The sequence below is a fragment of the Helianthus annuus genome, chromosome 9 (assembly GCF_002127325.2).
Source record: "Helianthus annuus cultivar XRQ/B chromosome 9, HanXRQr2.0-SUNRISE, whole genome shotgun sequence".
Taxonomy (NCBI): Eukaryota; Viridiplantae; Streptophyta; class Magnoliopsida; order Asterales; family Asteraceae; genus Helianthus; species Helianthus annuus.
This window is the reverse complement of record NC_035441.2, coordinates 51,957,470-52,029,558: the sequence shown is the minus strand read 5'-3', so window position 1 is coordinate 52,029,558 and position 72,089 is coordinate 51,957,470. Positions and strand designations below refer to the sequence as shown.

The 72,089-nt window shown below is 36.7% G+C and overlaps 3 protein-coding genes, 1 long non-coding RNA gene and 1 other non-coding gene across 5 annotated transcripts; 1 reads left to right on the top strand and 4 right to left on the bottom strand.

Moving 5' to 3' along the window:
• Nucleotides 1-21,688: 21,688 nt before the first annotated feature.
• Nucleotides 21,689-21,795, bottom strand: LOC118482427. The gene has a single exon (XR_004868466.1). It is a non-coding gene; the product is annotated as a small nucleolar RNA R71 (small nucleolar RNA).
• Nucleotides 21,796-32,964: 11,169 nt separating this feature from the next.
• Nucleotides 32,965-38,672, top strand: LOC110877614 (methyl-CpG-binding domain-containing protein 2). Its single transcript, XM_022125772.2, has 8 exons — nt 32,965-33,234; nt 34,873-34,918; nt 35,014-35,094; nt 35,180-35,839; nt 35,944-35,997; nt 36,087-36,235; nt 37,754-37,804; nt 38,176-38,672. Exons 4-8 carry the CDS (start codon nt 35,202-35,204, stop codon nt 38,304-38,306), a joined length of 1,023 nt encoding a protein of 340 aa, XP_021981464.1. The 5' UTR covers nt 32,965-33,234; nt 34,873-34,918; nt 35,014-35,094; nt 35,180-35,201; the 3' UTR covers nt 38,307-38,672.
• A 730-nt stretch (nt 38,673-39,402) lies between these two features.
• LOC118481888 lies at nt 39,403-40,974 on the bottom strand. The gene is made up of 3 exons (XR_004866239.1): nt 40,840-40,974; nt 40,704-40,770; nt 39,403-39,696 (listed from the first exon to the last, which is right to left on the bottom strand). It is a non-coding gene; the product is annotated as an uncharacterized LOC118481888 (long non-coding RNA).
• Nucleotides 40,975-50,963: 9,989 nt separating this feature from the next.
• On the bottom strand, nt 50,964-56,543 carry LOC110875653. The gene is made up of 10 exons (XM_022123853.1): nt 56,474-56,543; nt 56,340-56,378; nt 56,218-56,237; nt 55,942-56,116; nt 55,598-55,840; nt 55,081-55,519; nt 54,025-54,965; nt 52,713-53,930; nt 51,282-52,628; nt 50,964-51,181 (listed from the first exon to the last, which is right to left on the bottom strand). Exons 1-10 carry the CDS (start codon nt 56,541-56,543, stop codon nt 50,964-50,966), a joined length of 4,710 nt encoding a protein of 1,569 aa, XP_021979545.1.
• Nucleotides 56,544-63,427: 6,884 nt separating this feature from the next.
• On the bottom strand, nt 63,428-64,492 carry LOC110875654 (putative F-box protein At1g32420). Its single transcript, XM_022123854.1, has one exon. It carries the CDS (start codon nt 64,490-64,492, stop codon nt 63,428-63,430), a length of 1,065 nt encoding a protein of 354 aa, XP_021979546.1.
• Between the last annotated feature and the right edge of the window lie 7,597 nt (nt 64,493-72,089).

Genomic DNA, 72,089 nt, shown 5'->3' with positions numbered 1-72,089 from the left:
TAATAATACTAATAATATTAATACTGATTTTTATATATGTTATAATTAATATTTCTGATTGCAAATAAAATAATATTATTAATAATTATAAAATCTGATAATAATATCAGTAATAATTATGATAACAATATTAGTAATAAATATAATAATAATAATAGTAATAATAATAATAATCTCCATAACAGTAAATAAAAATAAGAAAAAGAAACGCACAGGAAGGAAAGTCGGATGGGGGTTTTACCGGAATTATCGTCTTCTCCGGCGAGCTCCGGCGAGAGTGCAGGTTTCCGGCGATGTCCCGAATAGCAGGTAACGTGTGAGGTGATCGAGAAGAGGGTGCGGGTTCAAGTGGAGGTTTCGGTTGGTATTTTATAGGGGAACTCGGGGTCGAGTAAACACGGAAACGCGGGGTGTAAATGGCAATCAATCCAGTAAACGAGGAAACTGGCCGGGGTTTGGTAACAATCAACAAGGAAAGTTGACCAGAAAGGAATGCGTTGGCTGTTTGGGCGGTTAAATGAAATAGGTTTGAACTCAGTTAGTATATAAGTGTAATATGTTTCCTAATATAGTTGGATGTGGCATGCCCGGCCGGGTGGTTGTGAGTTTGTTTGCTGATGTTGAGATCTCGAGTTCGAATCCGTCTGGGGGCCGGTCCTTTAAAGAAGGACCCCTCTTTTGTCTCTTTTTTTGACACTTAACTGAACTAACTGAGTTTTCTAACTCAGTTAGTTATTTCCTTTACAAAACAAACCTAGTTAGCTCTAACTAGGTTAACTTGAATGTTATAAAGGTTTTACTAACTAAGTTAGCTTAAACTAACTTTGTTAACTAATAACCAATTTAAATTCCTTTTATAATAATAATTTATTTATTTAATTAATTAAAATATTAAACTAACTTTGTTAACTAATAACCAATTTAAATTCCTTTTATAATAATAATCATTTGATTTAGCCCAAAATCTTGGTATTTTACCGAATTAACGTACGAATTCCCGATTTTAGAACGGATTAGGGCAATCTCTTGGCAACGCTTGATTCAAGGACTGAGATTAGGATATCTTTCAAATGTTTTTATGTGTTTGACATAGTTTAACGTGTTTCCAAGTGTAATAACATAACATAGTATTAAAACCAGCATATGATCAAAACAATGCATTTTTCATTATGATCCAAGTCTCGAAATACAAAATAAGGTAAAATGAGAGTACAACTGACTGAAATTAGAAAGTACAACCCATAAAGCTATAACTAGAAAGATCAAAAAAACGCAGAGCGTTACAGTCTCCCCTACTTTAGGAGATTTCGTCCTCGAAATCTAAGAGGAAGGACTGAAAGAAGGGTAAATGTGATAGTCGATCGAGAGGAACAGTAACAAAATATAAAATCAACTGGGATGGGCTTGCCATCAGGAATTTTGGCATAGGTTCAAAATTAGCAAATACAAAGCTTTACGCGAGGACAGAGGTAATAAGGTTGTTAACGGTTTGGCCATGCTTCGTTCACCGAGCCCGTCGCCGGAGCTCGGTAAGACGACCGGAGAAGCCCGCGGTGGTTCGTCACTTGTTCGGTACATTCCTCTTGCTTACCGTTCTTCTTATATCCATTCGAATTCCTGTTAAAACAATAATAAAACCTTTAGTCTTTTTTTTTGTCGAAGCTTACAACCTTGTTCGTTTGGAGGCAAATACGGGTTCGGGTTGGTTTAAAACGGTGATAACACCACGCGTGTTTCGGTATATAATTCTTTGCATCTCTTATTTCTCATAAACCTCACTGTTAAAACCATTATTTATAGATGATAAGAAGCTAATAAACAAACTGAATATGGTGGGATTCGTTTTGGTACTTGTTGAAACAATGGTTAACACTAAGGATAACCAAGATGGTCGTTTCACGTATGGGGTTCAACCTCTTCTCTTGCTCGTGCCAAAGGCCTAAGATCTGCAAAACAGTAAACACCGTTAGTCTCGTTAAGAGGGGGGAAGGGGGTTTTCCCTCTTAACCAGGCTCCGGCGTGAGAATAAGTACTGTTCCGAGATGAATAAAACAGTGTGTGTATAGAGTGAGTAAAGAGAGCCAAGATCCTTAACCTGAATGATGAAGGGTCCTATTTATAGCCGGATGGTGAAGAAGGAGGAAGCAGCTGTGCCAGCTGTGGGTGTGCGCCAGCTGTCCGACCAAGGGGAATATCCTCTTGGTCTGCTCTGTCGCGAAGGGTGTAGTGGTACACGTGGCGTCCTTTTATTCGCTTACGCTGGATACCTCGTACTGGTTGCGTCAGACTTGCTCCCTGGATTGTCGCAGGCCTATGTGGCCTTCTCTCAATGGTGACACGTGTTGTCCTTTATGTTGGACGAAGCATCTTTGATGCCAGCTATGGTCCGCCTAGACATCTTCTGGAAGCTTCTAGAAGGTCTTGGTGACATGGATGCCTTGTGTGCACAAAAAGTGGTGTGGTCCCTGCCATGTAGGCAGGGAATTGGGACCATACCTCTTCAAGTCCCCCCAGTCCAGTGTGCCTTCTAGTTGAGTTGATCGTCTAGGAGGGATTCTGGACTTATGAGAGTTGTGGTTTCTATGCATCGCGTTGGAGTTGGTGAATATAAGGTGGGCCGAATGGACGCATGCCGCATGGGTCTTGGCCTTTGAAAAAAGTGAGCCAAATGGACGCATGCCGCATGGGTTTTGGCCTTTGAAAAAAGTGAGCCAAATGGACGCATGCCGCATGGGTTTTGACCCTTTGAAAAAAGTGAGCCAAATGGACGCATGCCGCATGGGTTTTGGCCTTTGAAAAAAGTGAGCCAAATGGACGCATGCCGCATGGGTTTTGGCCTTTGAAAAAAAGTGAGCCAAATGGACGCATGCCGCATGGGTTTTGGCCTTTGAAAAAAAATGAGCCAAATGGACGCATGCCGCATGGGTTTTGGCCCTTGAAAAAAAATGAGCCAAATGGACGCATGCCGCATGGGTTTTGGCCCTTGAAAAAAGTGAGCCAAATGGACGCATGCCGCATGGGTTTTGGTCCTTTGAAAAAAGTGAGCCAAATGGACGCATGCCGCATGGGTTTTGGCCCTCTTGTGCTTTCTTCTGTTGGAAGTTTGGTGGTTATGGGGAAGCGTTTGGTGTGACCGTCTGATGTCCCTGTCTTTTCGGAGGTGAACAGTTGCTTTTGCAGTGACTTTCTGTCACATCAGCAGACCCTGTCGCCCATGCTTCCCGAAAAATGAGCCGACGTCTTCTCTTTCCTCTGACGTGTCGGCCATCTATTGGTTACTTTTCCTGCCTCCTGACGTTCCACTATCCCTCGCATTTAATGCGATGAGTATAAATAGCAGAGCGGTTATTCACTTTCTTCTTTCACTTTCAAATTCTCAGTGCAATTTCTCTCTACCTTCTTCTCCTTTGTTCTATCTTTCACCTTTTTTCAAGTCGTTTTCTTCTTGATTTTTATCATGGCTGATAAGAATCCTACTCAAAAGAAGAGGAAACATAAGAGTAGAGCGCCTCCTGGTCCTGACCAGGCCCAGATTAACTGGAAAGAAGATGAATTCCAGAACCTCGTTAGAGGACATAACTTTCGACCTGAGTGGGGGGCTCGATATCCTCCGTCTGGATCTACTGCACTGGATGCCCCCCCTGGTTTTATCACTTTATACGCTGCTTTTTTCCGGGAAGGCAATTTTAGGTTGCCCATTACTAAGTTTGTTGCTGACGTTCTGAGAGGTTATTGTCTTCATATTTCTCAAATAAATGCTATTGGGCTCCCCCGGATTACTCACTTCGAGTTTGTTTGCCGGTCTTATCGAGTTGAACCGACGTTTCCAATGTTCAACACTTTTTATAGTGTTTCGTATTCCAGTGGGTTCTATTCTTTCCAGGCTAGGATGGGGGTTGCTCAGGTGTGTTCGGTGCCAATAAAGGGCATTCATGATTGGAAACAAAAGTTTTTCTATATTCGTCGTGGTGTGATTCCGACGGATATGTCGTATAGGCATGTGGAACAAGGGGTTCCCAGGGTGGATGTTCCTCCCAACTATGGTGATCAAGATTGGTTTAAGAAGATAACTGCGAAGCCGACGGCTATTTCTCAACTGGATGAGATGGCTTTGGTTGGTGCAGGGATGAGTTTGTTGTGGGTTCCTAAACATCCGCTGGGTCAGCCTGCGTATAGCCATAAGGGCAAATGTATTGTTCTTTCATGTCTCATCACTTGATTATTTCCCTTTATGCTTATTATGTGTCCTTATTTTTGTTTCCACTTTGCAGTTGGTTATAGTTTGCTGAATGCCTTGGACCCGAAATCAGCGGGTGCCATGGTTGAAGCTATCCAAGCTGATGGGAATCCAACGTGGTTGGAGCAAATACATGACCGTTTTCTGCATCCTACCGATGCGAGTTTGAGTGGATACGCCAATGAAGTTCTTGGTGAGGATGATGAGGACGACTTGGTCGACTCTGGGCGAGAGGAAATCGTTATCCTTTCTAGTGGAAGTTCTGACCAGGATGTTGAAGATCTAATATCTCATTCCGCGCGTGCAGGTACCGTGCCTGGTGGTGTTGCTGAGGCGGTACATGGGTTTGCTGAGGATGATGACGATGTGGAGGCATCTGTTGATCCGTCTGCCCAGTTGGAGACGAGGAAAAGGGCGAGGACGGAGAAATCTGTAAGAAGGGAAGAGAAGAAGGAGGGCGGAGCTGCTGGATCTTCTCGTAAGCAACCTTCTACTCTTCCTTGTCTAGATTATGTGGTAGTGTCTGATACATTGTCTGGTCTAGGCCCTGGGGAGGTGCGTCAAGGGTCAGATCCTGATGATAAAGCCACTTTAACTGAGCATATGAAGAAGAAGGCTCTTGATGATCATAAGCGTCATCTTGATGAACAAGCTGCTGCCCTTCTTGCGGCCAAGAGGGCCAAGCTTCAAAAGGATGCCCCCCCAGCCCCTTCTGAATCTGAGGTTGATTTGGGTGTATTTAGTGGGGGTCGAGGGAATTTGTTGGAGAAGATATTTGAGGCCTCTGCTTCCCGCCCTGGTAACTTAGTTTCCGTGTATGTTTCTGTCATCTTTCCTTTGGTCTTTTTTGCTAATTGTAGTTTTATGGCAGAATCTAAGACTAGCAAGAAGCCGCGGCCGGTGGGTATTTCTCAGATTACTCCACCTACCTCTCCTCCTTCGAGGACTGTTGGCTTGACCCCTCCTCGAGATGATGTTGATGTAACTGTGAAGGGCGGGGAAGGGTTTGAAGGTATATTTGAGGGAGGTGACGCTGCTGGTGGTGATGTTGGTGGAGTTGATAAGGGTAAAGGTGTTGAAGTGGAGATGGAGTCTAGTGAGACTACTCCACAACAAACCATTTACACAAAACGTCCTCCCGTTGAAGGTGGAGCCACTTCTGGCTTTGTGCGGAGTCCGCACTTTGAACAAAATCCTGGTGATTCCTGGGGTAACCCAGCTTGTGATGATATGCCGCACGTCCCCCGTTGGGGCCTTACTCAGGGCTCCCGCATGAATGATTTACAGAATTGTCAGGAGTTCTTCTCATTATCCCTTCCTCCTGCCGAGAGGATGTTTCAGAAAAACCGCAGCCGCTTTGCCCTTATAGATGATCATGTTACGGCTGGGGTTAACTTCTTTGCCACCTCTCAGGAGATTCTTCGCGAGTGGCGTTCTATGGGAGAAGAAACTATGGCGTTTGAGGAGGCCAAGAAGGCATTTGCTGAAGAGAAGGAAAAAATTAACGCCGAGCAGAAGGGTCTGCAATGGCGGGTTACTGAGGCTGAGCGGAAATTTGAAGAGCAGAAACAGTTAAACGAGCAAAAACAAAAGGATTGGGAGTCGGCATGTGCTCGTACGAACGCGGAGATGCAGTCGCAGCGTGATGCTATTGTGCGGCTGTCCGGTGAGAAGACGGCTCTTGCGGAAGAGGCTCATCAAGCGCGTCTTGCTGCGGAGAAGAAGGAGAAGGAGTATATTGCGCGGATAGATAAGCTGGAGCTTCTTGTGCAAGAGAAGGCTTCGGAATGTGAGGCTGCTCAGCGTCTTCTTGATGAGAAGACGGCTGAGTGCCGTGCGTCTGAGCTCCTTGCTGAGGAAGCTTCAGCTGATAGTAGGTGGCTGCTATCTCGCGGTGTTCCATTGGTAATGTTCTTTGCCTGTTCTATTTCTGTCTTCCTTTATTTCTACTTTTGTGTAGTTATTTCTGCTATCTTATTCGACCTTGTTTTTCATGCAGCTTGCTGATCGTATCTTGAATTCTCCTGAGCTTGCCCACTACATGTTTGAGTTGGGTGGGGCAGGCTATAATAGTGGCCGTAAGAATGGGTATGCTGAAGGCAGGTGTGCTGCTGCAAACAATGAGAAGGATTACAAGTTTGAGTTGTATAAGGCTGATTGCGATAATGCGTATGCGAAGAAACGGCGAGAGTTTGCAATGCTTGATTTTGCCGTAGTTAAGGCTGCTGGTAAGTTGGCCCTCAAAGCGGATGGGGTTGCTTTGTTAAAGAAGGCATTGGGAGAAGATGATGCTAGCGGTGCGGGTGGTGCTGGTTCCAGCCGCACTTAATTTGGGATTTCCGGCCTGTGTGCCGCGTACAGCCTTGTATGGGCTTGTAATGATGTTTCAAGACAATTTCTTACTTTGCACTTCTAGTGTTGTGTACTTTGACGAATGTTTGTTACTCTGATTATGTTTATGCAAATTTTGAAATCGTCATAATATGTGCATGTTTTAATTACTTTGATTAGGTGTCACGAATAAATGATGGCGCTGACAGGTGATGTTGTGTTACTACAACGTTTTTATTCTGTCGTTTAAGTATGCGCGCTTGCATGTGATATACGAAGTGATCGAGTTGCAGGCTATTGTGTGAGCTCGGCTGGGATTGCAGCCTTGGGAGCATTACAATGTTTAGTTGCCTTGCTATCGATGTTTTCGTGTTTATGTGGGCACGAAGTTATGTTTTTTGGCGTTTTGTAGGCTTTGGTTGTGTTTCTGACCCGACTGTTCACTTGGTTGTGACGAGCCTTGGAGGTCTACAACGTTTCCTATGGTCGAGCCATTGATGTTTTCGTGTACGCCCGAAGTAATAAATGCAGTTGTGACAAAAAATTTGCATGAAATAAAGGTAGCCAAACACTTCTTGTATTAAGTAAATGTGTCGGCGATTCGCCCTATACGATTACATGTTTATATGTAGCATTTTCGTAACTGTTGGGCATTCCAGGTTCGTGGAACCTCTTTGTCGTTCATGGTGCGTAGCTTGTATGCTCCCTTGCCGAGGACCGCATCAATGATGTATGGGCCTTCCCATTTGGGAGCCAGTTTCCCTGGTTTTTCTGCGTTGGACGCTTCATTGTCCCTTAAGACATAATCGCCTGGGTTGAAGGTGCAGATCCGGACACGGGAGTTGTAATACTTTTCAAGCTTTGATTTGTACTTGGCTTCATTGATTGCAGCCATCTCCCTTCGTTCTTCTAGGAGGTCCAGGTCGATCCTCCTTTCTTCTTCGTTATTGATCAGATTCATGGAGAGCATTCTTGGAGATGGAAGCCCGATTTCTGCTGGGATCACAGCTTCGGACCCATAGACCAAGCTGAAGGGTGTTTCTCCATTGCTTGTTTTGGGCATTGTTCTATGGGCCCATAATATGCTTGGTAGCTCGTCGACCCACCCTCGTCTTTTTTCACCGAGCCTTGCTTTGATGCCATCGACGATGCTCTTGTTGACCGCTTCAACTTGACCATTCCCTTGCGGATGTGCGACCGACGAGAAGGTATGTTCGATGTTTAGTTCCTTGAACCATCGTTCGAGATCATCTGCTGCAAAGTTTGTACCATTGTCGGTGATGATTCGGAGTGGCAGGCCGAAACGGCATATGATTTGTTCCCAGATAAATCGTTTAACGACTGCCGACGTGGTTGACGCAAGTGCTTTTGCTTCTACCCACTTGGTGAAGTAATCGACCGCGACGATGATAAACTTGACTGCCCCCGGAGCTTCTGGGAAGGGGCCCACCATGTCTATGCCCCATTGCTGAAAGGGCCATGCGGTTGTTACAGGCACCAACTCGTTTTTTGGACGCATGGTTTTTGGTGCATGCCGTTGGCAGCCGCTGCATTTCCTTAGTTCTTTCATGGCATCGAGGTGCATTCCGGGCCAGTAGTACCCGGCGTTCATTACTTTAGCCACTACCATGCGTGGCCCGGCGTGGATGCCGCAGATGCCCTCATTTACTTCCCGGATCAGATAATTTGCGTCGTCGGCGTCAACACATCTCAGCAGAGGGCCGAGATATGACTTTCGGTACAATATCTCATCCGCCATTTGATAATGTTCTGATTTATACTGGATTTTCCGCGCCTCGGCTTTATTTTCTGGGAGTATCCCGGACTGTAAGTACATGATGATGGGTGTCATCCATGACGTGGTTCCTGTTTGGATGACGCTGACTTCTCGGAGTGGCACAGACGGGTTGCTTAAAACTTCTATTCGTACGTCTTTGGCTAGGTGCTGAAAACTTGTTGACGCAAGCTTGCTTAAGGCGTCTGCCGGCTTGTTTTCGCTGCGGTTTATGTGGTGCACCTTGTAAGAATAGAAAGTTTGCAGCAACGTCTTTGCCTGGTTGAGATAGAGTGCCATTATGTCGCCCTTGGCTTCGTATTGACCGTTGATTTGGCCTGCCACTAGCATGGAGTCCACATGTGCCTCAATATGTCGGACTCCCATTTTGATTGCTAAGCGCAAGCCGGCCAGAAAGGCTTCATACTCTGCCTCGTTATTTGTGCTCTTGAAGTCTAGGCGTATGGCGTAGGTGAACTCGTTTTTGTCTGGGCTCACTAGCCGCAGCCCCGCACCTGCCCCATCTTCGTTGGACGCGCCGTCAGTATACAGCATCCATGGTTCTTCGATTTGTTTTTTCTCTGCTTTCTCCATCGCCTTACACTCTCTGTCTTTGTCATCGGGGACTTCCGTCATGAAGTCTGCCAAAACTTGGCCTTTTATCGACGGTCGTGGTCTGAAGACTACGTTGAGTCCCCCTAGCTCTATCGCCCATTTGGCCAACCTTCCTGATATTTCCGGCCTTGCTAGGATATTCCCAATATTGTAATTTGTTAACACGTGGATGACGTGATTGGCGAAATATCGGCGTAGCCTTCTCGACGCGTGAATTAGTGCAAGGACAAGCTTTTCCATGATTGCGTATCTTGTTTCTGGGTCGGTTAGGGTTCTGGACACATAATACACAGGTGTTTGGACACCTTGTCGATCAACCAGCAATACGGCACCGACGGCCCTGTCGGAAGCTGAGAGGTACAAAACCAAAGGTTCTCCTATGTTTCCTCTTCTTTTGAGTAGGATTCTTATCAGCCATGATAAAAATCAAGAAGAAAACGACTTGAAAAAAGGTGAAAGATAGAACAAAGGAGAAGAAGGTAGAGAGAAATTGCACTGAGAATTTGAAATTGAAAGAAGAAAGTGAATAACCGCTCTGCTATTTATACTCATCGCATTAAATGCGAGGGATAGTGGAACGTCAGGAGGCAGGAAAAGTAACCAATAGATGGCCGACACGTCAGAGGAAAGAGAAGACGTCGGCTCATTTTTCGGGAAGCATGGGCGACAGGGTCTGCTGATGTGACAGAAAGTCACTGCAAAAGCAACTGTTCACCTCCGAAAAGACAGGGACATCAGACGGTCACACCAAACGCTTCCCCATAACCACCAAACTTCCAACAGAAGAAAGCACAAGAGGGCCAAAACCCATGCGGCATGCGTCCATTTGGCTCACTTTTTTCAAAGGACCAAAACCCATGCGGCATGCGTCCATTTGGCTCACTTTTTTCAAGGGCCAAAACCCATGCGGCATGCGTCCATTTGGCTCATTTTTTTTCAAGGGCCAAAACCCATGCGGCATGCGTCCATTTGGCTCATTTTTTTTCAAAGGCCAAAACCCATGCGGCATGCGTCCATTTGGCTCACTTTTTTTCAAAGGCCAAAACCCATGCGGCATGCGTCCATTTGGCTCACTTTTTTCAAAGGCCAAAACCCATGCGGCATGCGTCCATTTGGCTCACTTTTTTCAAAGGGTCAAAACCCATACGGCATGCGTCCATTTGGCTCACTTTTTTCAAAGGCCAAAACCCATGCGGCATGCGTCCATTTGGCTCACTTTTTTCAAAGGCCAAGACCCATGCGGCATGCGTCCATTCGGCCCACCTTATATTCACCAACTCCAACGCGATGCATAGAAACCACAACTCTCATAAGTCCAGAATCCCTCCTAGACGATCAACTCAACTAGAAGGCACACTGGACTGGGGGGACTTGAAGAGGTATGGTCCCAATTCCCTGCCTACATGGCAGGGACCACACCACTTTTTGTGCACACAAGGCATCCATGTCACCAAGACCTTCTAGAAGCTTCCAGAAGATGTCTAGGCGGACCATAGCTGGCATCAAAGATGCTTCGTCCAACATAAAGGACAACACGTGTCACCATTGAGAGAAGGCCACATAGGCCTGCGACAATCCAGGGAGCAAGTCTGACGCAACCAGTACGAGGTATCCAGCGTAAGCGAATAAAAGGACGCCACGTGTACCACTACACCCTTCGCGACAGAGCAGACCAAGAGGATATTCCCCTTGGTCGGACAGCTGGCGCACACCCACAGCTGGCACAGCTGCTTCCTCCTTCTTCACCATCCGGCTATAAATAGGACCCTTCATCATTCAGGTTAAGGATCTTGGCTCTCTTTACTCACTCTATACACACACTGTTTTATTCATCTCGGAACAGTACTTATTCTCACGCCGGAGCCTGGTTAAGAGGGAAAACCCCCTTCCCCCCTCTTAACGAGACTAACGGTGTTTACTGTTTTGCAGATCTTAGGCCTTTGGCACGAGCAAGAGAAGAGGTTGAACCCCATACGTGAAACGACCATCTTGGTTATCCTTAGTGTTAACCATTGTTTCAACAGTACTATTCGATTGTCTTTTTTTAAGCAAAGAAGATGACGACAGTAGCATGTTTTGAACAGTTTTTCTCTTTTCTTTCTTTTACTACTCCTTGTAATATGTTGCCTTTCTAATTATTATTTATTTTTCTTTATTTTATTTTCTGTTAATAATTAACTTATTTACTTATTATAAAACTCATATATTTTATCCATATATATTTACAGCCTACCATTATCCATACTATATAATAAAAGAAACCTTTTTTGGGACACTTGTCATTCTCTCATTTAATTGATTAAAATTATTAATAATACTAATAATAATAATATTTAATCTAAATTAATACAAATTTTTATCATTAATAATATTTAATCAAATCTAAAATCTAATCTAATACGAATTTTTATTATCAATAATATTTAATCAAATCTAATAAGAATTCACACGAATTCCAAAGTAATATATATTTATAAGCTCAGACGGTTTTTTTCCCTCATGGCACATCTAGATAATTACATCTAAATTTTAAATTTGAATTTGAATTTGAATTTATTCACATGCATTAGCACATTTGTTACGTAAACTGTTTAAAAGCATAACATTTAAAATTAAAGTTAGTCCATAGTTATTTAAATTTGAATTTATTCACTTTGCATGTTAGCATCTTTAAAAAACTCAGGTATAGTCGGGTTGAAAATCTATCAAATAATAAAAAATATATATTCTTAAAAAACCCTTTGTATTACACGTGTTGAATAAATCTAATTTTACATAGCATATGATAAAAAAGGAGTTAATTACATAGTTAGTCCCTGTGGTTTGCACAAAATAACATACTTAGGTACTAATAGTTTAAAATCACCTTCTAGGGTATTAACTTTTCATTTTGTAACGCTTGGAGGTATTAACTTCTATGGTATTAACATAGTTAGTCCTTGTGGTTTGCACAAAATAACATATTTAGGTACTAATAGAATGTGATTTTAAGCCTACAAATAATGTTAATACCTCCAAATGTTACAAAATGAAAAGTTAATACCCTAGAATGTAACTTTAAACTATTAGTACCTAAATATGTAATTATATCTTTAAAAACTTTGTGTATTACACGGGTTATATAAATGTAACTTTGTATAGTAAATAATAAAAAAAATTATATTTATAGTAAATAATAAAAAATTATATTTTTAAAAACCCCGCGTTTTACACAAATTGAATAAAAATATATTAAATTAACAGTTTAGATTTGAGGATAATATTTTATTAAAGTACGATAAGATTTAATATTAATTTATTATTTATTTATTTAATTAATATAATATAAGTATAGATTTAAGAATACCTTCAATGAATGACACGTGTCCAAAACTTGGTTTCTTTTATTATAGTAGATAGATATATAAAATTACATTTTTCAACCCGTGCAATAAAGGAGGCTTTTAAAAAGACAATGTTTTGTTATTTGGTATATAAAATTCCTTTATTCAACCCGTGTAATACACGGGGTTATAACCTAGTGCTAGATATATTCTAAGAGTTTTTTTTACAAACCGTTAAAATTATGATTTACCAAAATAACTAACCAATTATGTCGATTCTTTTAAACATCGAATAATAAGATACGAAGTGGAACATAATTTTAAAAATTAATCGTTATGAAAATCTTAAACAATAAATTACTCTCAGAAATTAATGAGATCCTTATCTCAATTTCTAGGATAACCGTCGTATCCGTATTCACTTGGATTATTCACCATCTTTGCTTGTACGTTCTTACAAGAAATCGCAACGCAATCAATGTGAGTATACTTGATCCCATTTTGATAGTAAGAATTATAATTAAATTCTATTAAATTATTAACAAATTTCTAAAAGTATTATTATAAAGAGAAAGAAGAGAAAGTTAAATTAAAAGAATAAAATAAAAACTGTAAATTTTATTAAGGAAAAAGAATTTTAAAAATAAATTAAATAAATAAATAAAAATAAAAATTAAGGAAAAGAATTTTAAAAATAAATTAAATAAATAAATAAAAATAAAAGAAAATCATATGTGAAATGCTTATCATCTTTCCTTCCAAAACATACGAGCAGCAACCGTCATATGTATATTCATTTTTCCATTCAGCTCCTTTTTGAATAATATGTGTTCGACAGATTTGAAAATGTTTTGATTTAGATTTGACATTATTTTTAACTCAAAACAGTAGGTTATCTTCTTTATTATTAAATAGCCAAACTAAACAAATGAATCCACCCACTGTTAATTAATTCTGCAGTTTGTTTGTGTAACAAAATGTAACAATTAGATCGAAGGAAAGGTATACCGAAAACAACGCGGTTAGATCTCCGGCTAGTTCTGACGAGGGTTCCGTGTTCCGACGTGATCTTCGGTGTGTTCGTATTATCGAAGCAGTTGAATGCGTTGGCTGTTTGGGCGGTTAAATGAAATAGGTTTGAACTCAGTTAGTATATAAGTGCAATATGTTTCCTAACATAGTTGGATGTGGCATGCCTGGCCGGGTGGTTGTGAGTTTGTTTGCTGATGTTGAGGTCGCGAGTTCGAATCCGTCTGGGGGCCGGTCCTTTAAAGGACCCCCCTTGTTTCTTTTTTTTTGACACTTAACTGAACTAACTGAGTTTTCTAACTCAGTTAGTTATTTCCTTTACAAAACAAACCTAGTTAGCTCTAACTAGGTTAACTTGAATGTTATAAAGGTTTTACTAACTAAGTTAGCTTAAACTAACTTTGTTAACTAATAACCAATTTAAATTCCTTTTATAATAATAATTTATTTATTTAATTAATTAAAATATTAAATAATGTATATTATAATCATTTGATTTAGCCCAAAATCTTGGGTATTTTACCGAATTAACGTACGAATTCCCGATTTTAGAACGGATTAGGGCAATCTCTTGGCAACGCTTGATTCAAGGACTGAGATTAGGATATCTTTCAAATGTTTTTACGTGTTTGACATAGTTTAACGTGTTTCCAAGTGTAATAACATAACATCGTATTAAAACCAGCATATGATCAAAACAATGCATTTTTCATTATGATCCAAGTCTCGAAATACAAAATAAGGTAAAATGAGAGTACAACTGACTGAAATTAGAAAGTACAACCCATAAAGCTATAAATAGAAAGATCAAAAAAACGCAGAGCGTTACAGGTCGGGTTATGTATGGAATGGTGGTTCGAAGAACTGTTGATGATGGTGGTGGCAGTGGTTGTGGTGGCGGTGTGGCTGTGGTGGCGGTGGTGGCGGTGGTGGCGGTGGTGGCGGTGGTGGCTGTGGTGGCGGTGGTGGTGGTGGTGGCAGCGGAGTGGTGGTGGTGGCAGGGCTAGTGGTGGTGGTGTTACAAATTTACACAATCAGTCCTTTATGTTACAAATTTACACAATTAGTCCTTATTTACTAACTGACTTAACTGGGTTATGATTTTTGGACTGAAATGGCACCTTTCCAGAACGTCGGGGAGGAAAATGGCGCATTTTTGAAAAATGGACTGAAATGGCCAAAGTGACCAAACCACAAGGACGAAAATGGCAGTTAACTCTAAAATTAATTTGAACAACTAATATTATAAAAAAAAGAGTGAAAAAATGTGCAAAAGAATATAAAACAAAAGAAGTCCAATAGTTATCTAACAGCCATTGGAAAACAAAACGCCATAATTATAGCCGTCAAAAGATTTGACGTGTTACACCATTAAAACAATTGAGTCTGAAAACAAAATACGGTAAACTGCAAAAAACAGTAAAATGAAACGGCGGAAAACATAATTACTAACATTTATTATATTAAATTTATTTATCTTTTTTAAAACGCCAAAATTACCTCACATACGCGGGAAAAAAAAGTCAATATAAAAGAAGACCATCAGAACCCAAGTTCAAACACGCCAAAAAAACTAAAACGCCACATATTCTCCAAAACGCCAAAAAATTTAAAAAATGGCTAAGGTTATTACATAGAGGTTTGAAAGGAAAGAAAAAAGATTCATCATAAAGTTCGCTGACAGGAGAAGGGTTAAGGTAAGAACAATAAAAGTCATGACGGGAATGAATAAAAATATTCAAAAGGATATCCTGGCCCTTGGGGTTCCAAGAGATAACGACTGTGAAAGAACAAGAACTGTAATAAGAAGACTGGAGAGAAAGTTTCCAGCAGATGATAATGAAGATGATGATGATGATATTGAAGATACACAAATACCAAAACTTAACAGTTGGGTATTTGATGTGCACAAAATGCAACATAAAAATTACATCAAATGTGGCATAAAACTAACCCTTTTTAGTACTAATGTTGGAAAAAGTGTGTTTTGTCTTCCTTTTGTATTTTCAGGATTAAATGAGCTCAAATGAACAAAAGAAGCAAAAAGGCAGCTAAATCTAACATAAATACAAGAAAAGGAACAAACGTGGCATGCCTGACCCCCCGACAGCATCTTCCCAAGCAAAAACAAGAGAACAGAAGGCTGAACACGCCCCGTGCTCAGTGAGCATGGGGGCGTGCCCAAGTGTCTGCAGAAAAGACAAAGTTGTAGAAGCTTCTATCACCCACCACGGGGGCATGCCCAGTGGACACGGGGCCGTGGTCAACTCTAAGATTCGCAGAATCTGAGGAAATCTTGATAATACAGATACGCTTCTGCACATGGGGTCGTGCCCATCGGACACGGGGGCGTGGTTAACTAATGTAGACAAACTGCAATTAATGAAGAAAGAGAAGGAGGATGGACACGGGGTCGTGCCCAATCGACACAGGGTCGTGCCCAATGGACACGAGGTCGTGCCCGAGCTGCTGTTCAGGCTATAAATAGGGGTGCTTGGCTCATTTGCAAACCATCCCTTGGCACACCACCTCTCTCACACTTCACCCACACTCCACCACCACCACAACACCATCATCCACCACCATCATCCATCATCCATCATAGAGTGTGGGAGTAGTCTCGGGATCCAAGATTGATCGTAAGAGTTCTTGACAATCAAAGGTCATGTTTGCCTAAGTTTCTTACATCACTTGGTGAAGACAAGTGTCTAGTGTAATACTTTTTATTTTTAATCTTTTCGTACTTTTTATTTGGTTATGTATTAATGACTTTAATAACTAGTTTCTTATGTTGAAGGTGATTCTTCCTTATCATTTGTCCGTGGTGTCTTGGCATTATTTTACTGTCTATATAAAATAAAAGATTTTCACCATTCATATCTCCACGGTCTATATAGAGATATGTTGGCTACCTGGTTGGGGGTTAAGGGAATGGTTTTGTAAGAGTCTTGCCTTGTTCAGTGTATAGATCCTGCAAGGACCTGGGTCAAATTTAGTAGGTCCTCCTTCAATACCCACCGGTATTGGATGGCGGGGGTCCAAACTCTTTGATCCCCTCATATGTAAGCTACTATTTGTCACACCCCGAAATATCAGAGCTGGCGTGACTGGACCGGTATCTTCATTGCACAGCGGAAGCAAATAAGCTAAGACTTCTCGAAAAAAGAACGCCGCTAAGTACTCGAATTCCCATGGGTTCTCCTACTCCAACCGTTCCATAGTTTTTGAAAAATGCAACCTGAGAAAGAACATGCGAAAAAGTCAACATAAAGTTGAGCGAGTTCATAGTTTGTTTTGAAAAAGATTTAAAACAAATCCTTTTGATAACCGGTTTAAAAGTTATTGAGAAAATATAGTAAAATCATTTTCTCGGCATGATATATGAAAATTGTGAGTCTAGCCCACGAGAGTTTCTTTTTTTTTTTTTGTAAGCAGGACCAACTCGTCCTCTTACTTGTACATAAGTTGAAAACGTTACCCCAGTTTGTAAATCCATGTAGTACGAGTTTGCGTCAAATGAATATTAAAAACATTTGAAAGTTATAGTGTTGTAAGTTGGTATGTAAAGCGTCTATGAACATGTTGATCATTAATGTTTCGCGAGGACATTAATATATGCGACGACATAGGAGGTACTCAACCCGCGTAGGCAAATTTTTAGTGTCGAATCACCTCGACTGGGACACAACAGCACTCTAAGTGGTCACCCATGGACCGTGAGTGGGGCTCGCCCGTACCCATTAGATCTAACCTTTGTTCCTTGGTCCTCAAAAGGATTAATGGCACCTCAGTTACAGCCTATGCTCACATGATCTAAGAGTTCATTCCATAACTTAATCATACCTAAGTTTGACATGTATTTCCCCCTAAAGTTGTAAACCGAATCGTTGAAAGAAAAGGGGGACATGATCTCACTGAGTTGTCTCGTTTTTCGTACGCAGGCCAACCCAGTTCCGTTGTTGTAACTAGGACATTCTCGTCACTAGTCATGAAAATCATGCATGTTTTGTAAAACCGGTATGTTTAGTATAAATCGTTCGTAAACCATTCAAGTTCGTTGAAAATCATTTGCAACATGGTTTATAAATATGTGTTTTCGTTCATCGAAATAGTGTTTTCTTTTGCAAAAACTTGCATGTCTTTCCACCCCCGAAAACATTTATAAAAAATGTAAAACAGTAAAAAGTGGGGGTTATGAACTCACCTTGATATTCCTGTGCAAAGCTAGCTTAGCGTGATTCCGTAGTGTCATTCCATGAACGTGAATTAGCTAGCGCAACTATGATATTCCTAACAAAGAATACTTATAAGTCTCTATTAAAACGATGTAGTTAAACTACGTGTCCGAGCTCTACCGAATCGTTAACTAAACGATTCTATAAAGATGTTATTATCTTGGTTTGAAATAACCAAACTATTGTTATTCGATCCTATTCATAATCGGGATGACACTAAGTCTCAGAAACGACTTAGTTTCCGAGTGATTGAGGATATATATTTTTATGTCTATAGTCAAATATATATACATACTAAGTCGTGTTAGTCGTCGTGAATAGAAGGCGTAGAGGGATAGCGGTAAGTCTTGTTGTGGTCCTCGTAAGATGAGAATAAATACATATATTTATGGTACGGCAATCTATCGTTGACGCTTGCAATAAAAATAAAACATTATATTTATTTTATAAAATTACATGAAGAATCAACGTTTTTAAAAAAATATAAACGATTATATTTATTTTATAAAAGTACATTCGGGTTTCGTTGATTAGTAACTCGTGTGTGTCGAAAAGTTATAATCTTGTTTTATAAGTTATAATACGTCGCCAACAATAATTATACTTTATATTAGTTTTATAATATAACTGGAATTCCGATATGTGTCGTTTTTAGAACGTAATTATGTTTCGTGTCACGGGTTTTTAGGAAAAACGAACAGAGTCTCCTCTGTTTTTGGACGATCCCGACAATCAAAGTGTCGATTTTTTTTATCAAATTCAACAATTTTCAACGACATCTCAATAATATAATAAATCTATATAAAATTCTCGTCGAGTATACTAAATGTAAACTAACTTATAAACGGATCGGTTCAAGCTCGGTGCGCGTTAACTAACAAAATCTAAACTGAAACTCGCGTCAATAAAACTTTACCGGATCTCATGAATTGACCAGCGTTTACTGTTGTTGACCGGGTTTGACTCGTGTTGACCAGTCAACCGAACCCGAATCTGAACCGTTGACTGTTTGACCACGTTTCACCGGCTTTAACTGTCAACCGAAACCCGACTCGTAAACTGAACTCCATCTAATATAACCTGAACCGGATTCTGAAGTCACTAACCATACGACAGAACCGGACCAAATCTGTGAACATCAAATCCGACCTGAACCAACTTGAATCTGCTGACCCGCAACCCGAGAAACCCGAACATGATGCTGAACCGCGACCCAAACCACACTGACCCAGGTCTACCTGAACCGAACCGAGTTGAACCATGACTTCTTGTTAACTGACCCGAGCCCCAAATTTTGACTCGAACCCGAATGAACTTAGCTGCTGTCAACACTTTTTAACTAGCACCCGAGACTTCATCGGACCACCGCCACGCCGCCGTGCGCGGCGCTTGTCGACGGAACTAGTGGTTGTCACCACCATCATCTAATAGCATCATCATAATCGCCATTATTACCGGAATAATAGGATCCAAAACAGAAAGGGAATAAGAGAGAAAGAAAAGGACTTGATAAATTTACCGGAGGATTTCTTGGACCTGCGACTATTATGACCCGAGAGAGTCACCGGAACCACCGTCGCCGTCGACGACGGCACCGACGCCGCCGGTTCTCCCTCTCTTTTCTCCTCTTCTGCTCACACTCTCTCTCTCGTTCTATCTCGTCGCCGCCACCACCGAGGTGCGGTGGTCGGCCCCACTACTGTCGCCGGCTCCCTGTGGTTTGTCGGGGCTGCATAAATGTCGAGGGGGGGGTTATCTAAGGTGTCACGAGGTGTGTGGGTGACCGGAGATGCTCGGAGCCGTCGCCGGAGCTCCTCCAGTCAACTGGAGATGTGAAGATGATGAAGGGTATTCGATGGTATTGTGTGTCTCGTTCTGGGTTTGTGAATTTGTGTCTGTATGTAGAAATCGAGAGGAGGGATTTGTATGGCATTGGATCTGTATATATGTAGCTAGATTATAGAGATAAGGGAAATTGGAAGGGAAGCTTGTGGTGTGCGGATGTATATGAAGGAGTTTAGGGTTTTGCTTTCTAATTTATAGTTAGGTTAAGTGTGGATTTTAGTGGGCTTGGGCCCGAGGCCCACAAGCCCGCATCTCGCGTGGCCCGATACATCTACGAAGCCCATTTCCGAACACGATCGTTGAAAAATGTAGTAGAATATTATTTTAGGGTCGAATGCGCTTATAATTTACGTTGTAAGTCATTAATAGGCGCGTATGCTCGACAGTCGCGTTAAATCCCGTAAACTAAGTAGTTTGTCGTTTTTAAACTCGTTCTCGATCTGTTGTCAACTGCGAGCATTAGAATTTGAAAGCGAAGCTAAATATATCAAAATATTTCAGTTTTTTTTTTTTATATTTTTTTTTTTGAGTTAATACGTGTGTCTGATGCTACCGTTTCGTTACCGGTGCGTTCTTGCAGTCGCGTTTCTCGTTCATGTTTTCGTTTGTGACATACTTAAGCACGATAAGTTCGCAAAAATTAAATTTATAAACATAAAATACGCGTATAAAATTCATAATTTTCAGCGTTGTCAGTATTTTGTACGGTATCAGTTCATTACCGCTTATCGCTCAGCAAATCACCATACGCGCACTGTACCGTCAGATAAGCGTTCCTAGGCATTCCAAAAGCCTAATTAAGTTAACTCGTGTCTTAAACACTATTTATTATCGTCTTAACGTTTGTTAATCGCGTAATTAAAAGCCGTTAATTACCGGTTGTCACACTATTAAAACTTTAACCCGGCTACTTAGGACTGTATCCCTGCTGACTCAAACTACATAGCCGAGGGTAACGTCACCTTCAAAAGAGGGGCCTACCACATTATGCATTAATAACTTAATTAATTATCTTTCAATAATCCAACCCTTTACGATTGTATCCTTGCTGATTCAAACTACTGGGTTGAGGGTAATATCACCTTCAAAAGAGGGGCCTACTACAATAACTAAAATAATCTCTTAAAAAGTGCAAAAGTGCGGAAATAATCAAAGGTTACACTACACACGAGTCGGATCCAAGTGATTCATCTTGTCTATCTGTTTTTACTTTTATTTTATTTTTTAGCATTTTAGTTAGTTTTATTTTTCTAGTTTAAAAACCTTTTTCTAACTTTTGATTTGATTAGACGTTGAGGATAAACCGGTACTAAAAGCTCTTGTGTCCTTTGACGACCTCGGTATCTTACCAACACTATACTACGCTCACGATGGGTGCATTTGCCCATATGTGTGTTTAGTGTTAGTAAATATCGTGTTTTATAAATTTAAAACTTGGCTAAAAAGTGTTAAAGGGCTTAAAATATACATTAAAAACTATACGACACTTCACACGCATCAAGTTTTTGGCGCCGTTGCCGGGGACACAAGGATTTTAAGAAAGTTAGGAATCAACGGCCTAATCGTTTTTTTTTCTGTTTTTTTTAGGATTTTTCTTAGATTTTCAGTTTCTGCAGAGCTCAGCACGGGTCATGCCTGGTCGGACACGGGCCGTGCCCAGCATCTTTACTGGCAGTTTTTATTTTCCGAGTTACAGAGAGTTGAGCACAGGGTCGTGTCGGTGCAACACGGGTCCGTGTCGAACTCCCAGTAACAGGGATCCGGAAAACAATCATTGTATCTCCGACCACGGGCCGTGTTCATCTGAACACGGGGCCGTGGTGAAGCTTCTGACCAACGTTCTTTTTTTTATTTTTATTGCAGGACTTGGAACCCAGGCGCCACATCTGAACTTTCCACGTAGTGTATGAGCTCCAGTTCTAGTAGAGACATAAAAGAACCCCTAGACGAACCCGAACGCTTTCTAAGAAGAAGACTTAAAGCTAAAAACCAAGAGAAAGTTTCGAGGGACCCACTTCTAATGGCGGACCAACGTACTCTCATGGATTACCTATGACCCACCGTATGTAATCTCGGCGCCGCTATCAATGCACCGAATGTCGAAGCCAACACTTCGAACTTCGGCCACATTTGATACAAATGCTTCAAAACTCCGCAACCTTCCATTAGCTTGCGGACGAGGATCCCCATCTACATATTACTAATTTGGCTCAATACCCTCCCAGTTGGCTCGGTAAACACCTGGGATGAACTGGCCCAAAAGTTTCTATATAAGTATTTCTCTCCTGCTAAAACGGCTAAATTAATGACTGAAATTAATACATATTCACAAGAGGATGGGGAATCATTATATGAAACTTGGGAAAGGTTCAAGGAGCTACTAAGAAAGTGTCCTCATCACGGTCTTGCGGTATGGCAACAAGTATCCACTTTCTATAATGGGTTGTTGCCACACACAAGACAAACACTTGACTCTAGCTCCGGGGGACTTTTAGGTAATCGTCGCCCAAATGAAATATATAATCAAATTGAGGAAATTGCTCAAACTAATTTTCAGTGGCACAATCCCCGAGGCAATAAATCTATTGCCCCGGGCGCCCATAAGGTTGACGAAAGCACTTCTTTACAAGCTCAAATCGAGGCCCTTTCTTCAAAAATCAAAAAGCTAGAGATGGCAAAAACGACCTCGGTTATGGCTTGTGAGAGGTGTGGTGGGCCACATGAAAATTGGAGTTGTATGAAAGAAGTAGATAATTAAACAGAATCGGTAAACTACATTGATAATAGACCTAGGCCGTCGGGTCCCCCAACCGGTACCTACAACCAAGGATGGCGTAACCACCCTAACCTTGGTTGGAGAGAACCCGACAATGGTAGTAACCAACAAAATCTAAACCAACGAACAAACTTTCAACAACCAAGAAATGAGTCTCAAAATTTCTCTCAACAACAAGGTGGACGAGAAAGGCTTGAAGATACTGTATCTCGCCTCATCTCTGACACCGAAAAGAAAAACTCAGATCAATTTCAACAATTGGAATCGAATTTTAGAAATCAGTCATTTTGATCATATACAACGTGAAATTTATCCGGACATTTGAAAAACGTCACATGAATATCGTTTTATACATCTTAAACCTTCATTACTAACTATTTAATTTTTCTTTATTCAACATGTTTAAGACATGAGATAAAAACCTAGTTGTTAATATAATTAAAGGAATTATTTATTTGTTTAACTATCAAGTTGTTGATAATTTTAACTAAATTATCAATCAAATAAATAATTATGGAATTCAAATTAAACTATTATTTTTATGATAGTTATCAAATTTAAATTCAAAATCTTAATTTGATCTTAAAGCCAGAGAACCTTATAAATAAAAACTTAGGGTTAGTTGAAAAATTACACCAGACTTTTTCTGTCACACCCCCAAATTACCACATAGGGAGTGTCCCTGTTAGGCGTGTGACATACCAATAACGAGCCACCAATTACATTGAACCCATACAAGTTATAAATAAAATCCCCATTATTAATAAAAACATCTTCAACAAGTTTTAAACGAAAATCAATAAGTTCAGCGGAAGCGAATAGTAAACGAAATTAAACTGTTTCAAAACCAAAGTATAGTATCAAGAAATCAGTCACATAAATCCTTCCTGTCGACCCATGACCACACCAGCTACTCCAGACATCAAGTTCCCCAATTCCAAGATACCTAACGACCTGCGAGCATGCAACAAGTGTATCAGACAACGCTGGTGAGTTCATAGTTTTACGAAAACGTTAATTACCAAGTGATTAGTTAATCCACTGAATTTAATTTCGAAAGTATGTTGAAAACAATGTTGATAATACCCCAATACAAGACGGCTTCTGATTATATTGCCCTTTCTCCAATGCTCCTATCAAAGCATTGGTCATGACTAGGTCATTAGTTCAACACCCGTCCTCCCAGGAACGGGGTGAGGTTGCCAAACCTAAGTAGCGCTACTAACTAACACCATGTTACCTTCCCGGTAACCAAACAACACGGAGGGACTTTAAAGGTGATATGAAGAGTATATTATCCAACATTCCGTTTTTACCCAAAAGACTTATCCCTCCCTTGGATACCCACTGACTGTCCCAACCACCGGGACGCATGCTCAAGAGAGATGAACTCACATGTGGTTTGCTCGGTAGAATTAATTACCCGTTTAACAATGTGATCAACCAAGCCCTAGGATAGTTACACACGACAATCAGTTTGCATACGAACACAACATGTAATATTCCACGTTTATTCATCACATAGTGCACACGTATACAAGTATTGGCATTTCTAAGTATATTGCATAATAACACATCAACCATGTACGTCCCCAAAACATGAGGCCCAGTTAATCATGTGGTTCGTTTACAAGTGTATGGCCCAACAACTCGGGCCCGGTGAACTGTTATGACCCGGCAGGCCTAAGGCCCAAATCACGTGTACAGTAAAGTCCGGAACATATATAACGTTTACTATGTGGCCCACTCTTATTATTTAGTCCATGATGCCATTTATCAAGACCATACCTTATGCGGCCCAATTCCTAACTATTTGTGTGCGGCCCGTTAATTAAAATCCATCAGGATTCCTTACTAGATTAGAACAATTCAGAATCAAATAACAAATTACCAATTCATGATTATGATCATACTGTGCCTAACATGCTACCACTTAAAGTCATAACACAATACCAAACCATTGAGATGCACCACATCAGACAATTGCCGCATGACCCTACCATTATATAATATAGACCAATAATCACCATATATTATGTTAGCATCTAATTTATCATATAGTGGCCGACAACCATAATACTAGTCTTAATATTATTGGACCGAATTATTACTGAACTATCATAAACTCAATTCACCTTAATTAAATTCACATATTAGTAGAAACTGTCACCGGCAACATCAATGATCATATGGCCGCCATTTTCGATTGTCATGGCTATTCAATTTTATCAAACCATTAACCTTAAATTCTATTGGACCTTTTAACCTTATTTGAATCAACATTGACTAAGATGTCCACTACTAGTTCTTTGTTGAATTTAAATAATACCCACTAACCCATGCATAACCTGTAAATCCCATTCCCCATCGGACATTCCAGATTCCATTGTCATGTTGTAATAGTTTGTCGATTAACTAAACATACATAACTATGTCATCCATCCGGTCTAGCATACAAGAACACAATTACCCGAAATAACATATGATCATACAATTTAATATAACAAGAAAGTTATGTCAAGCAATCATACACTAACAGTTTCCACACAAAACATCATAACCATCGGTTGCTATTATTCTAACTGATTACGTGACCGTCATGCATACGAATACAAAGTTCTGATATCACCTACAAGATGTACACATATATAGCAACCTAAACCACTAACGATCAACGAAAGCATACATCAAAACAGGAAATCACACTTTGATTACTTGTGCATACCGACATCACGCAACATATATATATACGTAGATGAAACAGGAACGATTATACTAACCGGATAAACGAACGAGAAGGTATAGATGATTAACACACACACGGGAGGGGGGGTTCCGCTGCTGAGATTGTGCGATCAGGGAGAGGGGGTAGGGTTTCTACTGCCTCGCGAAGGAGATGGATGAGGGTAGGGGTTTGTTGCAACAAGATATATTGATATTATGGCACGTTCAATTAGATATAATGCTGACAAAACACAAGTGGGCCGGTTGTTACAAGGTGGGCCGGTTCTATTCCTTATACCAATGGGAGTAGGAAACCTAGGGAATTAGTTTAAAGAGGAGTTTGGTTTTTGGCTTAACATTTAATCAGATCCAATACCGTTAAGCAAACATAAAGTATGTGAGTGTGGGTCGGTTTACTTGTTGAACCGAGGTAATGGGCTCAAGGGTATAGAGGCAGCCCACTCAAGCAAATAACACTACGGTGTGGCCCAATACTATAAATGTACGTTTGCCGAAACATACGAGCACGGGACATGTAATAATAATAAACGTCAAGGAGTTGAGATCACCGGATTTAAACATTACTGACCTCAAAAGTTCGGGTTGTCACATCATCCCCAACTTGAAAGAAATTTCGTCCCGAAATTTGACAAGTAAGCACAGAAGAGTGAAGCGATAGAAACTCTACTTAACTATATGTAATACTACACAAATAATAATCACACATAATAATCAAGCATTACACGCAATCACTAAGCATCCAGATAACTGCATAGACGCCACGTAAACCAAATTGTAAAAACAGGATTGCTAGGTCAGTTGGGTGCCACATCATCCCCAACTTGAAAGGGGATTTCGTCCCGAAATTTGCCAAGGATATCGAAAGTTGGTCCCACCATTTGAACAATCGGGTCTTCAAATTCAGAGGTAACAGAAGGAAATCGTTCCGCGACTTTGTTTCCCAAGAATTCACAGCTCCCAGCTGTGCTAAGGAGGTTGTAGTTACGCAGTCTTTGAAAATCCCATGATGAATCTGTGATAGTATCCAGCGAACCCAAGGGATTACTGTATCCCAGAAGGAAATCAGGATTTGCATAAGGTCAATTCTGAAATCCCACCTAACGATATGGAAGTAAACCAGATAACTCTTCAGAAGACACGTCAGACAATTCTCGAACAGCTGGAAGATCCTCGATCTTCCTTTCTCCAGGTTGCGAATCGGTGACGGGAGCTAGAATAGCAGGGCAGCCCTTTCGTGGACACTTTTGGGCGTTCATGGCTGAGATGATGCCAACAATGGCACCACTACTATGATCTTAAACTGATAAGGATTCCCCACTGGGGGGAGGGAACGCACGATTTTCTTTTTGCAGAGAATTTTCTGCTTGATACATAGATAACCAAGTCCATGTCAACGACCATGTCAAAACTTACAAGAGTATTGGGAAGTAGGTCAATGTCGAACACTTAACCCACGAGAGCAAGTTTACAACCAAAAAGAGCATGAGAAGCTTCTATCGATTTAATATCAGTTAATTCTACTACATGCTCATTCACAAGAAAGGTGGGAGTCAGTCCTAACTGACGACTGGACCCTAAGGCACAAAACTCCAATCGAAACAAGAGTCAAATAAAACAGAGGCAGAAAAAAAGATCATTCAAAGAAGACGTACCGACCTCAACATTGCCATCATTGCGAGTCTCCCCCAGCGCCAATAGTAAATACTCTTCCACGTGCTCCGTTCCCACCATTGTTCCCATTGTTGCCGCTCCCAGTATTGTTGTTGTTGCCAGCATTCTGATTAAGCTGAGGGCAATCCCTCTTAAAGTGACCCTCATCACCACACTGAAAGCACCCCTTTTGATTTCCCTGGTTCTGTTGAGACTGTTGCCTCTCCTGTTGCTGCGGCTGCTTTGGAAGCCAGACCCTGCAATCTTTAGCCATATGACCCACCTTGTTGCACCTATGACATACCGGGTGCACGGCCCGCGATGGTGAAACATGCACTTATCACACTTTGGTAACTTTCCCGCGTAAGAACCCTGATTTGAATTGTTGCTCTGATTCTGGTTCACAGAAGACGACTGGCTGAAACTACGGTGGGTGCTGTTGTCTGCCCTTTTTTGAGATTGGCTGGCACTGGTTGCTTTGTCAGTATCGTTCCATTTTCGCTTGTGATCACTAGCAGGTGTTGTAGCTGTAGCAGTCGAGGTGGTAGCAGAAACGCGTGGCGGCAGGTTGCCACGTTCGACCTCCTGGTCAGTAATCTTATGTGCCAAACGGACGATTCGGGGCAGATTGTCTAGGTTTGCAGCAGTCACGTACCCCTTAACAGCTGGTGCTAAGCCCTTGAGATACAACTCAATTCGCCGAGGTGGGGGTCGAGACATGTTAGGGCACAAAGTTGCTAAATCATTAGACCTCCTAGTGTATGCTTCAATCTCAGACCCCTCCATTTTCAGGTTGTAGAACTCGTTCTCCAGTTTCTGAATCTCATCACGAGGACAATACTCCTCTCGCATCAACTCCTTGAAATCATCCCAGGTAGTGGCATTCGCCATCTCAATACCCAACATTTGTACTTGGGCATTCCACCAAGTTAAGGCGCCATCCTCCAAGGTGCCTGTAGCATACTTCACACGGTCCCCCACGGGACAGTTGCACATAGCAAATACTGATTCAGCCTTCTCGAACCAACACAAGAGTCCCACAGCCCCTTCAGTCCCGCTGAAGGTCTGTGGTTTACAATCCATGAACATCTTGTACGTACAAGCGGGTGGATGGATTTGATTCGCAGGTTGACCTAAAACGAAGGAAGTAAGACGCACAGGTAAGATTCGAGTATACGACACAAGGATAGAAAGTAATTGGCACATATCGTACCAGCCTGGTAAGCCGCTAGGGCTTCAGCTACACGAGTGTTGATCAAGTCGGTTAATTCGGCCTGGGTCATAGCAATGTGACCACGTCCACCACCTCGGCCTCCTCCACGCCCACTCATGGTTCTATATAAAAGAAGGGAACAATCTTAAGGGTCGAAATGAGGTAAAAGTCGAGTATCACATTGAAATCTACAAACTACCAAGTTTACACACAATAGGGCAGAACCCTTCCCACGCTCGTTAAGCCTCACGGGGACTTGCATGCACCTCGCGTTATTATTATGTGTGCACCCATAATAATAAGACGATTTGCATGCTTATCTCAGTGCCTCTTAACTTGCACTAAAAGGTTCCCCCCACGTTCAAATAGCAAGCGAAAGGTTCTATAGGATCGAGAATCACAATAGTCGAAGGGAAGTGTCACACTAGCAGTTCACATAACAGGGGTTGGTAATGTAAGGGCTCATGCTGTTGTGCCAAGTGTGCATTCAAGTGCAATGTCATACATAAGTGTACACTAGATATACTATGCAATCGTAAATGAGAAACGAACCTTGCAGTCTGGAGCTGAGTGTCATGGTCGATTTCGGTCCTGTTCGGTTATAGTCTGGTTTTATGAAAACGTTTTAAAACCAAGTTCACTATAACCAGTGGCTCTGATACCAAACTGTCACACCCCCAAATTACCACATAGGGAGTGTCCCTGTTAGGCGTGTGACATACCAATAACGAGCCACCAATTACATTGAACCCATACAAGTTATAAATAAAATCCCCATTATTAATAAAAACATCTTCAACAAGTTTTAAACGAAAATCAATAAGTTCAGCGGAAGCGAATAGTAAACGAAATTAAACTGTTTCAAAACCAAAGTATAGTATCAAGAAATCAGTCACATAAATCCTTCCTGTCGACCCATGACCACACCAGCTACTCCAGACATCAAGTTCCCCAATTCCAAGATACCTAACGACCTGCGAGCATGCAACAAGTGTATCAGACAACGCTGGTGAGTTCATAGTTTTACGAAAACGTTAATTACCAAGTGATTAGTTAATCCACTGAATTTAATTTCGAAAGTATGTTGAAAACAATGTTGATAATACCCCAATACAAGACGGCTTCTGATTATATTGCCCTTTCTCCAATGCTCCTATCAAAGCATTGGTCATGACTAGGTCATTAGTTCAACACCCGTCCTCCCAGGAACGGGGTGAGGTTGCCAAACCTAAGTAGCGCTACTAACTAACACCATGTTACCTTCCCGGTAACCAAACAACACGGAGGGACTTTAAAGGTGATATGAAGAGTATATTATCCAACATTCCGTTTTTACCCAAAAGACTTATCCCTCCCTTGGATACCCACTGACTGTCCCAACCACCGGGACGCATGCTCAAGAGAGATGAACTCACATGTGGTTTGCTCGGTAGAATTAATTACCCGTTTAACAATGTGATCAACCAAGCCCTAGGATAGTTACACACGACAATCAGTTTGCATACGAACACAACATGTAATATTCCACGTTTATTCATCACATAGTGCACACGTATACAAGTATTGGCATTTCTAAGTATATTGCATAATAACACATCAACCATGTACGTCCCCAAAACATGAGGCCCAGTTAATCATGTGGTTCGTTTACAAGTGTATGGCCCAACAACTCGGGCCCGGTGAACTGTTATGACCCGGCAGGCCTAAGGCCCAAATCACGTGTACAGTAAAGTCCGGAACATATATAACGTTTACTATGTGGCCCACTCTTATTATTTAGTCCATGATGCCATTTATCAAGACCATACCTTATGCGGCCCAATTCCTAACTATTTGTGTGCGGCCCGTTAATTAAAATCCATCAGGATTCCTTACTAGATTAGAACAATTCAGAATCAAATAACAAATTACCAATTCATGATTATGATCATACTGTGCCTAACATGCTACCACTTAAAGTCATAACACAATACCAAACCATTGAGATGCACCACATCAGACAATTGCCGCATGACCCTACCATTATATAATATAGACCAATAATCACCATATATTATGTTAGCATCTAATTTATCATATAATGGCCGACAACCATAATACTAGTCTTAATATTATTGGACCGAATTATTACTGAACTATCATAAACTCAATTCACCTTAATTAAATTCACATATTAGTAGAAACTGTCACCGGCAACATCAATGATCATATGGCCGCCATTTTCGATTGTCATGGCTATTCAATTTTATCAAACCATTAACCTTAAATTCTATTGGACCTTTTAACCTTATTTGAATCAACATTGACTAAGATGTCCACTACTAGTTCTTTGTTGAATTTAAATAATACCCACTAACCCATGCATAACCTGTAAATCCCATTCCCCATCGGACATTCCAGATTCCATTGTCATGTTGTAATAGTTTGTCGATTAACTAAACATACATAACTATGTCATCCATCCGGTCTAGCATACAAGAACACAATTACCCGAAATAACATATGATCATACAATTTAATATAACAAGAAAGTTATGTCAAGCAATCATACACTAACAGTTTCCACACAAAACATCATAACCATCGGTTGCTATTATTCTAACTGATTACGTGACCGTCATGCATACGAATACAAAGTTCTGATATCACCTACAAGATGTACACATATATAGCAACCTAAACCACTAACGATCAACGAAAGCATACATCAAAACAGGAAATCACACTTTGATTACTTGTGCATACCGACATCACGCAACATATATATATATATACGTAGATGAAACAGGAACGATTATACTAACCGGATAAACGAACGAGAAGGTATAGATGATTAACACACACACGGGAGGGGGGGTTCCGCTGCTGAGATTGTGCGATCAGGGAGAGGGGGTAGGGTTTCTACTGCCTCGCGAAGGAGATGGATGAGGGTAGGGGTTTGTTGCAACAAGATATATTGATATTATGGCACGTTCAATTAGATATAATGCTGACAAAACACAAGTGGGCCGGTTGTTACAAGGTGGGCCGGTTCTATTCCTTATACCAATGGGAGTAGGAAACCTAGGGAATTAGTTTAAAGAGGAGTTTGGTTTTTGGCTTAACATTTAATCAGATCCAATACCGTTAAGCAAACATAAAGTATGTGAGTGTGGGTCGGTTTACTTGTTGAACCGAGGTAATGGGCTCAAGGGTATAGAGGCAGCCCACTCAAGCAAATAACACTACGGTGTGGCCCAATACTATAAATGTACGTTTGCCGAAACATACGAGCACGGGACATGTAATAATAATAAACGTCAAGGAGTTGAGATCACCGGATTTAAACATTACTAACCTCAAAAGTTCGGGTTGTCACATCTTCCTTGTCTATCTCTTTCTCTTTCTCTGCACCACGTCATCGTCGGCTAACCGACTATCATCGTTGCCTCGGTTCATTGATCTCAAGGTGTTTCAACTTGATTAATTGTGTTCTACATAAGGTATGAATCTTTTAACACCCTATGATGTAATTATTTATTTTTATTTGATTTTGTATATGGACTTCTAGTGCGTGATCTAAAGTCTAGTTTGGATCTGTTCGTATACACCCTTCCACTATTTAGTTACAAGTTTAAAACAAGTATACAAATCCCATCACTAGTAACATACAAGTTTCTGTGACGAACCGAATCAAACCGATACCAGTACTAATGCACGTTTTTATGGTTTTGCGACTTCTACAAAACATGTATCGCTATTTTTGTAGCATAGCACGGTTTAACTTGTTTACCATTTCAGTTGATACAGTAAGTGTCGATACTGTATCCCTATAGTAATAAAACCAAGTGTTACTAACCAAATTTCCATCATACACACCTTAAAAAAATAGCATTAGTGAAATTATATTATACCATATTACACTATATTATTATATCATGTTATATATTATATTACATTATTTATTATTTTATCATGTTATATTATATTTACATGTAATATTACAATATGAATTTAACTAGTTGATTTTCCGCTCGCGCGTTGCGGCGGGGACCTAATGACTGCAAAACGCGTGTTAGTAACGGCAAGTAGATACCAAATATCAAAACATAAATAAAAATATCGTGAAGAGGATAGTCACTCCGTCCTAAAAAACGATTTTAAATAACCTAATATATAATAATAGGACCCACACGTCCTACATTGCGGCGAGGACACAATGATTGCAAAACGCGTGTCAGTAACGGTAAACACATACCGAATATCAAAACATAAATAAAAATGTCGTGAAAAGGATAGTCACTCCGTCCTAAAAAAAGCGCTTTTAAATAACCTAATATATAATAATAGGACCCACACGTTCTACACGTTGGAAAGTCGGTTGTTTTCGGTTCAGTTATTACGGTGCTAACACGTTAACATATGGACGAGCTCGGTACCGGTAACGGTACCGAAAGTACCGATCCGGAAAATCATTGAAATTAGGTACCGGCACCGAAAATGCTCGGTACAATACGGTATGGTATTTGAAGGTAAAAATCAATAAATACAGGTATGGTGCTAGACCAGTGTCGAACCGAAAGTAACGATTTTGAAAACGCCAAAAGGTGGGCACCAAATTGGTACCAAAAATGATTTGGTATAGTAAATTTGGTACCGATACGATACCGATTTGATTACAGGATTTGATACGATTTGCTTATCAATAATCTAAATATCTAAGTTAATTTTACATGCTAAAATTCATTCATTACAGAAAAAGACAAAAATAATGCAAAATAAGTTGTTGTGTATATAAAATCTCATTCAAACGAAATACAGTTTACTTACTGTGTGTATGAAAACTAATCTAAATGGTGCAATTACTTTCATTGCTACGTTGCTACATGATTTGATGAGCTCGGTACCAACCGGTACGGAAAATACCGTTACCCAAATCCCCAAAAATGGGTACCGGTACCGAATATACCTGGTACGGTACGGTACGGCTCGGTACCGGTACTGGTACGTCACCGGCATTTGAGGGTAAAAACCGATGAATACCGGTGCCGAATCGGTACCGAAAATACACCCGGTTTGATAAATTTGATACCGATACCCGATACCAGCTAATTCCTTAGTGATATGACTATTCCTTTAATTCTATTTTTATTACTGTATATTAATTCAATTTTGTTTACTGTTCACTGAATCCTCTTTTTAATAAATAGGTAATGTGAACACTCCCATAGGGATAATAACATGAGCAACATCCATAAAAACATCCTTCAAAACATTTTCTCACCCAAATTCACAAAATTTCACACCTTTTCTTGCTAAAATGCGTTCATAAATCACAAATTGCATGCAAATCCCCCTTTTTAACCCCCCATACACATACAATCACATACACACTCCATAAAACCACCGATCTTATCATCTTTGTGATAATCGAACGCCTCAAATCTCAATCGGCAGCTCAGATCTTCTGTTTTACTCTTCTGTAAGTACTTATTTTGCTGAAAGTTATCTAATTTCGTCAAATCAGATGTAAATTGACTGTTTTTTGTATGAATTTATCGTCGATTGTTTGTGTTTAGGTTAAATTTAGGGTTCTTGTTGTTTAATTTTGTTAAATTTTGGGGGTTTTCAGCTGCGTGATGACAGTTTTTTGATCGAAGGTTAGTTCTAGGGTTTAGTAATTTTTGCAAGTGTTTTTTGAGATTTTGATATCGATCTGGTGTAATTTGTTGTGTATAAGCATTCTTTTTTATTTTTTAAAATTAAAAAAAAAAAAACCTTTTTCTGTTTGATTTCATCAATTTGTTGTATGGTTCTTAAATCTGTTATTGTTGAAGCAGCCATTTTTTTATTATTTTTTTGGTTTGATTTTATTAATTTGTTGTATGGTTTTTAAATCTGTTATTGTTGTAAGAGGGATAAAGCAGCCACTTGTTTTTTAATTTTTTTGTTTGGTTTATTAATTTGTTGTAGGGTAATCTGTTATTGTTGTAGGAGGGATAGAGCAAGTATTTGTTGAATTGATTTGATTTACTAGTTTCGCCCCGAATTCGATCGAGTTGCATGAAATTTAGTATGCATCTTTTGTTGATTATTTGAAAATGTTTCTTGTTTTTTTTAAATGTTTTTTGTAGTGTTTGATTGTGTTTCTGGGTAGGGTTTATTGATTTTTCAAGTTTATTTGTGATTTTGGGTTTGTGTATATAGGACTTGTTTCTTGGCTTAACCACATTTAAAAGTAATCCAATTTATTGGTAGGGTTTTAGTCGTTTTGCGATCGGACTTGAAATTTTGATACATGTCGAACATGAGTCTGTACATTATTTAATCACTCTTCTAAGGTTTGTGTATGTAGACTTGTTTCTTGGCTTAAGCACATTTGAAAGTTATCCGGTTTATGGAATTATGGGTTTGGTTTTAGTTGTTTTGCTAGCGATTTTTGAAACTTTGATACGTATCTAACATGAATCTATACATTATTTTATTTCTCTTCTAAGATTTACTCTCTAAAGTTTGTGATTTCGAATGTGCTTTTGATTGGTTGAGGCAAGGCAAATTGCATGTATTTTACATGTTCCACGTGCAGCCAAAAAGATGGAAATATATGGATTCCTTTCTTTATATTGTTTAGCAACCTCATTTGTCTAGTTTTATGTCGGGCATAATGGTTCTTCATGTGACTTCCAATCTTCGAACTATAACTATTAAGTTTATGTGTTGATTCGGTTATTTGTACCTTGATAATGTTTGTATACGTTTTTTGTCGTTTTGCTAGCAGATTTCGTCAATTCTGAAACTTCGATACATATCTAACATGAATCTATACGTATGAGCATTGTGATCTAGAAATTGTTTTATTGCTCTTTTAAAGGTTCGCTGTCTCAAATTGTGATTATGAATTTGGTTTCATAAATAGATGTAAATATATGGATTTGTTTCTTTAAATAGTTTAGCAGCCTTATATTAATCTGTGATGACGAAGCTAGTCAATTTTTTCTCTATATCTATTTTACGTCGGGCATAATAGTTCTTCATGTGACTTTCAATCTTCAAACTATAAATTATGTTTATGGTTATAAATCACTTCTTAGATTATTCTCCTTTTTTCATCAATTTTCAGCTCTAACCCATGACGCTTTTTATGTGTTTTGCTGGCACATAAACAGGTAAACGTTTACGCCTCTCTTTTCATTATAGTAGTCACATTTAGTGTCGGTCGACCTCTTAGAGATTAAACGTTTTATTTTATTGAACGGTTTAGATTAATAAGCAATCATGGAGCTCAAGGTGTGACATAAACCGGACAAAGTTTAACTTTTTACAGTTTTCCAGCCTAAAAGAGGTAGGCAACATCTATCGTGTTTTTTTTTGTCTTGATTGTGGTCAATGTTTGGTCAACTTTTTAATGTTTGTCATGCATGCATCAGGGAAAATTTCAAATTTGTAGCAATGCAGCAGTCTCGTTCTCCCAAAATCACCATCAAAATGGGAGGTAAAAGACCCGAGATTGCGCTGCCTGACGTTAACATTAATCACGAAACTTCACAAAAAGACCAGACTGCCCCTGATGGACCTAGTGTACCTTCACACACTGATGAAAAAGAAACCGATGAAAATGTTTTAGACGCTTCTTTATCCGAATACAGCACAGACGATGAAGATAAAGATACCGATACCCCTTTATGTGACGATTCCCAAAAACAAATCGTGCTTTACGATCACTCTCTAAATGTTTCCGAGCCGGTCAAAACCGTAAAGAAACCGAAGTCGGATAAACCCTTGTTGTCTTCTAAATCACCGCCTGAGGTCGGTGCGTTCACCGTCCAATGCGCGAATTGTTTGAAATGGAGATTAATCCCGGACCAAGAGAAATACGAAGTGATCCGCGAACACATCACTGAACAACCGTTTACGTGTGAAACAACCCATCAATGGAATCGTGTTGTTTCGTGTGATGATCCGACTGATATTGAGCAAGACGGGACCCGAATATGGGCTATCGATAAACCCAACATTGCACAACCACCGCCCGGGTGGAAGCGGCTTTTGAGGCTTAGACGTGAAGGCAGCTCGAAATTCGCTGATGTGTATGAATCTTTTTTCGGTTTCTTTAAAAAAGTTTCCATCTTTGTGATATATCCTTATTAAATTATTAATATTACTATGTTTTGTGGATTGTTATGGTTTGTAGATATTATGCATCACCAACAGGCGAGAAACTTCGTTCACTTCCCGATGTCGTCAAGTATGTTTTTGCTCAATCTTTACTTACTCTTTACGATGTTGCGTTCATGTTACAAGTTGAAATAGTTCCTAAATATTTCTTATGAGCAGATATTTGAAGGATCACCCCGAACATTCACAAGGGATCGGATTAGCGCGGTTTTCTTTTCAAATCCCGAGACCATTAAAGGAGAACTATGTGAGAAAACGTTCTAAAACGGCGGCAACCACTTCACCAGGATATCTTGAACCACCACTAGGTATTTTGTAGTATTGTTTTAAAATAGAGTAAAGTACACGGATGGTCGCTGTGGTTTGCACTTTGTAACGTATTTAGTCCCCAACCAACAAATCTAAAGGTTTTAGCAGGTCCAAGTTACGAACTAAATGCGTTATAAAGTACAAACCACAGGGACCATCCATGTACTTTTGGAAAAAAGTTGGGGACTAAATGCGTTACTAGGGCCATAAACGAATCGAACGAACATGAACAAGGTCTTGTTCGTGTTCGTTCGTTAAGGATATAATGTGTTCCCAAACGGTTCATGAACACTTGCCGAACGAGAGTTTATGTCCATGTTTGTTCATTAAGGAAAGGAATGTGTTCACAAACAGTTCACGAACATAGATAAAATCGGCGAAGACGACGATGACTAGAGGTGGATGGTGAGAGGGAGCGGCGTTAGACCTAATGCCCTAATCGTTGAATGAAAGTCGATAGTATTTTTCGATGTGAATAATGAGAAGGAAAGTGCAGCGATGCATAAATAAGGTGGAGATAGGGTGTCCTATGTTATTTGTTTGGGTAATGAGATATTAAAGCATATAAAAGTTCAGATAAAATAAATAAATGCTAGAAAATCTTTAATAAATAGTGTAAACAAACGAACATGAACGGACGTTCACGAACACATTACCGAACCTTCACGAACGTAATTGAACAAACGAGACATCTGTTCGTGTTCGTTCATTAACTAACCGAACGGAATATCTTGTTCATGTTCGTTCAAAAATTAAATGAGCCCTATGTGTTACCTTGGTTTTAAATTGTGTGCTGCGCTCTGATGCATTTGGTCCAAAAATCTGATGCGTGAAGCGACCACATCATGTTTCTGATGCACTCCTTATAAAAAAATATTAAAAAATTATTCATACATATGAACTTATAAAAAAAAACATCCTTAAAGTAAAACAAATGAAGTAATAAGAAGATAAGAGGTGTGCTTCTTGGTTCAAATCAAGCATACTAAGATATTAATTATTGAAAAAACCAAACACAATTCATAAAATCTGGAAAAAAAAACATAAGAAACAATGTTGCGTGCATCCGAGCGCATTATGCGAAATGCGCGCAATATTCTCGCATCACGTAAACGCAACGCATCAGCTGTGGCGATGTGCTCTCATCAGTGCATTGGGCGCATCGCACATTATGCGCGCATTTTAAAACCAAGAGCGTTACAAATTGCAAACCACAAGAACCATCCATGTATTTTTGAAAAGCTAGGGACTAAATCCAAAATATTGGTAAACCATAGGGACCATCCGTGTACTTTACTCTTTAAAATATCTATGGTAATTCTTAAACATGTATAAAAGCAGCGTAAAAGCATGTTACCTTGTTGTTCTTTTTAGGTATTCTTGTAAATAATACACCTATTTGGTTATTTTGTATAACATTTTTTCTATAACAACAGTATACCGGATGATTACGTATTACCCAATATTCGTTTTCCGCGTTACCCATCCATTTGACAAGATGATAAAATATTTTGCAGTTGTACCGGTGCAATGGGCAGGTCCGGAACAGAAGATGAACGTGCAGCTTGGTATTACTCGATTCTCAGTTACATAAATGTGTTTTTCATTTAGAGGTGGCAGTTTTGATCCATATACTTGTCAATGGATCGTTTCGGGTTATGTTTGATTTCAATGGGTTGGACCGTGAACCGGGGGTCTGACCGGTGATCAGACCCATTTTGAGTCGAAGCGGCCGGTTGAACCGGATTTTTATTAAAAAATCAAATTTACCCTATATATTTGTATAGTATTTACGATATCATCCGGTTCTTGGTTCTTACGTTTGGTTCGACGTCCGATCCGGTTCGGAAAACATTGGCCAATACCCAACCCGCCGATTTGCCACTGCTTTTTAAGGTTCGTCACTTGACATAAATATGGTTTGCGCGTGTTGTTGTAGCCGAACCCTTATCATGGGCGGGACCAATGGAGAACCAAGATGGTATGCCTGCATATTTAAAGACACCAGAGCTTGATCCTGTGAACAGGGCTGCGAAGAAGGCGAAAATATATGATATCAATTGTTTATGAAAAGGGGTTGTAGAAAGATGGTATCTTTTGTTTAGTATGTTGTTGATGCAACCCGTTAGACTGCTGCAGTGTGTTGGTATGACGTTGTAAAGATGTGCAAAACGGACCAGGTCTGAAGGTCCGGTCTTGGTTCTATGTGTAAGCAGTTCTATGTTAGGACTGCGCTTTTGATCTGAAGGTGAACCGGCAGTCTTACCTAGCCGGTCTGGTCCAGTCTGGTCTGTTTTCTTTTGTTCAATTTAAAAAAGTTATTTCTTGCGTACTAAATTGTAGTCTGGTATGGAAAGATGGAAACCTTACAACGATCGTAGTTATAGAGATGATGTATACAAATGGCAATCAAGTATGCAAAATGTCTCGAAAACATGGTGGTGTAAACGTGTCATGTCATTTGTATTGTTGTGTTGGTAAACATGTCTATGTTTAACCGTGTAGAACGTGCCTTGACGTTTAACTAACTTGGTAAACATGTCTATGTTAGCGTATAAGAATGAGACGTTTAGCTAAACAAGTAGGTGTCGTGTTCTGGTTGAATAGTGAGGTAACACACTAGTGTGTCTTTAATTTAAGTGATGAATGTGTTTTATGAGTCTAATCAACATATGTGTGAAGTGAGACTAATCACTAGTATGTTTTAATAATGTGTGTTATTAGACCATTTGTTTTGAGTTTAAATGATGGTAATTAATGATTTAACGCTTTGGAGCGCACTCTAGACGTGGTAAGCAACAAACTGGCAAATTGTTGTAAAAGAGGTCTTAACCATTCAGACTCAGTATACTGCTTAATCATTCAGAGGCAAATGTCTGAACCATTTAGACATCTGCTTGCGAAACAAACAATCTGAATCATTAAGTGCTGAACCAGTAAGAGTGTTGAACCATTAAGAGCCTCATTAAGAGCTAAACAAACAACCCCTAATTCAGTTATATCTATTAAGCAACAGAAGAACTATTAAGGTTAGTTTAGTGTTTGATTCAAGTGAAGAATGAATAAAAACAAGCATAGAATTACTAAACTTCAATTGATTATCATGCTTTGTATGATTATAGAAGTAATGAAAATCAATCGATAATTGGAACGATTCTATCTCTAACACAATACAGAAAACAATTACAAAATATTGCAAATACTTAGAAGACTCTCTTTAATCGCTCTCAGTATTTTCCATGGTTAATCGCTCATCAATCGCATATGATATCCATTAAAAGCCTTCCTTTTGTACCTTTGATGACGTTATTAGAGTATACCTTGACAACGACTTGAATGCGACACAATGACAACTACTTTGGTGGTAGCAAGTAGCATTAGTACGCAGTCTTGATCATTAGGAAGTTACGCAGTCTTGCTCACAACAGCAACTTGCATCCGTGGTAAGTTGGCTTTAACTCTACATCGGTTGCAACAGATGGGAATAAATAGTTTGTTACGTACATTGATGATAACACGAGATATTGTTATGTATACTTACTTAAAAGCATGGATAAAAAATAAACCAATTTATCGTTTACAAATACGAGGTTAAGAATCAAGGAATGAGATCAAATACAAACACTTAAGTTTGTAAGAACCGTAAGAACCAACACATAATTGACAAGTGTCCATTAATAAAAAATTAGTTTAGGGGTAATTTAGACCTTTTGACCATATTTATTTATAACTAATTAAAAATAATTACAAAAAATATAATCAGCACAACACTATATAATTAGCATAACATCCTTAATTGTTCTTCATTATCAGCACATCGTCCTCAATCGTTCTCCATTATCAACATAAACGACATTAGCACAACATCCTCAATCGTTCTACATTATCAGCACACCAGATGTGCTGATTATATCTACTTTTGATGTTTGTTTGTATTATTTTGTAATTAACACATAATCAGTACATTATCAGCACAATTATAAACACTTTTTGTTAACTTTTTTAAAAATCACTTTTATAAATACAAAAAAGGTATAGCAATATGGTACTCATATTAAAGATAAAAAAATACTTGATTTTATGGTATATTTTTTTAAAAAAAATAATAAAGTATATAAAAGTTATTTTAGTTTAAAAAACCTTGGTGGAATTTGTATTTAATGGAAAATGGTCAAATGACTAGCAATTTTACAAAATTACCCCTAATTTCTTAGTAGTAATTTTTAATTATAAGGGTTTTATTTATAATCAATATCAACCCTTGATTTTAATTATCAATGGTTCAGATCTGTTCTTACGGTTCTTATAATTAGCACTGTTTGTACAGGATCTCAACCCTAAGAATCAAATCATGTATTGGAAATATTGAGAATCTTATTTCTTTGGTTATATGTGCTTCAACAAAGCTTGAGCCTAGATGGCTATATCAACAAGCATTTGTGGTTTACAACATTTAGAAAAGATTACCTCGTACAGTGGCGAAGTTTGAGATTTCCGACAAGGGGGTCGAAAGTCACCGAACCTAAAATTATACCTAAAACATTATAAAACCGGGGGGTCAAAAACGTATATACCTAAAAAATTATATACGAAAACTACATACCGGACACTACTGAGCGAAAAGTTAGGGGGGTCGGGCGCCCCCTCTCCCCCTCGGCCCCCACTATGCTACGCCCATGACCTGGAAGACAGTACTCTAGAGGCACCCAAGGATCTGTACAAGTTAGAAAGTCTAAGAGGAGCTAACTTTTTCGATGAAAGAGATTAAGCATGTTCCAGGTAGCATTTGTATGTTGAAACATTTGATGTCGCTTCAACTTAAATCTTGTTTGCTTCTGGAACACTTACCCAAGGATCTTGGCGGATAAGAGAAGCGAATCCTAACAGAATGTATACAGTTACGATTATATTCCGAACATTTGTAACATTGTTTAGGAACATTCTCTTGTTATTGCAATTTAACATAAACATAACAAGAAAAAAGAGTACCGCACTTGTTGCTTTTAATAGTGTTTATATAGTTCATGTATATCAATTCAATCATTAAAAAGTACATGACTTCATTCATCAAAAAGATCATTAATAAAAAGGGTTTTACTTAAAATGTTCCTAATATTTGCAAGAAATCATACACAGATTCTCATGATGTCTAGTCTAGTTTCTACTTTGTTTGCAAAATTGCAATATCTCAAGTTAGTGTATTGATTAGGGTGAAGGGGGTGCACACCTAATAGGTGAGTGCCCTCTCTTACGCCAAACCAATCCCCGTGTGCCACGTCAACTCCCCTCTTAAACTCCCCTAACACCCCCATTTGATGGCGCCACTCCCCTATTAGGTGAATTGGTTTTTTTTTAAAAAAAAAAAAAAAAAAAAGAAAGAAAAGCTGTGATTGGCTGGAAATATGGGGCCCACCACCTTTCTCCCTCACCGCTCTCGTTGAACCACCACCGTTCTCCCTCACCGATTCGGGACCCCGCGTTGATGGCGGCGGTGTTCCCGATCGGGGAAATGGCTCACCGATGGCACTCCCCGAGAACGCCCCGTTCACCCTTAGTCTGGATTTATAATTGTATTTCTTACATCAAGTTGTTGCTTTGTTTCAAAAGATTCAGATATCTTTTTTTTTTTAAACAGAAAAAATAAGATTCAGATATCTTACATTTATTATTTATCTTGCTCTTACAAATGCATTTAGTGGACCAGAAAGTAGGACTAGAAGATGTTAGAATTGGATACCAAAGAACGTATTGAATCAAAACTCGTTTATTAATAATTGGTACAATTAGGGTTACAAATAAATCCTTCTATTTATAAGCCTAATAATTTGTTTGACAAGTAAACCTATTTGACTCAAACTAGGATTAAAAAAACTATCTCAAAAAAAAAAACCCAAGTTTATATCCCGGTCACTTTTTACCAGAACTTTGTAAGTCGGTCACTTTTAACCCGAACTTACGCATAATATGCAAGATTAGTCTAACAATCACCCCCCCCCCCCCAATCTTGCAATACCGGGAAGATATCTCATCTTGATAATCTTTAGTCGTGGCACGGCTTTTGTGAGGACGTCAGTCCGTTGCAAATCCCCGCTAATACGTTCCACTTTAACTTGCTCTTGCAATAAGTTCTCGACTTTCAAACTTGTCTCTTCATTTGATAAACCGAGCATCCATGGTAAGTATTAAAGTGCTGAAAAACTGATCTGTCGCAGATGCGTCGCTAAAAGCTGTCACTAGCTGATCAGATTCTGTCGTTGACTGGCCATATTCTGTCACTAACTGGTCAGTCTGGTTGCTATATGTGTAACACCCCGTGTTTTCGAATGTCAAAGTCAAAGTCAAAGTCCAAGTCAACTTTGACTTCTTTGACTGTAATTAGTCTATTCTATGTTTTATTTGTATTATGTGGAGTAAGTGTTGTTAATCAGAGAAATCGAAGTAATTGCATGTTTAATCGTCGTGAAACGATTTACGACTGTGAATAGTAGGAAGTAACAATGCGATAAAGTTAATCAATCAATGATCAAGCTAATCAAATCATCATCGAACTCGGAGCTCGAATTACGCGAATTTTGATTGTTATTATACGTGTGTGTGTGCCTTATGTGTTACTTGTGCATGTTTACTTTATGTATTGTGTGGTGATCAATTGAATCAAATCGAATCGAAACTCGAAACTCAATCGAACTCAATCGAAATCGAATCATGATGAATGGTAGTGTAAGATAGTGTGAAATATAGATGCTTGTATGTAGATATAGTGGTTGGGACTAAAAGTAATTTGAATAGGAAACTCTTTCGTACTCGTATCGTCTTCAATCGAAATCGAAATATCAGAAATCATCGCATCGAACGTTCGAACCAGGCTGTGGATCGATCAGGCTGTCAGCCGATCGAACAGCCCAGCCGATCGGACGGACTGTCCGATCGAGCAGGCTGTCCGATCGGGATGCCTGGCTGATCGGCCAGCACTTTCCCCTTTTGGAAGCCTATAAATAGGCCTGTCATTGTCATTCTTTCCACTTTTGGAAACTCTCTGACCGACCAGCTCGTGCTCCCCTTCTTTTCTCAGATTTCTTCCGATTTTGGTAAGTTTTCATCCTAAATCTTGTACTTTCTTGATCAATACACACTCCTACACCTTTCTATCTTTCAAATCTTGATTTCTAACCGTGAAATCATCAAGATATAAGCATTCTAGGATGATGTCATCATGGTGTTCTTCAAGAACATCATGTTTTGGCCTCATTCCACCAAGAATCACTTGGATCTAGCCGATTTCCACATAAACAAACTAAGATCTATCACAGATCTAAACATTTACATGGTGTGAAGGATTGAAAGAAGGATTTCCAACTTTCTTTCAACTCTTTTACACTCAATGCCTTCAGACCGGTAGAAACGGAGCTTGAGCCAACTCACTAATCATTCTAATAGTTGGGTGGTTCAAGATTCGGATTCTATCTACGAGGTTCACCGATTTCGGGTTAAACGTTGAACTACCGTTTCGAATAGTTCACCGGCCGGACTTGGGTGATTCCTGTCCGAGCCGGGGAAACAAGTAAGAACGAAGGTTTCATGGTTCAGCTCGTTGTCAAAATACCTCAATATAACGTCAAGCAATCAGAACAGCCAAGTGTTAGACGAACATGCCGACCAGGTCAAGATGCTGACCGATCGGACAGGCTGTTCGAACGAACAGCCCAACCGATCGGACAGGTCAGCCGATCGACCAGGCCAGCCGATCGACTAGCATATGGCCCCACATTTTGACAATTTCATGAAGTATAGTATTGAACGAAGTGATGTTCGATCGAACGACTGTTTGGCAACATTACTCTTCGGATCATGAGATACTATGCTTCAACCCTTAATCGATTTTCAACTCGTTCGAAGTATTGGAGTGCCACATGCTGTCCGATCAGGTGACACCCTACTGAGGACTTGCTACTGAAGTGTCTAACCGATCGGTTAAGCCGGCCGATCCAACAGCCCGTTCGACCGATCGACCTGAAAGGTAGAAACACTTCAATGTTCTCAAATACTACAACGAAAACCTCAAAAGGACAAGCCATCATACACAAACACATCCTACTCAAAGGAAGAAACAATCCACTCGAACAGTCTAACCGATCGAGCCTACCGGCCGATCGAACAGGCTGTCCGAACGGACTGTCTAACCGAACGAACAACCCGTTCGATCGAACCTGCTGTTCGATCAACCAGGCTGTTCGACCCATCATCACTTGTTTCCATTTTACGTGTACTTATCGTTATGCTATCGAACTATTCAGGCTAACCCTACTCTCAAGCGCTCCCTTCAATCCATCAATCAATCGCTGTGAGTATACTCGAACCCTTTTTGCTTTAGCACTTTTGGTTGTTACATACATTACTTATCTAAATCACAATCGATCACACTACTCAATTATTTGAATGCTAACCGATTCGCATGTAATACGTGACTAAATGAATGCTTGTTGTTATGTTTACACGTGGAATGCTGTCTACCTGCCTTAACGACGTAGTACTATAGTTTAGACTCAGCACCCGTTCACACGGGGGTTGTTAAGGACAATTACTTGCATGGATTACGGTGGTAATCATGTATTGCGAACTGCCTCGGGCAGTCAACCCACAGTCATTGGTATCGATGGATCCATGTCGATAATTAACATGCTTCGTTTTCCTCTGTGTACGTGCTGGTTAAGCGTAAACCATTTCGAACTCTATATGCTATTATCAAACTTGTATGCTCACCTTTACATTCTATGTATTGACTTTATTTTAACGTATGTAACAGGTGTTTAAGATGTTTGCTTGCTAGGAAAGCGAGGCTAAAATAAAGCTCTAGAGCCCCCCCAACAAATAGTTGTCTGTCATGGTCAAGATAGGGGTCCTTAGAAGCAAACAAACTATTTTATTATTTACATTTAAATTTGAGTTGTCGGAACAGAATATTTGACTGGTTGTTATCTGTAATAATTTGTTTTACTATTTGGGATACGGTATGAGACGTGTTATTTAAACTAAATGGTAATGATAGTTGTTGCGGAAACTTCTGGACAATCTGTTTCGCTCAGTGCCATGCCCCGATGATTCCGCCATCGGTTGGGGTGTGACAATATGTCTGCTGTGTCGCTGACTGCCCAGATTGGTCGCTAATTCCTGTTGCTGGCTGATCTGTTTGGCCGCTAACTTCTGTCACAATAGAGACTGGTTGGTTGCTATTTTCAGCCTTGTCATCTTTAGTCTGTAACTCTGTATGTAAACTGGAGATACAACCTCAAGATTAATCTTGTAAATGCGATTAGGTGAACGAGGTACCTTCATTAACAAAGTTTCGTCTTGCTCAAACATCCAAAGTATACCATCTTGGATTGCGATCTTGTATCCTCTCTCGTCCAACTGACCAATGCTTATTATATTACTTTCAAGTGCTGGAATATAGTAAACATCACGCAACACCCTTTGTTCCCCATATTTTCCTTCCAACATGACCCGTCTCCAAACTTCACTTTTCCCTTGATGTTGTGATCGAGATTAGTGAACCACTCTTTTTTACCCGTCATGTGGTTACTCGCCCCGTTGTCAAGTGTAACACCCTTGTTATTATCTAACGTTTATCGTATAATTAAATCTCAAAACCATGTAATTATAGTTACAATTATACTGAAAATACGGGCTTGCTAAAAACTTTTACAATTTAAAGTGATACAACATAATGTGACTTTAATTTTCCGTTATAGAATAACGACGAAACAACATTGCGAAAGCTTCGTTTAACGTGTGTTCGGTTCTTGCTCGATGCTTGATCTTCATCAGGGACTAACGACATTCACCTGTGATCAAAACCAACTTAAAAGTCAGTTTTGATAATTAAATAACCAATGTAATAAGGAAATTAGGAAAAATGCAACATTGTTATCTTGATCCACAAACAAACAATTGAATTCTGGCCTCCACCGTAACTTACGGTGGTCACCGTAAGTTACGGTGACCCCTGAATGTCAAACTCCCCCACCGTAAATCAGGGGTGTTCTACCGTAAAAGTTTTAGCTCCACCGTAAGTTACGGTGGCACCGTAAGTTACGGTGGCCCCTGCATTCCACCTTTCCATTTTTGCCGTTATTTGACACGAAAACTTTCGTATCTTTCAATACGCTTATCCGTTTGACCCACCGTTTCTTCCCATGTGTGATTGTAATTTGAACCCCCATCATGTGGAGTTAAAATCCAACATCCGGATTAACAAAATTTAAGACTTTCAAGTCTTCGGCTTATTACCCCTTTTTACCGAATTTTGACCCGTTCGTGATTTTATCAAACAACATGATTGTTTGATCCCGATTTCACATGAACCTTATAATTTCAATATTGTCTATCATATTAGGTTTAATTCACAAGTTTAGGTATGATCTTAAACCCGTTTATACTTCAAGGATTGTTTTGACCCGTTACGGTATTTAAGCACTTTCGATCCTAAAATCACTTCTATTGCTTCTAGCATTCCTTCACAACATTTCTTATCCTATAATCTCCCACCACAACTGTATTTATGGTGGATATAATGTGGTGATCTATGAAAACCAAATTTTTACCTATCGAATCATTATTTTACGGCAAAACTCAAATAGTGCCATTTGACTAATGTATTACTTCTTTCAGCTTCTATACTTATTCTAAGTATCTAACTAATCATAAAACTCGTTTCCAAGCAACCTTTAAGGGTTGTTTGCTAAGTTTAACTTGTAAGGGCGTTTTGGTCCATCTTGGCCCTTCATTAACGATAAGAGATTACTGTAACATGTTTGACCCATAAGCCCCCTTTTCAACTATGATTTTATTTGAAAGGTCAATAGGCCTTTCAAACGTAATGACCATCGTTTGTAACATTCGGTTTACCTATTTAAGTAACCAAAAATCTATTTTAGACTTCGATTAACTCTCATTAAACCTTACGTTTAAATGAGAGTTATCCTATTATGCGTACCTGGCTCGGATCATTATATTGACCCATTTAATACCTTGCCTCAATAGCCGCTAAGTAATAGCGATGTAAATATCCACTCGATAATTATTTCTGTAATTATACAACTCAACAAAGCATTAGTCGATATTGTCAAAAAGTGATAATTTTCACTTTTTGATCCGTTTGGTCTAAATGACCGATTATATTGGCGAGATGAAGCTTATTGTCGTCTCGTCTACCGTCTACACGACTCGCTCCGGTGTACACCGTACGGTCGTTTTAATTATAAATCGCCTCTTAATACTTTTTGGCCTATTAAGGCTTACGAAATACGTATCTTTCAAAACCAACAATTATTGTCAACAAGTGACCAAATTATAATTTCACCCTTATTGGTTATCTTGTTCCGTATAATTACACGCCGGAACACCATGTCTCAAATTTCCATTTGTCTTATTCGTAATTCATACGACAAAAGAACATTCTAAAATATATGACTAGTGTAAGCTATACTTACCTTGCATCCAAGCAACGTTTTCTTTTCGTACTTGCTCCATTTGACCCGCTTCCTCCCAAGCCTTCATCTAGCTTGTCAAGAGTTAAACTATCATCATAATTCGTAAGACGGTTAGTTTAGTCATTATTAGCTATGACTATTCCATCTTACAAATTTTTATGTCGAATCTACAATTCGACTTCATGATTGGTTAGTTTAACTTTCTAAAAGTTAACTACCGTTATTCATATAATATGCACGATTAAGGCAAATCAACATTATGATTAGAACCCGTTTTATCCCATATCTCATGTAATTAGTCAAGCTTGCCAATTACGCGTTTCACTTGAATTTCAGCACTTTACTTCTCATTTAGGCATTTTAACAAACACCTAATGGGCATAATTCTACACATTTGCTAACTAGTTCATAACTAGTCATTTTTACCAAGATTAACATCAAAATTCAACCACCATCACTTATAATCAAATACTTAAACTTGCAAATTGTTTAAGTATTTCATGATTACTTAACATGCATGATGATTCTAATCATAATCATATCATCAAATCCATCTTATGACTAATACCCACTTAGCCTAGTGTGAGAATTCATTCAATCATTCAATTCCTATCATGTTATGCATGATTTCACTTAGGGTTTTGTTACTAAACATGTATACATCACTAATTCAGTTCTAATTTCTACGATTTACACCAAAATCGCATATAGTAATGTTCATTCAATTTTTTACAGCTTCATGTAACAACACAATTTTACATACCTCTTGATCCCCTTGACTTGGTGATCATTTGTATGTATTCATGCCTTTGATTCGAGCCCGATTTGGCCTTCAATTTGGTTGATTTTGTGAAACTAGGGTTTTGGTTCTTGGAGAACCTTCTGGCCGACGTACAGAACACACCTTGTGTGTGTTTTGTATTTTTAATTTTATTTTATAATTAAACTTTCCATTTATCCGAATCTGGCCCCTCTTGTTTGATTAGTTATTAAGTAGGACACAACCTACTTATTTCTAACAATATTCCCGCTTATTAACTAGGTTAAACATTCCTAGTTAAATTAGTGGGTTCGGGAAATCTACGACTTAGTTTATTTTGAGTCCCGTTGACTTGGGTTTTGATAAACTTTACTTTCCCACAAGCTTTCGTTCAGCTTTTATTTAATATTAGGCTTATTTATTTAAAAATCATAATATTCACCGGGTTTCTTTACCCCCAACGGCAATTTACTCGTCTTTTAGTACTAACGTAGTTTAATTTCCAGATCTGTTTTCGGGGTGTTACATCAAGAAACCATGTATTGAGTTCACTTGGGCTCGAAGCGTACATCCTTGGAATAATCCTTTCCTCGTCTAGAAACACATCATTAGCCTCTTCAACGTGTGTTTGCAAGTAAAGAACTGGTTCAACCCTTTGAATAAGATTGTTTTCCTCGTCCTCGTCCTTTTTACATGTAGGACAATCCGAAGAAAAATACCCTAATTCATCACATCGAAAGCACCTTATCTTAGAACGGTCCTTCTTTGGTTTTTGATCCGGTTCCTTGTCTTTATCTTGACCCCCGATTTTTCCTCGACCGCGACCCCGACCTCTTTGACTAGACTCGGCCGTTCCTTTGCCTCTATCGTACCCTTCCTTTTTTCTAGCTTCCCACTCCTCATAAGTCAACAGTAACTGATCACTTCTAACCGGTTGCTCCTTATCTTCAAGGTTGACGCGTTCCTCATAGGCTATAAGACGGCCTACGACATCATCAAATCCAACTGTCTTAAGGTCAATGGATTGCTCAAGAGAGGCAACCATGTGAATAACCCTTTTCGGCAAACCATGTAGAAACCTTTTAACCAGTTTCTCTTCTTTAATCACTGTTCCAAGAGAAGCAGATCTAGAAGCAATCCCTGAAATCTTTCCTGCGAACTCAGCGATCGTACTTGGTTCCTTCATCTTCAAACCCTCAAATTCCGACATTAAGGTTTGAAGTCTTGCTTTTTTCACACATTCAGCACCTTTATTGCAAGATTTCACCGCTTCCCACATCTCTTTTGCTGAATCATTGTTCCGAATCTGCAACACTAGCTCTTCGGGTAACCCTTGGAATAGCAAAGCGATTACTATAGAATCTTTGTGAGTATCGATGGTCGTTCCTGGGTCAATCACATCCCATACCTTGTAAACCTTGAAGATTACCTTCATTTTCATAGCCCAAACGTTGTAGTTTGTATCCGTAAGCATTGGACATGGAAGACTAGGCATCGGTTCCTTCGTTGGAGGTACCCGGTTCACATTATCACCCATCCTTCAGTTTCTTCTACTGTAGGTTTGTGGAGTGCTAGGACTTGAATCAATTTTCTAAACTCAAAATCGATTCCCTCGAACAAAACCTTGATCCTTTTTTTTAATCACCGGTTTAAGAATGAAAAAAAAACAAATACTTCTATTGTTTTTTTCTTTTTAGTCGCTTCTAAAGAAAATAACAAACCCCTCTATTGTTTTTTAATCCTTTATCAAAAAGAAAAACTCTTGTTGCCTTTTTATTATTCCAATGCTTCAATAATAAAATTCTGCCTTTCTTGTTGTTTCCTTTTAATTACAACTAAAAATAATACCTTATGTTGACCTTTTATTCGTAGGTTTGAGAAAAACTATTAATGCTTCTGTTGTTTCTTTCTTTGCTTCAAGACCAATAATTAAGCCGCAGTTGATTGTTTATCTTTCTCAAAAGAACAAAAATTCTGCAACCTTTTTCCTTAAAAGCGATCACAGTTTCTGGGACACGAACCACCTGTTCAAAGAAACCCAGCCTTTTCTTTGTTCGATTCGACCTTGCACAGCCTTTGCTTATTCTTCGTTCCGATCACAAAACCGGATCAAGTTCTTCACAGTCTTGTGCGTCAAGTCTCGTCTGCCGCCGCCTTCTATGATCGTCAGACCCGTCGCAAGATACTTCAATCACTGACCTTCGCTGATTGATCTCTTCTTGCCGGACTCCAAGATCAACAGTCTTGATCGTGGATCGAACTCCTTAGAGCTCTGATACCAATTTATTAGAATTGGACACCAAAGAACGTATTGAATCAAAACTCGTTTATTGATAACTAGGTTATCACCCGGGAATGCTTCCCGGGCTCGAGAAAGTTATACATGTCACTTATTATTTAAAATCAATACACACATAAATAAAATGATAAAAAAAAATAAGTGACATGATATATGAAATCAAAAACCAACAGTTTACATTATAAGCTACCAAAGACTTCTTTATAGACCACATTGGACGTCTTATTTGTTGGTTTTCCATCAGCATCGAATATCAATATTTTAACTCCTTCTCTGGTCTTGACCCTTGATAATGCCACATACAACTGACCATGAGTGAACACCGGATCTTTCAAATAAAGACCAACTTTTGATAAGGATTGACCTTGACTCTTGTTAATTGTCATGGCAAAACAATCTGATAGAGGAAATTGTCTTCTTTGAAATTCAAATGGTATTTTTTTTGTCAGACGGAATCATATTGAGCCTTGGAATGAAAACTCTTGTGCCGATATTACCGCCAGATATCACTTCAGCTTCTATTACTCGTTTACCTAAAAAAGTAATTTTTAGCCTTGTACCGTTACATAAACCTTTCTGTTGATCGATGTTGCGAAGAAGCATAACAGGAACACCAACTTTAAGAACCAATCTATGATTAGGCAACCCAGAAATCTTAAGAGCATTCAAATTTTCTGTTGAGTATAAACCTTCTTGAAATGAATCAAGCATTTGTTCAGTTTGACATATGCTATCGGAACTCAAATACTCTTTAGCATCACCTGGAAATAACGAAAGCAATCGATCGTTAATTTCATGAACTACTTCATTTTTTGGTGCTAAAATTGCTCGTTCAGAAAAAAAACCAGGATTCCGAAATTGTTCCAAAATTGAAGGGTAGACGAAGTCAATTAAGCTTTGTATTGGATCAGAACTATCGGTGATTAATAGATCATCAGGTATCTCAATAATTGCTTCACCATCGTTATCATCTCCCAACTTACCTTCCCCAATATCAAGCAGCCATTTCGCAAAATCCCTAATAGATTCCATATCAGAACTATCAGCTCCAATTGTTAGGCGCATGTTTTTAGTCAACCTTAACAGTTTGAACTTTGACCATATATACGAAGAGCTTAAAGAGGCACAAACTATTTGTTGTCTAGTACCATTAGGAATAACTGGTAGGATTTGTCTAAAGTCACCGCCGAATACAAGAACTTTCCCTCCAAACGGAACATCAGATCGAATACTCCTACCATCAGTAAACACGTCAGACATAGTCCTATCTAAAGCTTCAAATGCATGTTTATGGACCATCGGTGCTTCGTCCCATATGATCAATTGAGTTTCCTTTAATAAATTGGCAATATCACTATTTGGCTTAATATGACACATGGAATCTTCAGTGAGATTAATTGGGATATGGAACCGAGAATGGGCTGTCCTTCCACGAGAAAGTAATAATGAAGCAATACCACTTGAAGCAACATTTAAAACTATCTCACCTCTACATCGAACTGCAGAAGCCAAAGTCTTCAATAAGAAAGTTTTTCCAGTTCCACCGTACCCATACACAAAAAATAACCCTCCTTTACGGCTTGCAACTGCTTCCATTATTTCGTCAAAAACAGCTCGTTGTTCATCTGTCAGACATTGATGCAACTTATTAAACTCACTTTGTACTTCATCTATGTCATGTGATAGCTCTTCATTGATTAAACGATTAGTAGCATCACGTAACGAATCATCATCAGGAAAAGGCATCGTGTTAAAACCTCGTAACGACGAACCATTCGAAAGTAAATATTTTTCAATTTCCAACAAAGTGAGGTTTTTAACTTGATGTTCAGGAAGCACCAAACCTAAAATTTAAAAAAAAAAAACAATGTTTGGCATTACTGATGAAACAGATAATTCGAATGTAAAATAAAAAGAAAGCTGAGAACCTGAAATATTTGTTTCTTTTTGACGTCTGTATAAAATATCATCTGCTAAGTATTTCCAAGTGTTCTCCCACACAAACTCTGGACGTGAAAGTGTATTTGACAACAGCAATGTAGCAAATAACGCTCGGAGATACCCAGCATGTCCTTCGAAACTTGCTTCTTTAATGGCCTCAACGTACTCATTGTCATCATCTAACAGCCCCATTGCGTAGCAAGCATCTCTAAAAGTCGGGAATAACTGACCATTAATAGTACGTATTTCCTCGAAGGATCTGGGCCCTCTAACTTTATTCAGAAGTATCCTCAAAAAATAAGGTTCGCCTAACGCAGGAGACACAGAATGTATACGACCAACAGTTTGGTACGTCTTACGTACCTGCCAACATCTATCTTGAAGTTTCCAAACAAATTTTGATGGAAACTCAACATAAGTTAACTTTCTAGCCTTTTCATTTGACTCGTTTAATTTCATCCATTCAAGAAATATTGAAGAAGCAACTGAAGGCTTGGTTAAAACATTATCAATATCGTCATCCGCACCATAAACAACATTCTGTTGACCCAGCATATGAAAGGGAAGCCTCATAACTGCAGGATACCTATAATGAACCTCGTTTGAGAATATTCTCCATGATGCCTCACATGCTGAAATATATCTACAATCATAATATTCCTTGATCTCATCCCTTGGCTTATCCTTAATGCTTGGATTTGAAACACCAGAAACAACAGCAGTAGCCATATCAGGGCCTTTATTAATATACTTGAACAAATATTTAACTGAACCAGATTGATTACACCATTCCACATTGATGTGTGCTTGATATCTTTTTAGAAGCCTTTTGTTATATGGAACAACGCTTCTGTTGTCCAATCTAACACCCGATTTTATAACTGTGTGGCCAGAATCTCGTCTTCGGTATACAGGGAAACCATTTGAATCAACAGTTGTATGTGATGAAAATTTCTTTGGAAAATTTTTTGAACATCTTTTATCAACCATGCAAGGACACTTCAAATTAGCATTTCCACATGGACCGTGAATCATATAATCACTTACCAAAGAATAAAGTTCGGGATCTTGATTTTTATCAGGAATCTCAGCCGATATAAATGGATCTATGTGATCTACAGTAGGAAGTTTGTGATCCACATTCATAAATAAGCATATATGTGCATGAGGAAGACCACGCTTCTGGAATTCTACCGTATAAACAACTAAATACAAAAAAAAAACAAATTTGTTATTTTATAAAAGTAATTGCAAATTTTACTCAAAACTAATAAAAGTAAAAAAAAAAACCTAACATACCAGCATTAATCTCACCGAGGTAGTTAGAATCCTTCAAATCTTTGATTATTGAGTCGAGCTTCATTTTAAACAACCGACAAAGTATGTCAGGCCTGTCCTCAGCTTTGATGGTGGAATCGTTTAGAAATCGTTTTACTTCTGGCCACTTAGGATTACAAGTTATAGTTATGAAGAAATCTGGGTACCCGAAAGACTTACATAAGGCCATTGCATCGAGGTAGTTTTGTTGCATGAATCTTGCACCACCCGTAAATGAAGAAGGTAGTATAACAGGCTTTCCAGTGTCTTTCAAAGTTTGTTTACCTTTAGCTTTATGCTTCTGAAGATTTTCAAATGTTTCAGATCGAAGTTTTGTTTGTTGTCTTCTAATGTAATGTAGTCTCTCGCTCTCGATCATCGTATATGTGTCAACCAAAAACTGTTGTAACAACCTTCTTCCGTTAAGAATTAAGGAAAAACCATAATTTCTATCTTGGATCCTATATGCAAAAAATTCTCTCATCGTGCACTTTGGCTTTATTTTCTTTTGTGTCGCAATGAAATCTCTATGGGGAATATCAATTCTATATCCATCATCACCATATGGGAAAAGCAACGGATATTGCAGAGCAAGATATGATGGATGTAATTCGCTAATACGCTGCAACATTCCAGACTGAGTCTCGACAAGAATATCACGATGGTCAATAGCTTTATCTATGTCTCCAACAACCAAAGCAGCAACTTCAGACGTGGTTGGTAAGTTATATGTTCTGCCATCTTTTTCTCTTTTATACATAAGACGAAGTTTAAGGTTGGCCTCTGGGGATTCGTGAAAATGGTCTCTGACCATTCTATATGTCTTAACCAACATATTTTCTGAATCTAATAAATCCCTCAAATAATTTATCATTTCAACATCAATCTCTTTATCATTAGAGGACGAAGGTTTGCTTGTTTTCCTGAGAAAATACAAATAAACAACATAAACTTAATATAGCATAATAATAATATTAGAAAATCGTTTTCTATGAATATATATAAGTAAAAAAAGATTGGGCTTATATTGAATCATACCCGAATAATGCCTGTCTGTTTGTTATTTCATTTTCAGTGTCATATATATATAGCTGACAAAACTGAGGTTGATTTCCAACTGAAGGTTTAAGACTACCGATGCAATGATAGTTTTGTCCACTGATACGATAAATAAATGGAGCATTGCCCTTGTTAATTGCAGAATCAACCTTTCCACCCATAGATGTAAAAGAGAACATAGAGTTGTATCGTCTTATATTCTTCTGGAAAAACTTGCTTTTTTCATTTGAGGACGAAAACAAAAGTTGATAAGACGGATGCGCATCCTTTAAAGGCGGTAGCTCAACTTTACCATACCCACAACACATACTATAACACAGCTTATTCATAGTTATTCGACCTTTTCCACCTTCTGATGCCCATAACTTTGCACTACAAATTTCGCATGTAAGAACTTGGTCACCATGGTCCAAATAATCTATTCAATATAGATTAATGGTTATATTGCAGTTTCAATAGAATATATGACGTAAATAAATATGATAAATAATGAAACCTTTAGATACCCCCTTATAAGGGTCCTCCACTCTGACTAAAACATCATCTTCATCGGAATCCAAATTGACCATAGGTATAGGAGTAGTGTCACGTTTCTTATGCTCGAGCTTACGTTTACCAGAAGACAACTTTGTAATTGTAGACGTAGAACCAAATACCACTTGATTCTTACTAATATTAATGCTAGGAGAAATGGAATATCGAAGATTATCATTTGACGGTGTAGATTTGCTGGATTTATCTAAAGGTTACATATTTTTCGAGAAATCTTAGTATAAGAATATTGGTTAGGGAAATATAATATAAAACTATGAAAAAATAAACAGAAGATAGAAGATATACCTGATATGGTTGAAACTAATGAACTTGTCTCATTTATACTTGAATGCGGACCAATGGAGCATATGTTCCGGTGAGTATTATTAGTAGACTGCAACGAATTTATGTTCTCTGACAATATGATAGGAACATTTATTGATGATGAAGATTTCTTTGATCTCTTGTTATTATTAGAAGACTGCAACGAACTTATGTTCTCAGGCAATATGTTTAGAACATTTGTTGATGATGACGAATTCTTTGATCTCTTGTTATCAAGTATTATTTTTCGAAGCTTACGCTTTCAGCAGGTGAATTAACTTAAAAATAAAAAAGATAATATGTAAGGAACATTAGATTTAATAGCATTAGAAACATATAAAGTAAAAATTATAGTTTCAATTCGATTTAACAACAATTACCATTTGAGATATCTGAAAGAGGAGTTCTAATAACAGGACCTACAAAAGCACAAAGATGAATAGAAATTTAATATAAAATATTAATCATTTGTAATTAACAAAACCAAAACTGAATAACTTAGAATGTCACTTACTCTTAAATATTTGTTGTATTGAATTCGGATCCTTTGAAGATGAACGCGAGTGATTTGATCTTTTTGACATAGTATAAGTGATTAATCACAACTTCATTAAAAAAAACAAAAAGAAACTTGTTAGAAAACATAATTGTTCATATTAAATTTGTAGAATAGGTAAAGGAAATGCTATCGGTGATAACTAAGTCTTGTTCATAACAGTAAGTAAGTAATGATGAATACATATACAATTACCTTCGGAAATTTAGATACGCATGCACTGGAACATACAGAATTGAAATGTGTGTCTGAATGTATTTGAAAGAGGGAACTTGTCTATTTGAATTTCATTAACTATTATGAATAACAAATATTCTAATGCAGAATGAGTGGGTTAAATAAGGTCTTCTTTATATATTGCAATAATTGAGCTTTTCTATTAAATTTAGTGAATTGAATATCGGTTACATTTAGTTGCAAACTTTCTAAATTAAGTTTACAGTTCCCATCTATATACTCAATATCACTATTCTATGTTATGAAAACTTTAAATTTTAAAATCTTAAGTATAAATAAAACGATTATAAAAGAAAAAACAGGAATTTCAATTATCAAAATTAAAATAGAGTCTAATACATAAAACAAATATTGAAACCAAAAATCTTAAATTCTTGTGACTAAAAAAAAACATGATTTCTTCATCAGTAATTCTGTAGACTTCAATCAAAATCTTTCTCATCTTTTTCTTCATCGATCTTGCGCTTTGAAGAACAACTCGGAAATGCTGGATCAATGTCATACAGCTCATACAGATTACATTTACCTTTTGCGATCTTCTCCTTCTGTAAATACAAATTATTTTTTTTATTAGTTAGTTAAATATTTAACAATTTATAAAATGTATTTCTCATAAGCAATATTATCACCTCTGCAGTCAAAATGCTCTTTTTAACATGGGAAATAATAGAATAATCGCTGCTTATGGCTGTGATATCATAAACTTCATCAAATTTTTCAATATTTTTATGGGTAATTTGGATCTTATACGCAAACAACTTCCCAACCAAAGACTTAATCTCCTTTGGAAACGTCGGATAAATATCAATCTGTTAATATTTTACAAATGTTAACAAAATTATTATAGAATAAAACTATTATAAACTGAAAATATACCGATTCATTCTCTTTAACCAATTCATCAGCAGATTTATTCAAAACCTTTATAGCTTGATCATGAAATAATATAAGATGAGTTGAATCAGTGTCATCCTCAACTTCAATTTTGATCTTCAATTTCGGCAGAGGTTTTATGATGTGTTCAAAACAATCATAGTTAGAGCAGCGATAAACTTCATACTTCTTAAATTCACACGAACCATCAAGTGGAAGATATTGCTCAACGTCCATAGTAGCCTCATGTAAACACGTTGGACATGTCATGTAGTGCCAACCAAAACCGGTAAATACGTTTTTGATTATACCGAATATGATAAGAGACTTTGGCTAAAAGAAATTGCAAAATACAACAAAACAGTTAAAACAAAAAATTGAAAACTTCAACGGAAAAGTAATTACACGTACCTTAGTTGTTTCCCATAACACATCAATGCTACTGAAAGATGCATTGTTAAAAACCCCAGAAGAGACATCATCAGAGTTTGAAAACATAATTGTTTACAAATAAAAGGGAAAATTCAATTTGAGATAATAGTTGTATTATTATTCCGGTTGTATTTATAAGGTTAGAAATTTCAATAACTTTGAAAAAGATTAGGAAATAAGAGATCTATGATGTACACCAGATTTTTTAATTTTATAAAATATTAGAAAATATAGGAAATAAATTACATGAGATATACGAATAAAATAAAGAAAAAATTTTTAGTATTTCTTTTAATATTATTGAATAATAACCGAAATCTTTAATTTTGAATTAAAATTTCAAATACCTAATATGTATTTCATATTTGGAATGTAGAAACTTGATATATTTTTTAAAATATTACTTGCTAATTGTAATAAGTAATAATATTTGGTAAGATTTGAATGACTAAAATATAATGGAAAATTTAATGCATGAATTTTATTAAACATTCTGAAAATTTACAAAGTCTTTTAATAAGGAAACCAAATAATTAACTTTATATTGAACATGCAAATAGCTCAATGGTTTAATTTTTGAAAATATTTTTATTTCACATTTAGTGTGTTAGATAAGGATAATATATATGATTATTATTTTAAAATAATAGAACAATTAAAAATATTAAAAAAGCTAACATATCCGTTGCTTTTCAAGAACCATCACGTCAATAACCACTCCCAAAGATATACCATCATTACTTTTTATTAATTTCAATTATTAAAATATCTAATTATGTAAATATTAAAAACATAACAACATCACTTCATCAAAATCATAAAGGATTGAACGGTTAGGGCTTGAAGTAGCGTAATTGTCTTGAAGAGAATCAAGTTGAAACGAAGAAACTTGCAGCCTAATTTCGAAGAAAAGGTAAGATCGGAATCATTATTTTTATTAATCGGTTACTATTTTTTGTATAATAACATCTGTTAAATAGAACTTCAAAGTATAGATTTCATGTAGAAAAAAGAGGGAAATCGATTTACAAAACAAATCAGTAGTATTCTTAGATTGCATGTTAAGATTGTCAAACGATTTAGAGTGATTACAAAGATAATGATTGCTATTAGTCATAAAAGGAATAAAATTGTGCTTAAAGAAAGAACTAAATTATGAAATTAATTATTAATTTTTTTTTTATTTTTTGTAAAAATTATAAGTGTATGGTAAACAAATACTTTACAGGAAGAAGGAAATAACTTAATAGTGGGTAATAATGGTCTATGGTTGTATGGTTTCTTGAAATGAAAAAAAAATGATTTCGAATTAATAAGTACTATCCATTGCAGTGTACAACATGGTTCTATGTTTTGTTCAACTGATGGAAGATCCTAAAGAGTTTTCGTTGGTATGTGTAATTCCCGTTTATTAGTTGATCAAATATAACGTTGTCAGCTTATGTTAAATATGTTCTACTTCTAAAATGCATATAACAACGTTAACGTAGATGGTACCTGTTACATTTGTTACAAAAAAATGGGGCACTGACTGGCAGCATATGAACATAGAGGTTCGTCATGAAGACGGTAGATATTGGACAGTTAGACTTCGACACATGGATCAGTTACCAGTATTAACAGATGGTTGGAGGGCTGTTGTTAATAATCTTCAGTTGGCAAAAAACACATGGCTGTTATTTAGAAGCATTGGGGACAAAGTGTTGGAGGTTTTCCCGTTCATAAACAATGTGCATGGTCAATCAAACATAACAAAGAACAACTACGCAAAACTGGGTCTTACGGTAAGAGAACTTTTTAATAGTAAATTAAATGTCAACATCGTAGACACGTGAAAATGTAATACATTTTTAGTAGTTATAATTATAAATATGTTTTCATAACGTGCAGGTAATTCCAGATGAATTTATTAACATGTTTTACAGAAACCACGAGCTAAACGACATTTACCAAGTATTTGCGGGTGGTAGGTACTGGGATGTAATGGCAGACAAATTTCATGTTACATATGCTTTTAAGGATGGATGGCCGAAACTGTGTGAAAGTTTGAACATATGTGATGGTGACACACTCATATTCGATAAGATTGGTAATGTGATATTTCATTTGAGGGCATTCAGGAATGGAATTGAAGTTAAATTGGGTACTCAAAAAGAAGCAGAAGAGAGCGATTTCTGTGAAATAATATCTAAATCAACGTTCCAACAAAATGCTTATTATGTAAGTTTGTTCTTCTTTAAAAAAACATTATCATATAAATTGGATTATTAAATATATACATTTTTTATTTACAGAAGTTTGTTGAATCTGATACTGGAACAGATACAAGTGGAGATACATTGATGAATGAGGTAGTGTGTTATACTATGTAGTTTTTTAAATATTAATTTGATTAATGAAGTAATCTAGTTTTCTATATTTTGTTATTTTATATATATTAAATTTGAATATCAAAATTTAATATCAGGTGAAAGACATTGGAAGTGAAACTGAGAAGATGTTGCATAAAAAAAAAGGAGTTGTAAAAGTTGCGGAATTGACAACAACAAAAAAAAAATACTTCATGTTCAGAGGTTCAAGGTAGTGATAAGGTAATAATCACTTAATATAAATACAAACATCATTCCATATGATTAGTATGTATTTGATTTAGAAATTTATATGTTTAACATATACACTAAATATATTGAAAACAAACAAAAAAAGCTTGCACAAGTTGCTGTTTCAAGATCAAAAAAGGGAAAACAGATTCAAGAGTCTAAAGAAGTGCTCAAAGCAGATGTTTCAAGCTGTCTTAGATCATCAAAACAAAGAGAGGTAACAACTTATTTATTGAGTCATTGGTATAGAACCAAACTTAAAATTATTTATTTGTTATTATTGATTAATGATATTATACTTCAAATGCTGTTAACTACTATAATAAGGTATCGAAAGCTGGAGAAGAAAGCCAAACCAGACAACAAAGTGGAAAAAAAAGGTGGCTGAAATTGATCAAGAAAATTATGAGTTTACAAAAAAAGGAGAAAATAGATTGGTATGATAATTTGTATAATGAGTTGTAGTAAAATAATGTGAACAATTATAGGGTAAATTATTATAATATAATGTAACATTTTTTATGTAGCGACTTCCTGTTGAAGTAGCGAGGAGATCTGGTCTTACAAAGAAGCTTCATCCATTGAAGGTTAAATGTTTGGATGGAAAAATAATCGAGAACGAAGTGGAAACTGAAAAAAATGGTGACGTACCTCGTTACAAAATGGTGAATTGGGGTAACTTTATGTCAGCAAATAGTTTGAAGAATGGTGACATTCTTCACTTCAACTTTGTTACCTCAACACAGGTGATGGAATTAACAAATATGGATCGAATTTAAGGCATGTCGAAGGATGATAATAGACTTTTTTGTTAGTTTATGTGTGGTTAATGGTTAACGTTTTTTTGGATACTTATATATTTGCATATGAACATGTGGTTGGTAGTTTATTTTCTAAAAGTTTAGCTAATATTTCAGTATATGTATTATGTGAAGTTTTTGAAACATTATATAACAATATGTATGAATGTTAACAATATGGTTTATATTAGGATTATATTGTATCATTTGTTCTCAAATGTGGTGGCACATTACTAATACTAATAAGAACAATAGATATATGTTATGAAGTTTAAAACTGAAAACAAAATCTTACTTATTTGAAAAGAAGAAAAATCGAAATTTTTAATTTCAATGATACTGTTATTTGTCATCATCATAAAGTTGGTACAGGGTATGTTGACCTTTCTCAATTATCACCACCTAATTAGAAACCTTTAAATTTGTTCATTCAACCAAAATTATAGCAAAACAGAATAAGTAACAAAATAACGTTATTCTTTTAGCATTTCCTAAAAATACCGATTTTACAAATATGGAAATGATTAGTTGACAAATATCCGAAAAAATAACAGTTAGAAACATCATCACAGTGTTTAACATAAAATTCGTTTTTTTTTTTTGGGTTTATTACATTAGGCCCAACTTATTATACTATATAAAGCATCAACAAACATTCTTCAACTACATGTTTCAAAAACCATTGCATAATGGTTTATATTCCTTTCGATGTTATATTGTTTGAAATATTAATTAGGCTCAATGGTAGAGACATTGAGAAGTACAAATGTGTATGCAAACAATGGAATGAAGGTCTATCATCATGGCCGTTTGAATGGTTACACGTCAACTATGGAAAAAAATATGCGGTAATATATTAAACTTATGTTGAACTTAGTTTCAAAATTTATATTACTTTTAACAACATGGTTTGTTTTTTCTTCAAAATCATTTGGGATTTATCGACGCAGGAAACTTTCTGGGAGGATTGTCCAACGCTCTATAAAATCATTTATGATGAGTTTTTTCCTCCTGAATCGAAACGGAGGAAGATAGAAGAATATGAGGCAATGGAAGAAGATAACACGATTGGTGAAGAAAATCATTAGTCTTTTGGAACCTTTAACATATGGCTTGTTTGTTCGTTATAATAACTGTTTCATACCTTATGAATAACATTTCAAGTATTAATTTCTTTTGGATTACAAAAAATTGTGATATGCAAATCAAATGTTTTTGCTTATTATAATTATAATATGGTATATAATATGTGTAATATGCATTCTTTAATTATGTTATTTATACCGAAACATTCAACCTAAGAATTCATAACACATAAAAAATCAAAAATTGTAAAATTAATAAATAATGGATCAAAATACATTATCACGAAATATAAGTGATTTACTAAGGAAAAAAATAATAAATAAAGGACCAAATAAACTATTGTAATAAAACTTTGAAATATGTAAAAATGATAGTAAATAGGTTATATGTAACTGGGTATAAAAATTGTGATAATGGGCCTCACCCACTCCAATTATAAATAAGGATTCTTCTTTATTCATAATGATATGTTGTATAATATAACTAATTTTTTTAAAAATAAGTTTACGAAATATTAAATTTTTAAAATATTTAACTTCAAATATAACAGAACTAAAGTAATAATTAATTACTTATAACCTAAATTATTTATGAAGATCATACCATAATATGTAATTATAAGTGAAATAAATTGTCAACATATACTATTTTATAATTATCACTTGTGTCTTTTCTTGGATGTAATTTGGTAAAAAAGAATGCATAATACCAACGAAAATGAACAAATAGATACAAATAATAACAATAAATTACAAAATATCATATGACTAAAAATTTGATTCTTTTATTTTATAAAGATTTGGAAATTGGAGATACGAAACTTTAATAAAGTGTTAATATCGATATATAATGAAAATAATATCACTAACATCAACTTATAAATTCTAGATAGGTGAGATAACGGTTTCTTCATACGCTGCTACATTATTTAGTCCTTTAAAGTTCTCAGCGTCATGAAAGTATTGAACATCTTTCAGACCTAATTGAATGTCAAAAATACCACACCGATCGAACTGAACAGACCAAGTGTCACCTTTGTTCTCAGCTACTTTGTTACGCCATGAATCAAATGAGTAAAATAACTTTACGTTAGAAAAAGACGACACTTCTGACCATAGTTCATCTTCAAATTTATATAGCTTCAGAATTGTTTCAGGGGTCTCTACAACAATAAACATATGAAGTATGTTGCGGATTGTAAGAAACCTGTTTTGGCGACCAACAACACCAGTATGTTGGGGTATGGAAACCTTCGAGAAAGTTTCAGATTCAACATCAAAAGCAACGGTATAACTTTTAGCAGGCGTCCAATAGTGTGGAGATGGAAAATATAAAACATTATTGCATAAAGTTCCGGAAGACCACCAATATAAACTTGAACCGTAATCCGCTCCTTTCAAGAAAGTTAAAGTTTTCCATTCACTTGTCTTCCGAGAATACACACGCGGTATAACATCATCCTTACGACGTTGCAGAAGTAATATTTTTAGATCGTTAGATGAATCCATATAAATCCCAACTGCATCTTCCCTTAAATCAAAAAAATTTTTAGGTTTCTTATCACACAAATTGAAAAATTGGTTAGTTGTTGGATTCCAAAGAATCAATTCGTTCGGACGCCACTGAATGCACATCAGTATAATACCATACTGAGAAGCAAGAATAATTAGATTGGAAAGATGGGTGTCAACGGGGAAGGAAATAATCTTCCTTGAAGAAATTTCTAACTTTCCTCCAATCAAGTTATGATTATCAATGGATGTCTTGGTCAACATGATAACCTTATGATAAAGGTTATTAGCCATACGGCGATAGTGTATACTGGCAAACAAATGTGATGACAATTCGTAACGCCATTGTTTAGAAACACATCTTAATCGAGCAACACACTTTGTTGGTAGCCTTGACAAGATTTCATTGGCAAACATTTCAAACTGAAGACGTTCCATACTACAAAAAAATTCATAAGAAACGTTGGATGAGAATCATGTACTGCAATTTTCAGAAGTTGGCCACAAAGTTGTATGAATGATAAACATAACATAAAATAATCCAAAATTGAATCATACGAACATGAATGGAAAATTAAAAACACATTCCTAATGAAAGATAATTCAACAAATACATAATTTGTGTTAGTGATAATTACCTTTTATCTCAACACACACAAGGCTCTGACCAACAAAAAAATTGTGTAATTATCATTGCAATTGAAGGTAAAATTTATAATCAATGATGATAACTTATTTTAAGAAACTACTATATAAGATATAAAATATTTAATTCGATAATGAATGAAAATATTGTGTCCAAAATTATATAAATGGACCATACATGTAATTCAATTTAAATTTGAGTCATTTACGATATAGGAAATACATAAAAAAAACATATAAAATATTTCCTAAAAAATATTTTAGGAAATATTGATAAGTTAACTTGTCCATAATTGATGACTTAACAAAAATAGTTAAAAAAACCGTTTGACTAATTTCAGTTAGAATATCATCATTAAATAGACAACCAAGTACTTGTAAACGTTAAATAGCATAATAATAATAATAAAATGTTTTTGTTAATAAGGTTGTTAATTTTTTCAAATAAAGATTATGGTAGGTTTTGTAATCACGTTTTTGAAAACATTTATTTACACATTTTCAACTTTATTTAAAAATCATTTATAGTTTACATATTTTTTAAACTTTTTTTTTTCTCAATTTATGTAATTAACAATACCAATTTTAAACATTAAATAACATGTGAACAATTCTTACGTATCTAAATTTCAAGGGAAATATGGGCCGTGAATAATTCTTACGTTTTGTAATCACCATTGAATTTCTTTAAAGTTTATAGTTTATGGCATTGCATGAACAATACCAAAACATACCATAAAAAGCACAAAATTTCCATAATTTACTTAAGTATGTAAATTTGAAGGGAGTTAAGTGCAGTGAATAATTCATTCATGTTTTGAAACAAATTAGCACAATCAAGGGAAACAGTAAAATTGTTTATTAAATTAAAAATTCACGGATTATCCCAAAAAAAAACTACCACCAACAAAAAATCCATAACAAAGACAAAACCATGTGTCCAAACCAAAAACCATAATCAAACCAAATACTGAAATTGTTTATCAAATGCGGTAAATTATTTCTCAACCTTCGGAATCAATGTCTTCGAATGATCAACAACTTCATCTTCAACGATTTCATCACTCATGCGGCGCTTTGTAGAAGAACAACGTAATTCATCATCTACTTCATAAACTTCACCAAGATTACGTTTTACTTCAACGGAAGACACCTTCTTGCTGGTCCCAGGTCCATTGGAAATAGGCGTAACATTATCACCGGTAATTGACACGTCATCCTAATATAAACAAAAATTAAATATAAATATTACAAACAAATTAAATAAAATAATAATTTATTATATTACCTTAGTAACCTCACAGGCATTAGACACACTGGCGGACAACGGAACACCATACGATTCAGACTGTAAGAATAAAAGAAACAATAAATTGAAATACAACTGCTTATATTTATGTACAATGAAAATGAAAGAAATATGAAACAATACTAATATAATAATTAAGAATTATACCTGGTTAATATTGAATTTGGAGTAGAGAGCAGCAATGATGTCATCATCGTTCGTTGCCATTGCAATGCCATAATTCTCAACTTGATATTCAATGTTGTAGTTGCTAACATTTATGACAAAGGCATATTTCTTTCCAACCAATGTGTCAAATACCTCAGGATAGGGATTGGGGATCTCACCGGAATTAACAACCTTGTAATTAATAAAAATAAATATTAAATTCGTAAGACTACACAAAATAATAACGGGGTTAAATATTATGATTACCTGATCTTGAATAGCAAGTAAGTCTTTGGCGGATTTCTTAAAAATTTTTACAGCTTCATAATCAAACAGGGTTAATGAAACTGTTCCAGATGAATCTTGGACCCTGATAGGTATCTTGTAACTATTGTATTGAAATTAAAAAAATATGAGAATGTTAATATTAGGTAAAAAAATAAGTTAAATTTACAATTGTATACGGAATTAAAAAATAATATCAAACCGCGGAATTGCAAATATGTCCACTCCTTGACATTCATTGTTGGTACACACCAAAGCCTTTGTTTCAGCTGCATCACATGAACCATCGTCGCCTTCTTTAGTTACAAATCTATCCTCGACACGTGATTTGCAGTGGTTACAACCATTGTAATACCAAAGCTTATCAGTGCATATGGCAGTGACTGTGCCAATAACCAACACCTTCTTCTTCTACATAAAAATTTACCGAAAATGTTAATCTTCCAATGTAAATATAAAAGATAGATCTATGTAATACATATGTTACAAAAAACAAAAAAAGTATACCTCTAATATGGTTCCAAGTAAACCAATGAGCATGAAATCTCCTTTGTTGAGGAACTCATCTTCCACAGTTGAAATAAGAGAAGAACCAAGATTCTCATTAGATGACTTGGAAGCAGAAACTTTGGCAACATACCTAAACATAGTTGAAAGATACATGCATGGGTAATAACGAATAAAATTATAATTTTTATAAAAAAATATTGTTTAATGTTTGTCTCGGTAGTAATAAATATACCTCTCTCTAAAAGATGCAATTTCTTCAATGTCAGCAGTATCAATAAAAAGTCTACTTAGATCAAAACTGTTGGCCACTCCACGCTTGCCTGAAATAAAATATAACGCAGCAATAAATCAATATATAAATACCAAACTTATCTAAAATACAGCTAAATATCATACAAAAATTATAAGATACTAAAAAAAACATTGTATTTTATATTTGTAACGTACCCTTGTAAAGATTTACTGTACCAAAGTGGCAAATGATAACCACAAATTTCTCACGCTTCTTGTCATTCATGTACGTAAACATGTCGACGGCAAAAGAGTCCCACAACGTAACCGGACATTTTTGACCTCTAAAAATACGAAAATATATTGTAAAAAAATCAAAACAACATTAATACGTATAAAAAGTTGAAATTCTTTATCACTAAATACAATACTCACTCAAGGTCTTCAATTTTCAGATTGAGTCTCTTTCCTTTGCTACCATCTTTCTTTGTTGTGTCTTCGATGTTGAAACACACTTCAACAAATCCAATAAAATCTACACAACAAAAATATTAATTTAAAATAACTTAACATACAACAAAAACAAAACAATATGATGTAATACACATACCAACAGTAGTATTAACTTCTACTTTATTCTGAACAACATCTTTCAGATTGACGAAATTAAATTTGTATTTCGGACCAGACCAGTCAAGTACTTTCTCAACAGATGTATAAAAATACAAAGATATTTTTTCATTCCTGTTGACCAATTTAGAAGATGACTTATTAGCAGCAAGAGAAGGTTTTGTAATCTGAAGACACTCATCAAGCTGCAGGAACTCTTCGAATCTTTCTAACAACTTATGAAGGCAGCTAGCTTGTATCATATTGCCCTAAAAACATAAAACAATGACATTAGACATATTTATTTGATATAAATTTATTTTATTCACATATAACAAAATAATACATAAAATTGCTTATCAAAAGTACCATCTCGTCCATAAAGATCATATCAAGTCGATACGTTTCATTCTTATTCTGATTCATCATCTTCCTTGATGTGCTGACGATCTTGACTCTAATGGAATAGTTATTTGAATAACTGTTTAAATCATTCAGCATAGTAGCCTTTGCAACCTCCATTTTGCAGCTGATATTTAAAAAACTAACATTACGTCAAAATTCAATAAGCATTAACATAAATGTAAATTAACAAAAAAATATAAAATGGAGTTCAACTTACCAATACACTATGAGAATTAAGATTGAATGAAATGAGAAAAGTGATTTCGTATTGTTGAACGAATTCGGGTTATATAGGAAGCCAATGCAGATGACAAATTTAGAAACGGAATTCGTACTAAGGGAAACTTTCCTATTAGAAATAATTAAAAAAATAAAATATTTTTTTAGGCTGTATACACAAAATAACAGTTGTTTAGATTTTATTTTAATTGAATATTTTCAAAAAGACGAAATCAAATCTAATGTTAATTTAAGAAAACTGATTATTTATTACAAATGATTACCTAATTTATCGAAATTTGTGTTATACGTTTGTAGAAAATCATGGACGGTTTAGACACAGTGCTAAATATCAGACCAAATTTAAATTGAAAGTTTATTTTTAGAACTATATTGAATACTATTAATGTGTGATTATTATAATGCATTAGTTACTAAATTATCTTTGATGGTTAGAAAACATTTATTCTAAAAATAACATCGACATACGATTGTAAAAAAATAAGTTGGTAAAAAATAAGTTTTCCTAATCTATGGGTTAGATTAAGAAATTCGAAAATTAATTTATTTTGTTCCATGAAAATAACAATATAACGAAAAAATAAACATTCTCTTGCAAAAAATTAAAAAAATACAAAACTGAAATGCATAAAATTGGCTGACATTGTATCTTGAACACATGAACCAAAAAATAAATAACCAAACATGTTGTTAAAAGCATAGATAGGCAAATGTATATAACAAAACCATTGTTCATAACATATTAACCAAACATGTTCTAAAAACAAACTATAACCATAGAAAACCATAACATATTGTTCAAAAAAAGTGGTTACTAAAACCATAAAACGATCTACTTCGAAACTTTCTTCAAAATCAACTTATCTGCATCAGGAGAGTATATGAAAGTACATCTCTGAGGTGCATTGATTCCATTGGGTTTAGTGAACTTGGTACGCCATCCATTCGCAACATATCTAAATCCCCTACCATGTTTCTCTGGTCGAAAAGTAACAACGGTATCAACTCCAGCAAGATTTTGAACTGTCATCTTCCGATAGACATCAACACGAGCCATACTTGCAACTTTGCTATTTAGTCGCTACAACAAAAAAGAAAATTAAAAAATTTAGAACAATAGTCATCAATTTATTGATACAAATGTATAATTAATATAACTTACAAAATGGCGTGGATGATAATCCCATTCAAATTCTATGGGTTGATAATCAGGGTCCTTTTTCTCATCATCAGAATCACCAGTAGAATCTTCAACATCAACATCATCGAAATCATCATCAATTGATAAATCACTGTCAGAAGTACCAAGAACGGATTGATCAGAATCAGAAGGTTCAAATAACGCAGCTACCTCAGGATCAAGATCAGAATTTATATCAACATCATGATGAACATCATCAACATTGTCTACCGACTGAGTTGAAGTTGACAAAGGAGGAGCAGGATTATGCTGTAAACCAACTCTAGGTAAAACAACCTCAGAACCATTGGCATCAAACAAAGACAACTGAAAGTTGTAATCAAATATATAGCGTAAAACAACGACACATTGCTTACGAACACCTAGATGTTGTACAATGTTCTTCCAATCATCGGTAAAAAAATAACATTTGCTATCTGAATCTTTCTCAACAGATACGTCTAAGGAGTCCCATGGATTAACATGAACCTTCATTGGTCTTCCAAGTTTACCAACACCAATAGTATTCTTAACAACATAAGTCGGTAGAAGCTACAATATAAAACAATTACAATTAATATTGTAAATATAAAACTAATATTATGGAATATATACATGAACAAATAAATGTGTTAAACATACCAGTGTATTAAAACTTTGATCATTGAGAACATGGCAGAAAGACTCTATGTATTTCCTATTCGGCAAAGATGATATCGAAAGAAACAAACTGATGCCTGGATCACATAGTGGATACGGTGTTTCCTTGAAAAAAGGTGTGATTATATAATTGTACGGATTAACTTGCTTGAAAAGAAGCAAACAACCCTCAGATAAACAAAGTTCAGACACAACCTTTGACCATCCTTCCGTAAAGGCAAAAGTACCATTGTTCTTGGATAAATTAACATTCCAAACCTTTTCATTTATGGACTTTATAACCACATTAGAATCACCAACAGCAGAGGATAACCAAATCTTAGAAAACTGAACAGGTATAACCTTAAAGTAAAAATAAAAACAAACAATGGTGAATAAAAAAAAGAAAAATATTATAAAAAAATATGGACATGCAGTAGAAATAAGGGATAAAGAACAAAAGAGTACCATGAATTCTTTAGTTAGTGCAGCCATGAATTTGAAAAAAGACATCCTCTTGGTTGTAATGGGGATTCTAACATCAAACAAAAAATTACTCAAAAGACTATCATGTTTAGTTTAAGAAAAATAATAAATTACCATAAAAACAAAGATTCTTCCAAAATATTATTACAATACCGTTAACAATAAAAAACCCTAATTTGCAGCATTTTCTAAAAAAACATAAGGAAAACCTAACTGATATCTAATCTAATAATCAATAATAAATAAAAAGGTAAATCAAACCCTAATATCAACATGCAAACAAACCCTAATATCAACATCAACATACAATAAAGATCAAAGAAGACAAAACAGATCAACAATAAAACACATGAAATCTGAAACATACTAAACGGAAAGAAACCAAAATAAAGAACTTATGATGAACATCAAAATCAGAGTAACTAAAAAAATAAATATTCATCAACAAAACTGTAAATCAACTGAAATAAAAGAAACATGGATTTTAAGAAACTTAAAAGTAAAAAAAAACCTATATTAGTCGGAAATATAAGACGAATCTTCTGTTGAACATCAAAATCAGAACATAAAGGGTTTCACATGAGAGAAGAAAACGATCAAACACAAAGAAAAGTATAAAGATTAAGATTCTTAGTATAATACCTACAATAGTGTGAATCGTTTTCTGATGAATGTACTGAAGATTGATAGTCTGGATTGGTAGTGAAAAGATTTGATCTTGATAGAGGGATAGAACCGAGGAACTTAGAGAGAGGAAAAGGCAACTGGTAATGATGAAATAAGAAAAAGGTAAGACCAAAAAAGTTAATATAAATGACCCGAAATCAATGGGTCGGTTTACCCAAACCCATAGATCCGCGTGTAGTATTGCACTAAATTTCGTTTTCCCGCCAAAACCCACTCCTAGATGCTCTAATCTAATGACACATCAGCCCAAATCTTCTTGTTTATTATATATAATAGATTGGTACAATTGGGGTCAAATAATTCTATTTATAAGCCTAATAACTTGTTCAACAAGTAAACCTATTTGACTCAAACTAGGATTAAAAAAACTATCTCAAAAAAAAAATCCCCAAGTTTACATCCCGGTCACTTTTTACCCGAACGTTGTAAGTCGGTCACTTTTAACCCGAACTTACGCATAATATGCAAGATTAGTCTAACCGAAGAAAGATCTCTAAATTTTTGTTTTAGTATTTTAAACATGATTTAAGATTATTAGGGACTAGAAATGGGTATTTTTTTTTCCTATACTGACTCATTTTAACTGGATCTCATTTTAGATAGAACCTGTTTTGACCTGAGCCTGATACTTTTTTAAAACAATGCATCTTGACAGAACTCAT

Bases quoted from the DNA above. Each gene is read 5' to 3' on its own strand.
- LOC110875653 (XM_022123853.1), bottom strand. From the start codon at position 56,543: ATGTCAAAAAGATCAAATCACTCGCGTTCATCTTCAAAGGATCCGAAT. The intron at 56,238-56,339 runs GTAATTGTTGTT...TTTATTTTTAAG, and splicing joins TCTTTCAGATATCTCAAATG to TTAATTCACCTGCTGAAAGC. The intron at 56,117-56,217 runs GTAAGCTTCGAA...AGTTCGTTGCAG, and splicing joins TTAATTCACCTGCTGAAAGC to TCTTCTAATAATAACAAGAG.
- LOC110877614 (XM_022125772.2), top strand. From the start codon at position 35,202: ATGCAGCAGTCTCGTTCTCCCAAAATCACCATCAAAATGGGAGGTAAA. The intron at 35,840-35,943 runs GTATGAATCTTT...TATGGTTTGTAG, and splicing joins AGCTCGAAATTCGCTGATGT to ATATTATGCATCACCAACAG. The intron at 35,998-36,086 runs GTATGTTTTTGC...TCTTATGAGCAG, and splicing joins TCACTTCCCGATGTCGTCAA to ATATTTGAAGGATCACCCCG.
- LOC110875654 (XM_022123854.1), bottom strand. From the start codon at position 64,492: ATGGAACGTCTTCAGTTTGAAATGTTTGCCAATGAAATCTTGTCAAGG.